This window comes from Impatiens glandulifera, chromosome 5 (assembly GCF_907164915.1).
Source record: "Impatiens glandulifera chromosome 5, dImpGla2.1, whole genome shotgun sequence".
NCBI lineage: Eukaryota > Viridiplantae > Streptophyta > Magnoliopsida > Ericales > Balsaminaceae > Impatiens > Impatiens glandulifera.
In genome coordinates this window covers 10,596,223-10,668,311 of record NC_061866.1, presented here as the reverse complement: position 1 = coordinate 10,668,311, position 72,089 = coordinate 10,596,223, and the positions used below count along the sequence as shown (strand labels likewise).

General features: G+C 23.4%; 4 protein-coding genes across 4 annotated transcripts; 2 read left to right on the top strand and 2 right to left on the bottom strand.

Moving 5' to 3' along the window:
• Positions 1 to 18,821: 18,821 nt before the first annotated feature.
• Positions 18,822 to 19,583, top strand: LOC124940316 (nuclear transcription factor Y subunit C-2-like). Its single transcript, XM_047480825.1, has one exon. It carries the CDS (start codon positions 18,830 to 18,832, stop codon positions 19,580 to 19,582), a length of 753 nt encoding a protein of 250 aa, XP_047336781.1. The 5' UTR covers positions 18,822 to 18,829; the 3' UTR covers position 19,583.
• A 2,443-nt stretch (positions 19,584 to 22,026) lies between these two features.
• Positions 22,027 to 23,343, bottom strand: LOC124938999. Its single transcript, XM_047479518.1, has 3 exons — positions 23,026 to 23,343; positions 22,876 to 22,974; positions 22,027 to 22,773 (listed from the first exon to the last, which is right to left on the bottom strand). The coding sequence occupies exons 1-3, from the start codon at positions 23,341 to 23,343 to the stop codon at positions 22,027 to 22,029; spliced, it is 1,164 nt and encodes a 387-aa protein (XP_047335474.1).
• A 21,526-nt stretch (positions 23,344 to 44,869) lies between these two features.
• LOC124940255 (nuclear transcription factor Y subunit C-2-like) lies at positions 44,870 to 45,613 on the top strand. Its single transcript, XM_047480753.1, has one exon. The coding sequence runs from the start codon at positions 44,878 to 44,880 to the stop codon at positions 45,610 to 45,612; it is 735 nt and encodes a 244-aa protein (XP_047336709.1). The 5' UTR covers positions 44,870 to 44,877; the 3' UTR covers position 45,613.
• Positions 45,614 to 45,828: 215 nt separating this feature from the next.
• On the bottom strand, positions 45,829 to 46,529 carry LOC124938998 (uncharacterized mitochondrial protein AtMg00810-like). The gene is made up of 3 exons (XM_047479516.1): positions 46,210 to 46,529; positions 46,093 to 46,164; positions 45,829 to 45,994 (listed from the first exon to the last, which is right to left on the bottom strand). The coding sequence occupies exons 1-3, from the start codon at positions 46,527 to 46,529 to the stop codon at positions 45,829 to 45,831; spliced, it is 558 nt and encodes a 185-aa protein (XP_047335472.1).
• Positions 46,530 to 72,089: the final 25,560 nt, after the last annotated feature.

Genomic DNA, 72,089 nt, shown 5'->3' with positions numbered 1-72,089 from the left:
GTTAAAATTTAAAATATAAAGTGTTGTTATTTGTGTTGAAATATAAAACATAAAATTTTTTTAGTCTAGTTGGTTAAAGGAAATTGTTGTACTTGTTTTGTTAGGTTGAAGAAGTATCCATTTATCTTCACAATATATATCCAAATTAATCACAACTGTAGACACTTTAAAAATTAAACATCATTTTATATATATATCTAAATTAAAATATTCACTCATTACACTTAAATATAATTTATACTAAAAGTAATATTAAATTAAAACATAATTATACTAATTATACTATGTTAAAATAATTATGTATTCACCTATTATTTCTCTAAAAAAAATATTATATAATATATATTTTAAAATATATATTTATATATTTTTGTTTTAACTTGTTATTACTCTACAAAATATATAAATAAATAAACTAACCATAAATATATAAATATATATATATATATATATATGAATAAACTAACGACAAAATATATAAATAAATAAACTAAAAATATATATGAATAAACAAACTATAAACATAATATATAAATAAATAAGATAATATATTTTGAATGATGTGTTAGTCGGTCATACTCACCCTTTCACAACATTCTCTGCATACTAACGATAAAATATATAAATACCCTTTCACAACATTCTCTGCATAGTAACGATAAAATATATAAATAAGCAAACGAAACAAAATAATAAATATTTTGAATAATGTGTTAGTCTGTCATAATCATTTTTATGTGAATGAAAGAGAAAAGACCACGTGTTTTCCTATTTCTATGGTGATATTATTAAATCTTTAGCTCTTATATTATTAATCTATTTATTATACTTTTATCCAATTTCATAGGTAAACTAAAATATTTTCTCACTATTATTATTTTCACAATTTTTAATAAAAAAAATGTTATTTCTCACTTATTAATCTTTATTTTCAGCATTATTAATATTTTTTAATAATTATTTTCTTTAATTTAGTCTTCAATTCTAACACTTTTATGTATGTAACTTATATATATTTATTTTGATATCATTGGTTTTAAAGTTATTTATAATTTAATAATAAAAAAAATCAATATTCAAAATTTAATACATATTTAGATAATGAGTACCAATTAATAGAAAATAAAGATACATAGAAAGAACCATCTAATGAAATAAAAATCAAGTTTGGGACTATAATACTTTCTTAAACTTAAAATGATTCTAATAACTTCTAACCTAATTAAATAATATATAATTTAAAAAAAGAAAGATCGATTAAATACGATTTATAAAATTTGATATTTTTAGTAAAAGTATTAATATATATATATATATGAGAGAAAAAATGTATGAAATACATAAAATTATTAATAAAAAATAATATAATATATATATAAGGTAACAAATAAATATAAAATTATAATTCTAAGTACATTTATAAATAAAAAAAATTGTTTATATATATATATATAGGTTATATATGTATATATAAAAATATAAATTTTATGAAGGTAGGTGTGTTTATAACAAAATTGTTTATATTTGAATTAATATTAATATAGATAATTTTTTAAATAATATAATAATAATAATAGAAAACAAAATTTTATTAAAAAAGAGAGAGTAGGAGTTAAATTATGAAAGGAAAAATAATTAAGATAATTAAATTAGGAGAGAGAAATTACCTTAATTAAATTAGGAGAGAGAAATTACCTTAATTAAATTAGGAAAGAGAAATTACCTTAATTAAATTAGGAGGCATCATTAGATATATATAGATTTGTGTTAAAATTTAAAATATAAAGTGTTGTTATTTGTGTTGAAATATAAAACATAAAATTTTGTTAGTCTAGTTGGTTAAAGGAAATTGTGTACTTGTTTTGTTAGGTTGAAGAAGTATCCATTTATCTTCACAATATATATCCAAATTAATCACAACTCTAGACACTTTAAAAATTAAACATCATTTTATATATATATATCTAAATTAAAATATTCACTCATTACACTTAAATATAATTTATACTAAAAGTAATATTAAATTAAAACATAATTATACTAATTATACTATGTTAAAATAATTATGTATTCACCTATTATTTCTCTAAAAAAAATTATAATATAATATATATTTTAAAATATATATTTATATATTTTTGTATTAACTTGCTATTACTCTACAAAATATATAAATAAATAAACTAACCATAAATATATAAATATATATATATATATACGAATAAACTAACGAAAAAATATATAAATAAATAAACTAAAAAAATATATAAATAAATAAACTATAAACATAATATATAAATAAATAAGATAACGACAAAAAAATATATTTTGAAAAAATATATTTTGAATGATGTGTTAGTCGGTCATACTCACCCTTTCACAACATTCTCTGCATACTAACGATAAAATATATAAATACCCTTTCACAACATTCTCTGCATAGTAACGATAAAATATATAAATAAGCAAACGAAACAAAATAATAAATATTTTGAATTATGTGTTAGTCTGTCATAATCATTTTTATGTGAACGAAAGAGAAAAGACCACGTGTTCTCCTATTTCTATGGTGATATTATTAAATCTTTAGCTCTTATATTATTAATCTATTTATTATACTTTTTTCCAATTTTATAGGTAAACCAAAATATTTTCTCAGTATTATTATTTTCACAATTTTTAATAAAAAAAATGTTATTTTTCACTTATTAATCTTTATTTTCAGCATTATTAATATTTTTTAATAATTATTTTCTTAATTTAGTCTTCAATTCTAACACTTTTATGTATGTAACTTATATATATTTATTTTGATATCATTGGTTTTAAAGTTATTTATAATTTAATAATAAAAAAAATTAATATTCAAAATTTAATACATATTTAGATAATGAGTACCAACTAATAGAAAATAAAGATACACAGAAAGAACCATCTAATGAAATAAAAATAAAGTTTGGGACTATAATAGTTTCTTAAACTTAAAATGATTCTAATAACTTCTAACCTAATTAAATAATATATAATTTAAAAAAAGAAAGATTGATTAAATATGATTTATAAAATTTGATATTTTTAGTAAAAGTATTAATATATATATATATGAGATAAAAAATGTATGAAATACATAAAATTATTAATGAAAAATAATATAATATATATATAAGGTAACAAATAAATATAAAATTATGATTCTAAGTACATTTATAAAAAAAAATTGTTTATATATTTATATAGGTTATATATGTATATATAAAAATATAAAATTTATGAAGGTAGGTGTGTTTATAACAAAATTGTTTATATATTGAATTAATATTAATATAGATAATTTTTTAAATAATATAATAATAATAATAATAATAATAGAAAACAAAATTTTATTAAAAAAGAGAGAGTAGGAGTTAAATTATGAAAGGAAAAATAATTAAGATAATTAAATTAGGAGAGAGAGAAATTACCTTAATTAAATTAGGAGAGAGAAATTACCTTAATTAAATTAGGAAAGAGAAATTACCTTAATTAAATTAGGAGGCATCATTAGATATATATAGATTTGTGTTAAAATTTAAAATATAAAGTGTTGTTATTTGTGTTAAAATATAAAACATAAAATTTTGTTAGTCTAGTTGGTTAAAGGAAATTGTTGTACTTGTTTTGTTAGGTTGAAAAAGTATCCATTTATCTTCACAATATATATCCAAATTAATCACAACTCTAGACACTTTAAAAATTAAACATCATTTTATATATATATCTAAATTAAAATATTCACTCATTACACTTAAATATAATTTATACTAAAAGTAATATTAAATTAAAACATAATTATACTAATTATACTATGTTAAAATAATTATGTATTCACCTATTATTTCTCGAAAAAAAATTATAATATAATATATATTTTAAAATATATATTTATATATTTTTGTATTAACTTGTTATTACTCTACAAAATATACAAATAAATAAACTAACCATAAATATATAAATATATATATATATACGAATAAACTAACGAAAAAATATATAAATAAATAAACTAAAAAAATATATAAATAAATAAACTATAAACATAATATATAAATAAATAAGATAACGACAAAAAAATATATTTTGAAAAAATATATTTTGAATGATGTGTTAGTCGGTCATACTCACCCTTTCACAACATTCTCTGCATACTAACGATAAAATATATAAATACCCTTTCACAACATTCTCTGCATAGTAACGATAAAATATATAAATAAGCAAACGAAACAAAATAATAAATATTTTGAATTATGTGTTAGTCTGTCATAATCATTTTTATGTGAACGAAAGAGAAAAGACCACGTGTTCTCCTATTTCTATGGTGATATTATTAAATCTTTAGCTCTTATATTATTAATCTATTTATTATACTTTTTTCCAATTTTATAGGTAAACCAAAATATTTTCTCAGTATTATTATTTTCACAATTTTTAATAAAAAAAATGTTATTTTTCACTTATTAATCTTTATTTTCAGCATTATTAATATTTTTTAATAATTATTTTTTTTAATTTAGTCTTCAATTCTAACACTTTTATGTATGTAACTTATATATATTTATTTTGATATCATTGGTTTTAAAGTTATTTATAATTTAATACATATTTAGATAATGAGTACCAACTAATAGAGAATAAAGATACACAGAAAGAACCATCTAATGAAATAAAAATCAAGTTTGGGACTATAATAGTTTCTTAAACTTAAAATGATTCTAATAACTTCTAACCTAATTAAATAATATATAATTTAAAAAAAGAAAGATTGATTAAATATGATTTATAAAATTTGATATTTTTAGTAAAAGTATTAATATATATATATATATATATATGAGATAAAAAAATGTATGAAATACATAAAATTATTAATGAAAAATAATATAATATATATATAAGGTAACAAATAAATATAAAATTATGATTCTAAGTACATTTATAAATAAAAAAAATTGTTTATATATATATATATAGGTTATATATGTATATATAAAAATATAAAATTTATGAAGGTAGGTGTGTTTATAACAAAATTGTTTATATCTTGAATTAATATTAATATAGATAATTTTTTAAATAATATAATAATAATAATAATAATAATAATAATAATAGAAAACAAAATTTTATTACAAAAGAGAGAGTAGGAGTTAAATTATGAAAGGAAAAATAATTAAGATAATTAAATTAGGAGATAGAAATTACCTTAATTAAATTAGGAGAGAGAAATTACCTTAATTAAATTAGGAAAGAGAAATTACCTTAATTAAATTAGGAGGCATCATTAGATATATATAGATTTGTGTTAAAATTTAAAATATAAAGTGTTGTTATTTTGTTGAAATATAAAACATAAAATTTATGAAGGTAGGTGTGTTTATAACAAAATTATTTATATCTTGAATTAATATTAATATAGATAAGTTTTAGATAATATATGGTAATGAAATATTATATATATATATATATAATAATAATAATATAAAACAAAATTTAATTAAAAAAGAGAGTATGAATTAAATTAGGAAAGGAAAAATAATTAAGATAATTAAATTATGAGAGAGAAATTACATTAATTAAATTAGGAGAGAGAAATTACCTTAATTAAATTAGGAGACAGAAATTATTTTAATTAAATTAGGAAAGAGAAATTACCTTCATTAAATTAGGAGAGAGAAATTACCTTAATTAAATTATGACGCGTCATTAGATATATATAGATTTGTGTTAAAATTTAAAATATAAAGTGTTGTTATTTGTGTTGAAATATAAAATATAAATTGTTATTAGTCTAGTTGGTTAAAAGGAATGATTATACTTGTTTTTGTTAGGTTGTCGAAAGTATCCATTACCTTTACATATATATACAAATTAATCACAAACTCTAGACATTTTAAATATATATATATATATATATATATATATATATATATATATATATATATATATTAATTAAAATATTTACTCGTTACACTTAAATATAATTTATATTAAAAGTAATATTAGATTAAAACATAATTATACTATGCTAAAATAATTATTTATTTAATATATTCATTCACTTATTATTTCTCTAAAAAATATAATATAATATATATTTTAAAATATATATTTATATATATTTGTTTTAATTTGTTATTACTCTACAAAATATATAAATAGATAAACTAACTATAAATAAATATATATATGAATAAGCTAACGACAAAATATATAAATAAACAAACTATAAACAGAATATATAAATAAATAAGATAACGACAAAAAAAATAAACATTTCGAATTATGTGTTAGTCGGTCATACTCACCCTTTCACAACATTCTCTGTGTACTGCATACTGACTTAAAATATATAAATACCTTTCACAACATTATTTGTCTACTAACGATAAAATATATAAATACTATTTCACAACATTCTCTACATCTTAACGATAAAATATATAAATAAGCAAACGAAACAAAATAGAAAGAGAAAAGACCACGTGTTCCCCTATTTTTAAGGAAAAATTTTTAAATCTTATCTCTTATATTATTAATCTATTTATTATACTTTTATTCAATTTCATCGGTAAACTAAAATATTTTCTCACTATTATTATTTTCACAATTTTTAATAAAAAAAATGCTATTTCTCACTTATTAATCTTTATTTTCAACATTATTAATATTTTTTAATAATTATTTTCTCTAATTTAGTCTTCAATTCTAACACTTTTGTTATTTTAATTACTACAATATAAGTATGTATGTAACTTATATATATTTATTTTGATATCATTGGTTTTAAAGTTATTTATAATTTAATAATAAAAAAAAATCAATATCCAAAATTTAATAAATATTTAGATAATGAGTACCAACTAATAGAGAATAAAGATACACATAGAGAACCATCTAATGAAATAAAAATCAAGTTTGGGACTATAATAGTTCCTTAAACTTAAAATGATTCTAATAACTTATAACCTAATTAAATAATATATAATTTTAAAAAAAAAGATTGATTAAATATGATTTATAAAATTTGATATTTTTAGTAAAAGTATTAATATATATATATATGAGAGAAAAAATGTATGAAATACATAAAATTATTAATGAAAAATAATATAATATATATAAGGTAACAAATAAATATAAAATTATGATTCTAAGTACATTTATAAAAAAAAAATTGTTTATATATTTATATAGGTTATATATGTATATATAAAAATATAAAATTTATGAAGGTAGGTGTGTTTATAACAAAATTGTTTATATATTGAATTAATATTAATATAGATAATTTTTTAAATAATATAATAATAATAATAATAGAAAACAAAATTTTATTTAAAAAGAGAGAGTAGGAGTTAAATTATGAAAGGAAAAATAATTAAGATAATTAAATTAGGAGAGAGAAATTACCTTAATTAAATTAGGAGAGAGTAATTACCTTAATTAAATTAGGAAAGAGAAATTACCTTAATTAAATTAGGAGGCATCATTAGATATATATATAGATTTGTGTTAAAATTTAAAATATAAAGTGTTGTTATTTGTGTTGAAATATAAAACATAAAATTTTGTTAGTATAGTTTGTTAAAGGAAATTGTTGTACTTGTTTTGTTAGGTTGAAGAAGTATCCATTTATCTTCACAATATATATCCAAATTAATCAAACTCTAGACACTTTAAAAATTAAACATCATTTTATATATATATCTAAATTAAAATATTCACTCATTACACTTAAATATAATTTATACTAAAAGTAATATTAAATTAAAACATAATTATACTAATTGTACTAGGTTAAAATAATTATGTATTCACCTATTATTTCTCTAAAAAAAATTATAATATAATATATATTTTAAAATATATATTTATATATTTTTGTTTTAACTTGTTATTACTCTACAAAATATATAAATAAATAAACTAACCATAAATATATAAATATATATATATATATATATACGAATAAACTAACGAAAAAATATATAAATAAATAAACTAAAAAAATATATAAATAAACAAACTATAAACATAATATATAAATAAATAAGATAACGACAAAAAAATATATTTTGAAAAAATATATTTTGAATGATGTGTTAGTCGGTCATACTCACCCTTTCACAACATTCTCTGCATACTAACGATAAAATATATAAATACCCTTTCACAACATTCTCTGCATAGTAACGATAAAATATATAAATAAGAAAACGAAACAAAATAATAAATATTTTGAATTATGTGTTAGTCTGTCATAATCATTTTTATGTGAACGAAAGAGAAAAGACCATGTGTTCTCCTATTTCTATGGTGATATTATTAAATCTTTAGCTCTTATATTATTAATCTATTTATTATACTTTTTTCCAATTTCATAGGTAAACCAAAATATTTTCTCAGTATTATTATTTTCACAATTTTTAATAAAAAAAATGTTATTTTTCACTTATTAATCTTTATTTTCAGCATTATTAATATTTTTTAATAATTATTTTCTTTAATTTAGTCTTCAATTCTAACACTTTTATGTATGTAACTTATATATATTTATTTTGATATCATTGGTTTTAAAGTTATTTATAATTTAATAATAAAAAAAATCAATATTCAAAATTTAATACATATTTAGATAATGAGTACCAACTAATAGAGAATAAAGATACACAAAGAACCATCTAATGAAATAAAAATCAAGTTTGGGACTATAATAGTTTCTTAAACTTAAAATGATTCTAATAACTTCTAACCTAATTAAATAATATATAATTTAAAAAAAGAAAGATTGATTAAATATGATTTATAAAATTTGATATTTTTAGTAAAAGTATTAATATATATATATATATATATATATGAGATAAAAAATGTATGAAATACATAAAATTATTAATGAAAAATAATATAATATATATATAAGGTAACAAATAAATATAAAATTATGATTCTAAGTACATTTATAAATAAAAAAAATTGTTTATATATATATATATATATATATATATAGATTATATATGTATATATAAAAATATAAAATTTATGAAGGTAGGTGTGTTTATAACAAAATTGTTTATATCTTGAATTAATATTAATATAGATAATTTTTTAAATAATATAATAATAATAATAATAATAGAAAACAAAATTTTATTATAAAAGAGAGAGTAGGAGTTAAATTATGAAAGGAAAAATAATTAAGATAATTAAATTAGGAGAGAGAAATTACCTTAATTAAATTAGGAGAGAGAAATTACCTTAATTAAATTAGGAAAGAGAAATTACCTTAATTAAATTAGGAGGCATCATTAGATATATATAGATTTGTGTTAAAATTTAAAATATAAAGTGTGATATTTGTGTTGAAATATAAAACATAAAATTTATGAAGGTAGGTGTGTTTATAACAAAATTATTTATATCTTGAATTAATATTAATATAGATAATTTTTAGATAATATATGGTAATGAAATATTATATATATATATATATATATATAATAATAATAATAGAAAACAAAATTTAATTAAAAAAGAGAGTATGAATTAAATTAGGAAAGGAAAAATAATTAAGATAATTAAATTATGAGAGAGAAATTACATTAATTAAATTAGGAGAGAGAAATTACCTTAATTAAATTAGGAGACAGAAATTATTTTAATTAAATTAGGAAAGAGAAATTACCTTCATTAAATTAGGAGAGAGAAATTACCTTAATTAAATTATGACGCGTCATTAGATATATATAGATTTGTGTTAAAATTTAAAATATAAAGTGTTGTTATTTGTGTTGAAATATAAAACATAAAATTTTGTTAGTCTAGTTGGTTAAAGGAAATTGTTGTACTTGTTTTGTTAGGTTGAAGAAGTGTCCATTTATCTTCACAATATATATCCTAATTAATTACAACTCTAGACACTTTAAAAATTAAACATCATTTTATATATATATCTAAATTAAAATATTCACTCATTACACTTAAATATAATTTATACTAAAAGTAATATTAAATTAAAACATAATTATACTAATTATACTATGTTAAAATAATTAGGTATTCACCTATTATTTCTCTAAAAAAAATTATAATATAATATATATTTTAAAATATATATTTATATATTTTAAAATATATATTTATATATTTTTGTTTTAACTTGTTATTACTCTACAAAATATATAAATAAATAAACTAACCATAAATATATAAATATATATATATATATACGAATAAATTAACGAAAAAATATATAAATAAATAAACTAAAAAAATATATAAATAAACAAACTATAAACATAATATATAAATAAATAAGATAACGACAAAAAAATATATTTTGAAAAAATATATTTTGAATGATGTGTTAGTCGGTCATACTCACCCTTTCACAACATTCTCTGCATACTAACGATAAAATATATAAATACCCTTTCACAACATTCTCTGCATAGTAACGATAAAATATATAAATAAGCAAACGAAACAAAATAATAAATATTTTGAATTATGTGTTAGTCTGTCATAATCATTTTTATGTGAACGAAAGAGAAAAGACCACGTGTTCTCCTATTTCTATGGTGATATTATTAAATCTTTAGCTCTTATATTATTAATCTATTTATTATACTTTTTTCCAATTTCATAGGTAAACCAAAATATTTTCTCAGTATTATTATTTTCACAATTTTTAATAAAAAAAAATGTTATTTTTCACTTATTAATCTTTATTTTCAGCATTATTAATATTTTTTAATAATTATTTTCTTTAATTTAGTCTTCAATTCTAACACTTTTATGTATGTAACTTATATATATTTATTTTGATATCATTGGTTTTAAAGTTATTTATAATTTAATAATAAAAAAAATCAATATTCAAAATTTAATACATATTTAGATAATGAGTACCAACTAATAGAGAATAAAGATACACAAAGAACCATCTAATGAAATAAAAATCAAGTTTGGGACTATAATAGTTTCTTAAACTTAAAATGATTCTAATAACTTCTAACCTAATTAAATAATATATAATTTAAAAAAAGAAAGATTGATTAAATATGATTTATAAAATTTGATATTTTTAGTAAAAGTATTAATATATATATATATATATGAGATAAAAAATGTATGAAATACATAAAATTATTAATGAAAAATAATATAATATATATATAAGGTAATAAATAAATATAAAATTATGATTCTAAGTACATTTTTAAATAAAAAAAATTGTTTATATATATATATATATATATATAGGTTATATATGTATATATAAAAATATAAAATTTATGAAGGTAGGTGTGTTTATAACAAAATTGTTTATATCTTGAATTAATATTAATATAGATAATTTTTTAAATAATATAATAATAATAATAATAATAATAGAAAACAAAATTTTATTATAAAAGAGAGAGTAGGAGTTAAATTATGAAAGGAAAAATAATTAAGATAATTAAATTAGGAGAGAGAAATTACCTTAATTAAATTAGGAGAGAGAAATTACCTTAATTAAATTAGGAAAGAGAAATTACCTTAATTAAATTAGGAGGCATCATTAGATATATATAGATTTGTGTTAAAATTTAAAATATAAAGTGTGATATTTGTGTTGAAATATAAAACATAAAATTTATGAAGGTAGGTGTGTTTATAACAAAATTATTTATATCTTGAATTAATATTAATATAGATAATTTTTAGATAATATATGGTAATGAAATATTATATATATATATATATATATATAATAATAATAATAGAAAACAAAATTTAATTAAAAAAGAGAGTATGAATTAAATTAGGAAAGGAAAAATAATTAAGATAATTAAATTATGAGAGAGAAATTACATTAATTAAATTAGGAGAGAGAAATTACCTTAATTAAATTAGGAGACAGAAATTATTTTAATTAAATTAGGAAAGAGAAATTACCTTCATTAAATTAGGAGAGAGAAATTACCTTAATTAAATTATGACGAGTCATTAGATATATATAGATTTGTGTTAAAATTTAAAATATAAAGTGTTGTTATTTGTGTTGAAATATAAAACATAAAATTTTGTTAGTCTAGTTGGTTAAAGGAAATTGTTGTACTTGTTTTGTTAGGTTGAAGAAGTATCCATTTATCTTCACAATATATATCCAAATTAATTACAACTCTAGACACTTTAAAAATTAAACATCATTTTATATATATATCTAAATTAAAATATTCACTCATTACACTTAAATATAATTTATACTAAAAGTAATATTAAATTAAAACATAATTATACTAATTATACTATGTTAAAATAATTAGGTATTCACCTATTATTTCTCTAAAAAAAATTATAATATAATATATATTTTAAAATATATATTTATATATTTTTGTTTTAACTTGTTATTACTCTACAAAATATATAAATAAATAAACTAACCATAAATATATAAATATATATATATATACGAATAAACTAACGAAAAAATATATAAATAAATAAACTAAAAAAATATATAAATAAACAAACTATAAACATAATATATAAATAAATAAGATAACGACAAAAAAATATATTTTGAAAAAATATATTTTGAATGATGTGTTAGTCGGTCATACTCACCCTTTCACAACATTCTCTACATACTAACGATAAAATATATAAATACCCTTTCACAACATTCTCTGCATAGTAACGATAAAATATATAAATAAGCAAACGAAACAAAATAATAAATATTTTGAATTATGTGTTAGTCTGTCATAATCATTTTTATGTGAACGAAAGAGAAAAGACCACGTGTTCTCCTATTTCTATGGTGATATTATTAAATCTTTAGCTCTTATATTATTAATCTATTTATTATACTTTTTTCCAATTTCATAGGTAAACCAAAATATTTTCTCAGTATTATTATTTTCACAATTTTTAATAAAAAAAATGTTATTTTTCACTTATTAATCTTTATTTTCAGCATTATTAATATTTTTTAATAATTATTTTCTTTAATTTAGTCTTCAATTCTAACACTTTTATGTATGTAACTTATATATATTTATTTTGATATCATTGGTTTTAAAGTTATTTATAATTTAATAATAAAAAAAATCAATATTCAAAATTTAATACATATTTAGATAATGAGTACCAACTAATAGAGAATAAAGATACACAGAAAGAACCATCTAATGAAATAAAAATCAAGTTTGGGACTATAATAGTTTCTTAAACTTAAAATGATTCTAATAACTTCTAATCTAATTAAATAATATATAATTTAAAAAAAGAAAGATTGATTAAATATGATTTATAAAATTTGATATTTTTAGTAAAAGTATTAATATATATATATATGAGATAAAAAATGTATGAAATACATAAAATTATTAATGAAAAATAATATAATATATATATAAGGTAACAAATAAATATAAAATTATGATTCTAAGTACATTTATAAATAAAAAAAAATTGTTTATATATATATATATAGGTTATATATGTATATATAAAAATATAAAATTTATGAAGGTAGGTGTGTTTATAACAAAATTGTTTATATCTTGAATTAATATTAATATAGATAATTTTTTAAATAATATAATAATAATAATAATAATAGAAAACAAAATTTTATTACAAAAGAGAGAGTAGGAGTTAAATTATGAAAGGAAAAATAATTAAGATAATTAAATTATGAGAGAGAAATTACCTTAATTAAATTAGGAGAGAGAAATTACCTTAATTAAATTAGGAAAGAGAAATTACCTTAATTAAATTAGGAGGCATCATTAGATATATATAGATTTGTGTTAAAATTTAAAATATAAAGTGTTGTTATTTGTGTTGAAATATAAAACATAAAATTTATGAAGGTAGGTGTGTTTATAACAAAATTATTTATATCTTGAATTAATATTAATATAGATAATTTTTAGATAATATATGGTAATGAAATATTATATATATATATATATATAATAATAATAATAATAGAAACCAAAATTTAATTAAAAAAGAGAGTATGAATTAAATTAGGAAAGGAAAAATAATTAAGATAATTAAATTATGAGAGAGAAATTACATTAATTAAATTAGGAGAGAGAAATTACCTTAATTAAATTAGAAGACAGAAATTATTTTAATTAAATTAGGAAAGAGAAATTACCTTCATTAAATTAGGAGAGAGAAATTACCTTAATTAAATTATGACGCGTCATTAGATATATATAGATTTGTGTTAAAATTTAAAATATAAAGTGTTTTTATTTGTGTTGAAATATAAAACATAAATTGTTATTAGTCTAGTTGGTTAAAAGGAATGGTTATACTTGTTTTTGTTAGGTTGTCGAAAGTATCTATTACCTTTACATATATATACAAATTAATCACAAACTCTAGACATTTTAAATATATATATATATATATATATATATATATACATATATATATATATATATATATTAATTAAAATATTTACTCGTTACACTTAAATATAATTTATACTAAAAGTAATATTAGATTAAAACATAATTATACTATGCCAAAATAATTATTTATTTAATATATTCATTCACTTATTATTTCTCTAAAAAATATAATATAATATATATTTTAAAATATATATTTATATATATTTGTTATAATTTGTTATTACTCTACAAAATATATAAATAGATAAACTAACTATAAATAAATATATATATGAATAAGCTAACGACAAAATATATAAATAAACAAACTATAAACAGAATATATAAATAAATAAGATAACGACAAAAAAAATAATTATTTCGAATTATGTGTTAGTCAGTCATACTCACCCTTTCACAACATTCTCTGTGTACTGCATACTGACTTAAAATATATAAATACCTTTCACAACATTATTTGTCTACTAACGATAAAATATATAAATACTATTTCACAACATTCTCTACATCCTAACGATAAAATATATAAATAAGCAAACGAAACAAAATAGAAAGAGAAAAGACCACGTGTTCCCCTATTTTTAAGGTAAAATTTTTAAATCTTTAGCTCTTATATTATTAATCTATTTATTATACTTTTATTCAATTTCATCGGTAAACTAAAATATTTTCTCACTATTATTATTTTCACAATTTTTAATAAAAAAAAATGCTATTTCTCACTTATTAATCTTTATTTTCAACATTATTAATATTTTTTAATAATTATTTTCTCTAATTTAGTCTTCAATTCTAACACTTTTGTTATTTTAATTACTACAATATAAGTATGTATGTAACTTATATATATTTATTTTGATATCATTGGTTTTAAAGTTATTTATAATTTAATAATAAAAAAAAATCAATATCCAAAATTTAATAAATATTTAGATAATGAGTACCAACTAATAGAGAATAAAGATACACATAGAGAACCATCTAATGAAATAAAAATCAAGTTTGGGACTATAATAGTTCCTTAAACTTAAAATGATTCTAATAACTTATAACCTAATTAAATAATATATAATTTTAAAAAAAAAGATTGATTAAATATGATTTATAAAATTTGATATTTTTAGTAAAAGTATTAATAAATATATATATATGAGAGAAAAAATGTATGAAATACATAAAATTATTAATGAAAAATAATATAATATATATATAAGGTAACAAATAAATATAAAATTATGATTCTAAGTACATTTATAAAAAAAAAAATTGTTTATATATTTATATAGGTTATATATGTATATATAAAAATATAAAATTTATGAAGGTAGGTGTGTTTATAACAAAATTGTTTATATATTGAATTAATATTAATATAGATAATTTTTTAAATAATATAATAATAATAATAATAATAATAATAGAAAACAAAATTTTATTAAAAAAGAGAGGGTAGGAGTTAAATTATGAAAGGAAAAATAATTAAGATAATTAAATTAGGAGAGAGAAATTACCTTAATTAAATTAGGAGAGAGAAATTACCTTAATTAAATTAGGAAAGAGAAATTACCTTAATTAAATTAGGAGGCATCATTAGATATATATAGATTTGTGTTAAAATTTAAAATATAAAGTGTTGTTATTTGTGTTGAAATATAAAACATAAAATTTTGTTAGTCTAGTTGGTTAAAGGAAATTGTTGTACTTGTTTTGTTAGGTTGAAGAAGTATCCATTTATCTTCACAATATATATCCAAATTAATCACAACTCTAGACACTTTAAAAATTAAACATCATTTTATATATATATCTAAATTAAAATATTCACTCATTACACTTAAATATAATTTATACTAAAAGTAATATTAAATTAAAACATAATTATACTAATTATACTATGTTAAAATAATTATGTATTCACCTATTATTTCTCTAAAAAAAAATTATAATATAATATATATTTTAAAATATATATTTATATATTTTTGTTTTAACTTGTTATTACTCTACAAAATATATAAATAAATAAACTAACCATAAATATATAAATATATATATATACGAATAAACTAACGAAAAAATATATAAATAAATAAACTAAAAAAATATATAAATAAACAAACTATAAACATAATATATAAATAAATAAGATAACGACAAAAAAATATATTTTGAATGATGTGTTAGTCGGTCATACTCACCCTTTCACAACATTCTCTGCATAGTAACGATAAAATATATAAATAAGCAAACGAAACAAAATAATAAATATTTTGAATTATGTGTTAGTCTGTCATAATCATTTTTATGTGAACGAAAGAGAAACAAAATAATAAATATTTTGAATTATGTGTTAGTCTGTCATAATCATTTTTATGTGAACGAAAGAGAAAAGACCACGTGTTCTCCTATTTCTATGGTGATATTATTAAATCTTTAGCTCTTATATTATTAATCTATTTATTATACTTTTTTCCAATTTCATAGGTAAACCAAAATATTTTCTCAGTATTATTATTTTCACAATTTTTAATAAAAAAATGTTATTTTTCACTTATTAATCTTTATTTTCAGCATTATTAATATTTTTTAATAATTATTTTCTTTAATTTAGTCTTCAATTCTAACACTTTTATGTATGTAACTTATATATATTTATTTTGATATCATTGGTTTTAAAGTTATTTATAATTTAATAATAAAAAAAAATCAATATCCAAAATTTAATACATATTTAGATAATGAGTACCAACTAATAGAGAATAAAGATACACATAGAGAATCATCTAATGAAATAAAAATCAAGTTTGGAACTATAATAGTTCCTTAAACTTAAAATGATTCTAATAACTTCTAACCTAATTAAATAATATATAATTTAAAAAAAAAGATTGATTAAATATGATTTATAAAATTTGATATTTTTAGTAAAAGTATTAATATATAATAATAAAGTATATATTAAAAAATTTTAAGATTTCATCCTTTCAAGATATCTTGTTTGACCGGTGAATTATTTAAGTTTTTAATTAAATTTTAAAAAAAAAGTATATATAAATCTTTTTATATTTTAACTTTAATTAATTCATTCATTAAATTGTAAAAATAAATTAAAAAAAAGAAAAAGAAACCCCTTTTTTTTTCTTTTTTTAAAATTTTTTTTTTTCATGTTATGATGACGAGGACGGCGGCTTCAGGCTGGATATTGGTAGCAAAAATATTGTGTTTGTGGGTTTTGTTTAATTATTATAATAATTTTTTATAAAAATAAAATAATAATATTTTAATATTTAAACTGATATTAAAAAGTAAATAAAATGGAAATGTTTTAATTTTGAATAAAAAAAAGAAAGAAATGAAACAAAGCTGTTGGCGTAAAAGGTTTGTTTCTGATGGGGTTTGAATTGAACCATACAGAACCGCAACCACCACCCACCACCACTTCAAAAACTTGACACGCGTCGGAGGCATCTTAATAAAAACTGGACCCACGATTTCTCTCCTTCCCTAAACCCCTTTGCATGAAGCCCTCGTTTCACCCATTTTCAACTATAAATATATACTCTCTTCCCTTCAAGCTTTTCTTCACATCCATTCACTTCCAAGTACTACTTACAGGGTAAGTCACTCACAATTCCCTCTTTCTCTTTCTGTCGTCTCTGTATTTCAATTCTATTGCATGCCAGTTTTTTTTTTTTTTTTTGATTTCTTCTGTAAGTTTGATTGATTTCATCTTCTTGATTTTGATTTTGATTTTGATTTCATAGTTAGGGCTCTTATATATCAATCCTTTACTGTTCTTTTCTTCTTATCTGGATTTTATCTTGTGACATTTATACATGCATGTGGATGTGGTCTGCAGTCTGCAGATTAGTTTTCTGTTTGGAGTCGACATTGATTTTGTTGATTGTAGCGATTCGCGTGTGACTATGAACTATAGATCTGCTTTCTTGAAGCTGGGTTTTGTTCAAATTAGCACATTCTCATACAAAATGAAATCTTTCGTTATAAACAAGAAAACACATTACTTTTAGTTATATCATTTTATTATTGATCATTTTTTTAAAAGGGTTTGTTTCTTTGCTCAAGGTTTCACATTTCTTCATTGTTTCTATACATATATTCCATTCATTTCATATTGTATACATGGAAGCAAGCAACAAATCTAGGCTTAGATTTATTGATTGTGTTTAGTTTGAACCAAAATTTTGACTGTAAAGAGGCATTTAATGTTCTAAACCGAATGTATTCGTATTTCAAATGTTGTTTCAAGTGGCATCTGGTTACTTGATCTCCTGTTTATGTTAATTTTCTCTTCATTTTATTTTTCCTTTTAGATCTGTGCAGAGCATATATTTGATATGGATCAATCGGACCCAAGTCAGCAACAGCATGCTGGAGCACCAGCAAATCAAATGGGGGATTACGGTTCTTCTTCCCAGCCGTATCCATCTGGTCCAGTTCAACCTCAAGCCGGTTTCGCTAACCCGCAGCACCAGCTAGCATACCAGCAAGCCCAACAGTTCCATCACCAGCATCAGCATCAGCAACAGCATCAACAACAACAGCAGCATCAACAGCTTCAAGCTTTCTGGGAAAACCAAACGCAAGAGATCGAACAGACTGTGGATTTCAAGAACCACAGCCTCCCACTGGCCCGTATAAAGAAGATAATGAAGTCTGACAAGGATGTGAGAATGATCTCTGCTGAGGCTCCTGTTATATTCGCAAAGGCGTGCGAGATGTTCATACAGGAGCTGACTCTGCAGTCGTGGCAACAGACTGAAGAGAACAAGAGAAGGACTCTGCAGAAGAACGATATCTCTGCTGCCATATCGAGGACTGATGTTTTTGACTTTTTGGTTGATGTTATTCATAGAGATGAACTGAAGGAGGAGGAACTTGGTGTGACTAAGACTACCTATCCTACGGTGGTGGACCCCACCGCAGCAGACTCGATGCCTTACTACTATGTTCCGTCTCAGCAGCAGCCCGTTGGTCCTCCTGGGGTGATTATGGGAAAACCGGTTGATCAAGGTCCGGTGTATGGAGGTCAGCCTGTGGCCTTTATGCCATGGAATCCAAGTCACCAACATCAGGCTGACCAACAATAGAGAGCATCTAATGAAATAGGTTGTTGGTACTTTGTGTTTGTATTTCAAATGTTGTTTCAAGTGCATCTGGTTACTTGTTCTCCTGTTTATGTTAATTTTCTCTTTATTGGGCTTTCACAACCTGTTAAACAATTATTCGATACAATGATGACCATTATATTTGGTTCTTTTTTCATTGGTCATATCTACATTCATTCGAAGCATGGATTGTCACATAGTATCACAATAGGTTGTTTCTTTGGAGTAACTCCAAGCTACCTACAGCTCCTAAACTGAGTAGAAAATTGTTGACTCCCTTTCCCCTTTCTTGTAGAAAATTCTCAGATTCATTGTTTTTTTAGGTATCTAAGAACCCTTTTTGCAATTTACAGATGAAGCATAGTAGGCTTAGCCATTTAACTGTTTAGCAAACTTGTAACATACATTAGATCAAGTCTCGTGGAGGTGAGGTACATAAGACTTCCTACTATTTGTTTGTAGTAAGTCGCATCCACAGAACTTCTTTTGTACATAAGACTTCCTACTATTTGTTTGTAGTAAGTCAAATCCACACATAACTTCTTTTGCATACCTTCTTTGACAGATAAATATTCCTTCTTTCTTTTGTAAAACTTCAATACCCAATAAATAACTCATACATCACAAATCTGTCATGTCGAATTCCCTCATCATTGATGCTTTAAACTCCATCATCAAGGACTCATCATCACCAGTGAAAATTAAATCACCGACATAAATGCTGATAATGATAACTTTACCTTCTTTGTTTCTTTTGGTGAAGAGGGTTTGTTCACTTTGGCAGCCATGAAATCCCTCCTTAATGAAATGAGTTTTGATACACCAGTTCTTCACTTCCTTTCTTCTCATAGCCTTTAGGTTGATCAACAAACACTTGTTAGGTCAGGTCGTCGTGCAGAAACGCTGACTTTACATCAAGCTTGTAAATTTTCCATCCTTTATGAGCTGCTGATGCTATTACCATTCTGACTGTATCTAACCGAGCCACTAGAGCAAAAACCTCAGAATAGTCGATGCCTTGTTTCTAAGAGTAACCCTTAGCTACTATGCGAGCTTTGTGTTTTATGATCTTCCCATTTTGTCTCGCTTTGTCTTAAAACCCATTTGACTCCAATATTCTTGGCGCCTTTTGGTATCTTTGTGAGAGTCCAAGTGTTTTTCTTCTCAATGAAGCTGATTTTATTGTCCATTGCTTGCCTCCATTTTTGCTCTTTCACTACATCTTGAAAATGAATTGGATCTTCAGGACCCATATCTTGCACCATATTAATGTTGTCATCATCTGACAAAGTGTCTCCACTTACAAAATCATTCATCCAAGCAGGAGGTCTTCTTACTCTCCCTGAAACTTGTGATTCTTCCTCTTGAACTTGTGGCTCTTCCTCATTATCCGACTCTTTCTCTTGAATTTGTGGCTTTTCCTCATTATCCTCTTCTGTATTTTCTGCCGTTTCATTACCACCCTCAAACTTATCTTCACTTTCCATGTTACCATCACCTCCCTCATTTTGTGTTTTATCACCCCATTCTAGATCAGCACCCACAAGTGTGTCGAATTCTTTTCCCCACTCCCACTGCTCACTTTCTTCAAACACCACATCTCGACTCAGAATAATTTTGTTAGTTTCAACATTCAGAAGTCTATAGGCTTTAGTATTCTCACTTACTCCTAAGAAAATACAAACTGAACTTTTATTATCCAGTTTACCACTATTGACTTTAGGAACGTGAGCATGAGTTATACATCCCCAGATTTTGAAGTGCTCCACGTGAGGCTTGACTCCACTCCAAGCTTCATGAGGGGTGACGTCTTTTACTGCTAAAGTAGGACAACGGTTCAGTACATGAAAAGTCTAGTTGACTGCTTCTGGCCCGAAAGATTTTGGAATTTTCTTTGCTGAAAGTAATGCTCGCACCATATTCATTACTGTTCGATTCTTCCTCTCGACGACGCCATTTTGTTGAGGTGTGTAGTCATTTGTTAGTTGCCTACGAATCCCGTTCTCATTGCAAAAATCATCAAAAACAATGGAGGTGTATTCACCGCCCCTATCAGTTCTTAGAGACTTGAGTGGCTTCCCTGCTTCCTTTTCAACCAAAATCTTGAACATTTTGAAACATTCTAGGGCTTCTGATTTTTTTCTAAAAAATAAACCCATCCCTTTCTGTTGAAATCGTCGATAAATCTTAGAAAATACCTCTTTCCACTGTTGGATGCAGGAGTTATAGGGCCACAGATGTCTGAGTAAACGAGCTCCAACGGCTAAGTTTCTCTCCAAGAGACATGCTTCGGGATTGCACTTCTTGTCTGTTTTCCATTTAGACAATCCACACACATTAGTTGAAGCCGAGAACTTTGGAAGACCATGTACCATCTCTTTGTACTGAAGTGTGTGCAGACCTTTGTAATTGAGGTGACCAAATCGTTAATGCCAAAGCTTAGATAGATCATCTCCATTTGTATGAAAACAATTCACTTCTTTGCTTCTTTCTTGCTGCACATTATTAACCCTTGGTGATTCTGACATAATGGTGAACATCATGTTTGCACTCTTCTCAGTCTGTGCAATCAAACATCTTTGTGGGTGATAGATGTTGCATAGTTTTCCTTGAAACAACACTGTTAATCTCTTCTCTTGCAGTTGACCAATGCTCAATAGATATTTCTTGAGATCTGGTATGAAGTAGACATCTCCTATGCCATATACAACGCTTCCTAGCTCTAATTTAACAACTCCTTTGCCACTTACTTGCATTCTGATGTTGTTTCCAAGCTTGACTGAATGGGAGAATGTCAAGTCCAAGCTTGAAAACATATCTTTGTCACTGCACATATGGTTTGAGCACCCTGAATCAATGAACCAAACGTCTCTCCTTTTTCTCTCAAAATCATCCACATAAGCCATCAATAAAAGTTCATCCTCTTCCAGTTCAACATAATTTGCTTCTTTGTTCCACTTAGAACACTCAAATTGATAGTGTCCCAAATTTTGACACTTAAAACACTCAATAGTGTCTTTATCCACATTATATCTTCCTCTACCTCGACCACGGCCTCGAGATGGTCCTCTGCCTCTGCCCCTTCCATACCTTGCTCTTTCTTCCACCTTGAGAGCTTGGTCATCATCTTCCTCGTGAACGCGATTGAACTTCTGCTCGTAATCACCAGTGAGCTTTGTAGTTCATCAATGAATATGTTATCTATGTCCTTGGATTCTTCGATGGACACTACCACACATGTGAATTGCTCAGTCAAAGCGCAAGATTTTCTCCACGATCTTAGAATCCGGCATGTCATCCCCGTTGTTGCGCAACTTGTTTGCAATTACCATTACTGATGCAAAGTAATCACTAATGCTTTCTCCTTTCTTCATCTATAGAATTTCAAAATCTCTTCTTAGAGAATTTCTCAATGACTTCTTCACTTTTTCATTTCCTCCAAATTTCTTCTTCAGTGAATCCCACACCACCTTGTACGTGCGACGATCCAAAATTTGCTCGAAAACAGTTCTATCTATTGCTTGAAAGAGATAATGTTTTACTTGGTGATCTTTGGTTCTGGCATTATCCAATAGTCCCTGTTGTGCATCTGTGAGTAGAGTTCTTTCCGTTGGTTCTTCAAAACCGCATTCCACTATACTCCATAGACCTTTTGTCCGCAACGGGTTTTCCATGAGTTCGCTCCAATGATCATAGTGACCATCAAAATGTGGAATTTTGGTAAGTGTTTTATCTTCACTCATTTTGCTGTGTTTGAGATCTCAGGTTGCTACCTCTCAAAAACTCTCACTCTCAAACTTGGCTCTGATACCAAATGTAAAGAATAGAGAAAATGCTAGACTGTTATTCAATAAGAACTATAGTGAGTTACATTAGACTCTTAACAAAGGAAACTAAGGCTTAAAAATTACCACAATTATAAAAATTGTTTAAACTAAAATAAATAATAATTAATTATATATACTTAATTAAAATATTTAATCATTACACTAAAATATAATTTATACTAAAAATAATATTTGATTCAAAACATAATCATACTCTACTCAACAAATTACTTACACAATTATTTATTTAATTTATTCATTCTCTTATTATTTTTTAAGAATATATATATTTATATATTTTGTAAGTTGATTTATTAATTTTCCATTGTATTACTCTAAAAAATATATGTAAATAGATAACTTAAGGAAAAAAATTTATAAATAAATAAACTAAGGAGAAACAAAATATATATATATATATATATATATATATATATATATATATATATATAAAATAAGCTAACAACAAAATATATAAATAAATAATCTAAAAATATATATAAATAAACAAACTAAGAAAAAATATATAAACATTTTGAATTATGTGTTGGTCGGTCATAATCACCCTTCCACAACGTTCTCTTCATATCTTTTAGCTCCTTTATCATTTTCATATCTTTTAGTTTCTTTATTATTTTCATATCTTTAGCTCCTCATAATTCATACTAAAAGTAATATTTAATTTCAAAAAATTACTTAAATAATTATTTATGTAGTTTATTTATTTTGCAAAATTATTTCTCTAAAAATATAATATAATATATATTCTAAAACATATATTTATATATTAGGAGTGATAGAGAGAGGGAATTTGGTGAGGGAATGACTTGACATCACCTTCATTGGTTTGGAAAATGTAAAAGTGAGAGTAAAGATAGAAAAGATAGAAATTATTTGATTTTTTCAGCAAATAATATTATGAAAAGTCATTCCCTCACCAAATTTCCTCATCAAATTCCCTCACCTAATCATTTCTCTTTATATGTTTTGTTAATTAATTTATTAATTTTCGATTATTATTACTCTAAATAATATATTAAATAGATAAACTAGCGACAATATATATATATATATATATATATATATATATATATATATATATATATATATATGAATAAGCTAATTAATATTTAAATAAACAAGTTAACGACAAAATATATAAATAAATAAGATAAAGACAAATATTTTTTTTTTCAATTATGTGTTAGTCGTTCATAATTTTTTTTAATATGGGTTAACTGGTCAGAAAAAGTTGACCCTTCCACAACATTTCCTTCATATCTCTTCTAGTGTTCATGTGAATTAAAATATTCACTCATTACACTTAAATATAATTTATACTTCTTGCTTTTACGGCGGAGATACTCCACTTGCTTTAGGAAAATTTATTTAATTTATTAATTCACTTATTATTTCTCTAAAAAATATAATATAATATATAGTTTTAAATATATATATATATATATATATATATTTTGTTAGTTAATTTATTATTATTTTTCTTATTATTATTCTAAAAATATACTAATAGATAAACAAAATATATATATATATATATATAATATAAATATTTAAGCTAAAAAAAAATATATAAATAAATAAGCTAACGACAAAAAAAATAAACATTTTCATAATCACTCTTTCACAACATTCTCTAAATACTACCAACGAGAAAATCTATAAATAAATAAGCAAACGATAAAATAAATGAATATTTTGAATTATGTATTCGGCCAATCTTTAACTCCTCTATATTAACAATTTAAATTAAAATATAATATATGTTTTTAAATATATATATATATATATATATTTTTTGTTAATTGATTTATTAATTTTTTCTTATTATTACTCTAAAAAATATATTTATATATATATATATATATATATATATATAATATATAAACAATTAGGCTAAAAAAATATATAAATAAACAAGCTAACACAAAATATTAAATTAAATAAAATAACGACAAAAAAAAATGAATATTTTGAATTATGTATTAGTAGGTCATAATCATCTTCAACAATATTCTTTGCCAATCTTTAACTCCTTTATTCACAATGTAAATTAAAATATTCACTTATTATACTAAAATATAATTTATACTAAAAATAATATTTGATTCAGAGTTATATCTCACTCAACAAATTAATTTAATAATTATTTATTTAATTTATTCATTCACCTATTATTAATCTAAAAAATATATTATAATATATATTTTTTTAAAATATATATTTATATATTTTTTTAGTTGATTTATTAATTTTCACTTGTTATTACTCTAAAAAAATTTAACTAAACAAACGATAAAGAAATAAACAGAATTATGTGTTAATCAGTCATAATCACCTTCTACTAAATTCTCTACCCATCTTTAACTTAACTCCTCATCATTGACCCTATGAATTAAAATATTCACTCATTACACTAAAATATAATTTATATTAAAAATAATATTTAATTCAAAGTAGTCATAAACCTACTTAACAAATTATTTAAATAATTATTTATTTAATTTATTCATTCTTTTATTATTTCTCTAAAACAAATATAATATAATATATATATTTATATAATTTTGTTATTGATTTATTAATTTTCCCTTATTTTTATTCTAAAATATATATATATATATATATAAATAAATATAATTAATATTAAAAATAATATTTAATTCAAAACATAATCATACTCTTCTAAAAGAAATTACTTAAATATTTATTTATTTAATTTAATCATTCACATATTATTTCTCTAAAAAAATATAATATAAGAAATATATTTGTATATTTTGTTAATTAATTTATTAATTTTTTGCTTGTGAACAATAAATAAATATATATATATATATATATATATATATATATAAATAAACAAGCTAACGACAAAATATAAAAAAGATAAAGATATAAAAAAATAAGCATTTTGAATTATGTGTGAGTAGATAACCTCCTCAATAATTCTCTAGTATATTAACAACATGGCTGGTCCTAAGAGTTGGAAGGTCCAATACAAATACAAATTTTGTGGCCTCAAAAATTAAAATAAATATAATATATAGTTGTACATTTTTATTAAATATACAATTTAAATATATAACTAGATCATTGATTACAAAAAAGAAAAAAAATACTTATGGTTGTATTTATATGTTTTTGGTAATGTTAAAATCTCCTTTTATAATATTTGTGGTATATTGTGTATAATGTTTTTATAATGAAAAAAATGATAGAATTTTAAAATGAGAAAAGATTATGAAGATAAACATAAGATTAAAAATAAATAAAAAATTAAATTTAAAAGTATTAAAATAGAACATCAAAGATGATTTTTACAATTAGGTTAGGGTTGAATTTATGATAAAATAAAATCAAACATTAAAGATAAAAAAACGACTACATAAACAATATAATTAGGGTTAGTAATATAAAATGGTTATTGAGAGAGAAATATATTAATAATATGGAGAGAAATTTAATATATTATTATATTATATATAATATGGAGAGAAAAAAAAAATATATAATTATATTAATATAATATAAAGTGAGAAATAAGAAATATATATATATTATTATTATATAATAGTGAGGAAGAAAAAAATATTTTTATAAAAAGAGAGAGAAAGTGAGCTTATTTTAAGGAAATAAATATAATACAGTAAAATAGATATTTTATAATATATAATTAATAATATTATATACTAAAGAATTTAAAATTTGGGGCCACTAAAAAGTGGGGCTTATGCAATTGCATTGGTTGCATTGCCTCGAACCTGATTAACAACGACAAAATATATAAATAAATAAGCAAACGACAAAAAAAAATATATATATATTTTAAATTATGTGTTAGTTATCATAATCACCTTTCACGACATAATCACCTTCACGACATAATCACCTATCTTTAACTCCTTTATTATTGACAATGTGAATTAAAATATCCACTTATTATACTCGAATATAATTTATACTTAAAATAATATTTGATTTAAAGCATAATGCTCAACAAATTACTTAAATAATTATATATTTATTTTCCTATTATTTCTCTAAAAAAAATATAATATAATATATATATATATATATATATTTTATTAGTTATTTAATTAATTATTCCTTCTGGTTACTCTACAAAATATATAAATTAATAAGTTATAATCAACCTTTCACAACATTCTCTAAATATCTTTAGCTCATCTATTAGCACAATTTCACAACATTCTCTAAATATCTTTAGCTCATCTATTATTAGCACAATGTGAATTAAACTCATTACACTTAAATATAATTTATACTAAAAATAATATTTGATTCAAAACATAATCATACTTTGTTTAAAAACTTACTTAAAAAATTATTTATTTAATTTATTCATTCACATATTTATATATTTTGTTAATTAATTTATTAGTTTTTGTTTTTATTACTCTAGAAAATATATAAATAGATAAGATACACAAAATATATAAATAAATAAGCTAAAAAATATATAAATAAACAAGCTAACTACGACAAAATAAATAAATAAACTAACTACAAAAAAAATTATTTTGAATTATGTATTAGTAGGTGATAATCACCTTTTTACAACATTTTCTACATACTATACATAATCACATTCCATATCATCTTGTGAAATAAAATATTCACTCATTACACTAAAATATAATTTAGACTAAAAATAATATTTGATTAAACTAGAGTCATACTCTCAACAAATCACTTAAATAATTATTAATTTTATTTATTCATTCTCCTATTATTTCTCTAAAAGTATAATATATATATATATTTAAAATATATATATTTATATATTTTGTTTAATTTATTAATTTTCCTTTATTATTTAAAAAAAATATATATATAAATAGATGAGTTAACTAAATAAATTAGCTAACTAACAAAATATATATATATATATATATATGAAATATATATATATATAAAAAAAAGTTATATAAATATACTACAAAATATATAAATAAACAAGCTAACTACGACAAAATAAATAAATAAACTAACTACAAAAAAAATTATTTTGAATTATGTATTAGTAGGTGATAATCACCTTTTTACAACATTTTCTACATACTATACATAATCACATTCCATATCATCCTCTCAGTCATTGACTTGTGAAATAAAATATTCACTCATTACACTAAAATATAATTTAGACTAAAAATAATATTTGATTAAACTAGAGTCATAACAAATCACTTAAATAATTATTAATTTTATTTATTCATTCTCCTATTATTTCTCTAAAAAATATAATATATATATATATATATTTTTTTTGTTTAATTTATTAATTTTCCTTTATTATTTAAAAAATATATATATATAAATAGATGAGTTAACTAAATAAATTAGCTAACTAACAAAATATATATATATATATATGAAATATATATATATAAATAAGTTATATAAATATACTACAAAATATATAAATAAATAACCTAACGAACAAAAAGAAATAAACATTTTGAATGATGTGTTAGTTTAGTTATAATTACTCCTCCACAAAATTCTCTTCTTACCTTTAAATGATTACCTTTAACTCATTTATCATGACAAGATGTGAATTAAAATATTTATTTATTACACTTAAATATAATTTATAATAAAAATAATATTTGATTCAAAACATAATTATATGCTCAAAAATTAATTAAATAATTAGTTATTTAATTTATTTATTCACCTATTATTTCTATAAACAAACATAATATAATATAATATATTTTTGTTAGTTAGATTTATTAATTTTCTTTTGTTATTACTCTTAAAAATATATATAAATAAATAAGTTAACGACAAAATATATAAATAAATAAGATAATTCAAATAAACATTTTGAATTATGTGTTATGTAGTCATATTCACCATCTCAAAACATTCTCTGTAACTCTACCTATTAATGAAAAAAAAATTTATTTGTCATTAGTAGATAATCCAAATATATTATATACTTTTAGTTGATATATATAAATAGATAAGCTAATGAATAAATAAAATTGAATTATTTGTGAGTCACTATAATCACTTTTCATGTCTGCATATCTTTAACTCCTCTCTCATTGACAATATGAATTGACTCATTACATTAAAATATAATTTATACTAAAAATAATATTTGATTTAAAACATAGTCATACTCTCTACTTAACAAATTACTTAAATAATTATTTATTTAATTGATTCATTCTCTTATTAATTCTCTAAAAAAAATATAATATAATATATATATTTAATATATATATATATATATATATATATTTTAAGTTAATTTATTTATTTTCACTTATTATTATTCTAAAATATATAAATAGATAAGATAAAAACTTATATAAATAAACAAGTTAATAATAAAATATATAAATAAATAAGATAACATCAAAAGAAATAAACATTTTGAATTATGTGTTAGTTAGTCATAATCACCATTTCCAACATTCTATCCGTAATAACACAAAATACATAAAAAAAATATTTTGAATTATTTGTTAGTAAGTCATAATCACATTCCACCGACATTCTCAGTCTATCTCTAATTCCTCTATTATTCACAATGTGAATTTATTATTATTAAAATAATATTTGTTTCAAAACATAGTCATAATTTGCTCAATAAATTACTTAAATAATTATTTATTTAATTTATTTATTCTTTTATTATTTCTCTAAAAAAGTATAATATATATATATATATATATTTATATATTTTGTTAGTTGATTTATTAATTTTTGCTTGTTATTATTCTAAAAAATATATGAATAGATAAGTTAACGACAAAATATATCTACTTGTATATTAACACAAAATATATAAATAAATAAACTAAAATATATATGAATAAACAAGCTAAAGACAAAATATATAAATAAATAAGATAAAGAAAAAAGAAATAAACATTTTAAATTATGTGTTAGTCAAATTATGTGTTAGTCAGTTATACTTTCTTTCACAACATTTTCACAACATTCTCTGTATATTAACGATAAAATATATGAATAAATTAATATTTTGAATTATTTATTAGTAAGTCATAATCACCTTCTTCCACGACATTCTCTGCCTATCTTTAACCACTTATCATTCAAAATATGAATTAAAATATTCACTCATTATACTAAAATATAATTTATACTAAAAATAATATTTGATTCAAAGAAAGTGATACCCCACTAATATTTTCTTATTATTACTCTAAAAATATACTAATAAATAAACTAAATATATATATATATATATAATATAAATAGTTAAGCTAAAAAATATATAAATAAACAAGTTAACGAACAAAATATAAAATTAAATAAGATAAACACAAAAATAATAAATAAGCAAACGATAAAATTAATGAATATCCACGACATTCTCGGCCATTCTTTAACCTCACAATGTAAATTAAAATATAATATATATTTTAAAAAATATATATATTTTTTATTAGTTGATTTATTAATTTTTTTTTCTTATTATTACTCTAAAAAATATACAAAAAATATATATATATATAATATAAATAATTAAGCTAAAAATATATAAAAATAAACAAGCTAAGGAACAAAATATTAAATTAAATAAGATAACGAAGAAAAAATAAACATTTTAAATTATATGTTAGTGAGTATTAATCACCTATTACATACGACAAAATATATAAATAAATAAACTAACAACAATGAATATTTTGAATTTTTGTCATAATCACCTTCAACTACACTCACTGCCCATCTTTAACTCCTCTATCATTAAAATATTCACCATTACACTAAAATATAAATTATACTAAAAATAATATTTAATTGAAAGATGAGTCATATTACGCTAAACAAATTATATAAATAATTATTTATTATTTTTTCATTTTCCTATTATTTCTCTAAAAAAATATAATATAATATATATATATTTTAATATATATATTTATATATTTTTGTTAGTTGATTTATTAATTTTTCCTTCTTGTTACTCAAAAAATATATAAATAAACAACGACAAAATATATAAATAAATAAGCTAAAAAATATATAAATAAACAAGTAAATAACAAAATATATGAATAAATAAGCTAACAACAAAAGAACTAAACTTTCTCAATTATGTGTTAGTTAGTCCTAATAACCCTAATAACCCTGGACCATTTCACAACATTCTCTTCATATCTTTAGCTCCTCATGAATGAATATTCACTCATTACACTTAAATATAATTTATATACTCAAAAAATTACATTAATAATTATTTATTTAAATTATTCATTCACCTATTATTTCTCTAAAAAAATATAATATAATATATATTATTTTAAAAATATAAATATTTTTAGTTGAATTATTAATTTTAACTTATTAATACTCTAAAACAATATATAAATAGATAAGCTAACGACCATATATATATATAATGAATAAGCTAACCAAAAAATATATAAATAAATAAGCAAAAAAATATATAAATAAACAAGCTAACAAAAACTATATAAATAAATAAGATAACTTAAAAAAAATAAACATTTTGAATTATAAATAAATATTTTGAATTATGTGTTATCGGTCAAAATCACCCTTTCACAACATTCGTACTATGAACAAAATATGCATACTATTAACAAAAATATATAAATAAATAAGCTACGAAAAAATAAATAAATATTTTGATCGGTGATAATCACCCTTTACAATATTCTTTGCATACTATTAACAAAAATATATAAATAAATAAGCAATCCACACAAAAAAATAATTATATGTTAGTCGGTTATAATCACCATCCACCACATTCTCATTGACAATATAATTAAAATATTTCCTCATTACACTAAAATATAATTTATACTAAGTCATACCCTACTCAACAAATTATTTAAATAATTATTTATTTAATTTATTCATTCTCATATTATTTCTCTAAAAAAATATATTATAATATATATATTTTTTAAATATATATTTATATATTTTGTTAGTTGATTTATTAATTAATTTTTCCTCCTTATTATTCTAAAAAATAAATAAATTAATTAATAAAAATATATATAAATAAATAAGCTAAAAAGATATATAAATAAACAAGCTAACGAAAAAATATATGAATAAATAAACTCTAAATTATGTGTTAGTAGGTCATAATCACCCCTCAAAAAAAAATTAAAATATTCACTAATTGCACTTAAATATAATTTATACTAAAAAATAATATTTGATTCAAAACAAAATCATACACTTCTAAAAAAATTACTTAAATATTTATTTATTTAATTTATTCATTCACTTATTATTTATCTACAAAAATATAATATAATATATATATTTTTTTTAAATATATATTTATATATTTGGTTAGTTATTTATTAATTTTCATTTGTTATTACTCTAAAAAAAATTAAAAAATAAAATATATATACAAAATATATAAATAAACAAGTTAACGAACAAATATATAAATAAATAATATAATAACAAAAAAAATACCCTTTCACACAACATTCTCAATACCAACAAAAAAAAGATAAAAAAATAAATAAAAAACTAATCAAACGACAAAAAAATAAATATTTTGAATTATGTGTTAATCAGTCATAATTACCTTCCACTACATTTTCTATCCATCTTTAACTCCTTTATCATTAAGAATATGAATTAAAATATTCACTAATTACACTAAAATATAATTTATATTAGAAATAATATTTAATTCAAAACAGTCATAAACTTGCTCAACAAATTACTTAAATAATTATTTATTTAATTTATTCATTTTTTTATTATTTCTCTAAAAAAGTATAATATAATATATATATTTATATATTTTTGTTAGTGGATTTATTAATTTTCCCTTATTGTTATTCTAAAAAATATACAAATAAATAAGTTAACTAAAAAATATATAAATAAATAAGCTAAAATTATATATAAATAAACAAGCTAACGAAAAATGAAAATATATGAATAAATAAGTTAACGAACAAATGAAATAAACTTTGAATTATTTGTTAGTGGGTCATAATTATACCTCCCCAATATCCTTTTCATATTTTTAGCTCCTCTAACACAATATGAATTAAAATATTTATTCATTACACTTAAATATAATATATACTAGAAATAATATTTGATTCAAAACATAATCATACTCTTCTCAAAAATTTACTTAAATATTTATTTATTTAATTTATTCATTCACCTATTATTTCTTTAAAAAAAGTAATATAATATATATATTTTTAAATATATATATTTGTATATTTTGTTAGTTAATTTATTAAATTTTCGCTTGCGACAAAAATATATATATATATATATATAAACAAGCTAAAATATTCTCTGTTTATCTTAAAACATCTGTCATTAACAATATAATTAAAATATTCATTTATTACACTAAAATATAATTTATACTAAGTCATACCTACATTGCTATACAAATTATTTAAATAATTATTTATTTAATTTATTCATTCTCCTATTATTTCTTTAAAAAATATAATACAATATATATTTTAAAAAATATATATTTATATATTTTGTTAGTTGATTTATTATTTTTCCTTCTTGTTATTCTAAAAATTAAATAAATAAATTAACTAAAAAATATATAAATAAATAAGCTAAAATGATATATAAATAAAAAAGCTAACGAAAAAATATATGAATAGATAGAATAGATAAGCTAACGATAAAAGAAATAAAAATTATGTGTTAGTATGTCATAATCACCCTCTTCAATAAAAAAATAAAATATTCACTTATTGCACTTAAATATAATTTATACTAAAAATAATATTTGAATAAAAACATAATCACACTCTTCTCAAAAATTTACTTAAATATTTATTTATATAAATTATTCATTCACCTATTATTTATCTAAAAAATACAATATAATTAATATTTTTTAAAATATATATTTAAATATTTTTGTTAGTTGATTTATTCATTTTTTTGTTTAGACAAAAATATATATATATATATATATATATATATATATATATAAATAAAAGATAACGACAAAATATATAAATAAACAAGTTAACAACAAAATATAAAAATAAATAAGATAACAATAAAAAAAAATAAACATTTTGAATTATGTGTTAGTAGGTCACCTTCTTAATAATTCTCTGCATATTAACGACAAAATATATAAATAAATAAGCAAATAACAAAAAATAAATAAATATTTTAAATTATGTGTTAGTCAGTCATAATCTCCTTCCATAAAATTCTCAGTCTATCTTTAACTTCTTTATTATTGATAATGTAAATTAAAATATTCACTTATTACACTAAAATAGAATTTATACTTAAAATAATATTTGATTTAAAGTAGAACTATATCCTCTACTCAACAAATTACTTAAATAATTATTTATTTAATTTATTTATTCTCCTATTATTTTTCTAAAAAAAAAAGAATATAATATATATTTATATATTTTGTTAGTTGATTTATTAAATTTTCTAAATAACTATATAAATAGTTAAGTTATAATTAACCTTTGTCAACATTTTCTAAATAACTTTAGCTCATCTATTATTAGAACAATGTGAATTAAAATTTCATTCATTACACTTAAACATAATTTATACTAAAAATAATATTTGATTTAAAACATAATCACTCTCCTTAAAAAATTACTTAAAAAATATTTATTTAATTTATTCATTCACATATTTATATATTTTTGTTAATTGATTTATTAATTTTAGTTTTTATTACTCTAGAAAATATATAAATAGATAAGTTAGAAAAAAGAAACAAATATTTTGAATTATGTGTTATTCGTTCATAATCACCTCCCACAACATATTATGTCTATCTTTAACTCATCTATCATTGACTTGTGCATTAAAATATTCACTCATTACACTAAAATATAATTTAGACTAAAAATAATATTTGATTCAAAGTAGAGTCATACTCCAACAAATCACTTAAATAATTATTTATTTCATTTATTCGTTCTCCTATTATTTCTCTCAAAAATATAATATAATATATATATATATATTTAAAAAAATATATATATATATATATTTTAAAATATATATATTTATATATTTTGTTAAATTTATTAATTTTCCATTATTATTATTTAAAAAAATATATAAATATATAAGCTAACTACAAAATATATAAATAAATAAACTAAACAATTTATAAATAAATAAGCTAACGACAAAAAAAAACAGTTTAAATTATGTGTTAGTAAGTCATAATCACCCTTTCACAATATTCTAACGATAACAAAATATATTTTGAATGATGTATTAGTGGGTCATAATCACCTTATGACAATATGAATTAAAATATTCACTCATTACATTAAAATATAATTTTTACTTAAAATAATACTTAATTTAAAATAGAGTCATGCTCTCTACTCAATAAATTACTTAAATAATTATTTATTTAATATATTCATTCTCATGTTATTTCTATAAAAAAAATATAATAAAATATATATTTTTTAAAAAATATATATTTATATAGGTTGTTAGTTGATTTATTAATTTTCCCAAATAAATAAGCTAAAATAGTATATAAATAAACAAGCTAACTAAAAAATATATGAATAAATAAAATAATGAACAAAATAAATAAATTTTTTAATTATGGGTTTGTTCGGTCATAATCACTCTTCCACAACATTCTCTTCATATCTTTTGTTCCTCTATCATTAATACAACTAGCATGAATTTCGTGCATTTCGTGCATTTGCACGGATAAGAATATATATAAAAAATTATTTATTTATAAATATTTTAGATAAAATTAATTTTCATCTTAAACTTAATATTAACATATATTTTATCCTTTCGGCACCCACTTAACCCCTCAATTGACCTTAATCTTTGTGACTTACACTTTTTTATAAACATTTTTTATCCCTTCGGCAAACCACCCACCAATCTTAGTCGACCTCAATTGATGACATATCTCTTATATCTCGTCAAAATCAACCACTAACCCTTCAATTGACCATCATATTGTGACTCACACTTTTTCATATGACTCTGTATTTTCTCGTCAAACCACCCATTGACCCTAATCTTGTGACTCACACTTTTTAATATGACTTTTTCCTTCGACAAACCATTCACCAATCTTAGTCAACCTTTCTTTTACTTTCACTTTAACAAATCAACAACAAATCCCCCGATTGATCACACACCTCTTATCCAACGCAAAACCAACCACTAACCAACACCCGACATTCACCTCGTGACCTCACACTTTCAAATGCTCGTCAAACCAACTATTAATTTCAAACTCACACTCGACAAACCACCCACCACACGACCTCCATCCACTAACCTTCCAATTGACCCTCATCTTATGACTTACAATTTTTCATATGTCTCTCTATCCCCTCAGCAAACCACCCACTGAACTTAACCTTGTGACTCACACTTTTTCATATGCCTCTATACCTTGACAAACTACTCATCACTCTTAGTCAACCTCTCTTTTACTCCCACTTCAACAAATCAACAACCAATCCCCCAATTGATCACAAACCTCTTATCCAATGTCAAATCAACCATTAACCACCATACGACATTCATATCGTGACCTCAAACTTTCAAATGATCGTCAAACCAACCATTAATTCCAACCTCACACTCGACAAACCACCCACCACCCGACCTCCATCTCGTGACCTCACACATTCAAATGTTCGCCACACCAACCACTAATTTTGACCTCACACTCGAAAAAGCACCCACCACCCGACCTCAATCTCGTGACCTCACACTTTTAAATGCTCGTCATACCAACCACTAATTCCGACATCACACTAGATAAACCACCCACCACCCGACCTCTATCTCGCGACATCAGACTTTTGTCAAACCAACCCCTAATTCCGACCTCACACTTTCAGATGCTTATCATTTGTTTAAAAGTTACGTCACCATATAATATAGTCAATAATACATCCTTGAAAATATAAATTTGCATGTTTTGGGATTTGAAACCTAGTCTCCCGCTTGAAATGTGAACACTTAAACTGTTAGACCATTTATGATTGCTGAAATAATTTTATTATTTTGTGTATACATATATGTTTTGTATTTAATATTTATTAACAATTAGTTAACTACCACCCGACATTTATCTCGGGACCTCATACTTTGAAATGCTCGTCAAACCAACCATTAATTCCAACCTCACACTCGACAAACCACCCACCACCCGACCTCCATCTCATGACCTCACACTTTTAAATGCTCTTCAAACCAACCACTAATTCTGACGTCACACTCGACAAACCACCTACCACCCGACCTCCATCTCGTGACCTCACACTTTCAAATGCTCTTCAAACCAACCATTAATTCCAACCTCACACTCGACAAACCACCCACCACCTCGTGATCTCACAATTTCAAATGCTCGCCAAACCAACCACTAATTCCGTCGTCAAAATTGACAAACCACCCACCACCCGACCTTCATCTCGTGACCTCACACTTTCAAATTCCCTTCAAAACAACCATTAATTCCAACTTCATACTCTACAAACCACTCTCCACCCGACCAACATCTCGTGACCTCACACTTTCAAATGCTTGCCAAACCAACCACTAATTCCGACCTCACACTCGACAAACACCCACCACCCGACCTCCATCTCGTGACCTCACAATTTCAAATGCTCGACATACCAACCACTAATTCTAATACCATACTTGACAAACCACCGACCACAATACCTCCATCTCGTGACCTCACAATTTCAAATACTCGTTATACCAACCACTAATTCCAATATAATACTCGACAAACCACCGACCAACATCTCGTGACCTCAGACATTCAAATGTTCATAAAAAACAACCATTAATTATGACCTCACACTTTCAGATGCCTATGATTTGTTTAAAAATTGCGCCACATATATTATATTCAAGAATATCTTCATGAAATGCATGAAATGTGAACACTTAAACTGCTAGACGACTTATGATTGTTGAAATAATTTTATTATTTTGTGTATGCATATATATTTTGTATTTAATATTTATTACCAATTAGTTAATTTTTATATTAACATAAAAATTATATATACTCATAAAAAATATTATATATATATATATATATATATATATGATGAGAGAAAAAAAAATGTATGATAAAAGATAAAATGTATTTATATAAAAGGTAGGTGAATTTATAAAAATAAATAAAATTGTTTATATTTATATATAAATAAAATAAATATAAAAATCATGAAGTTATGTTCATTTATAATCAATTTTTTTTTATATCTTGAATTAATATTAATATAAATAATTTTTTAGATAATATATGATAAAGAAATATATATTATAATATATATATATAATATATATATATTATATAATAATGAAAATAATTAAAAAATAAAGACGAAGAGAGAAGAGAGAAAATATTTGATGACGTGGATTATATATTTAATGACATGAATTAATGTAGTGCTTGTTAACTTTAAGCATTATTATATATATAAATATATTGTTATTATTAAATATAAAAATAAATATGTTATGTAATATTATATATTTTAATATAAAATTATTGATAAAAAAATATTTTATATTATTAGTGCCAAAAAAATATAAATATGTATTTGGGATGAGAGAGTAAAAAATACTTAATAATTAAATTAAGAAATGTAAATATATATATATATATATATATATATATATATATATATATATATATATATATATATATATTAGGAGAGAGAAAATAATTAAGGTAAATAATTATTATGAGAGAGAAATTATCTTATTTTGTGGATGATTGTGAGAGAGCTTTTGTTGTACATCTCAACATTTTAAATTAAACGTTATTATATATAGAGAGACTAACATGAATCCGTGCATTTGCACGAATAAGTATATATATAAAATATTATTTATTTATAAATATTTTAGATAAAATTAAGTTTAATCTTAAACTTAATATTTATATATATTATTCAGCATCCACTTAACCCCTCAATTGACCCTTATCTTGTGACTAACACTTTGTCATATGCATTTTTTAATCCCTTCAATCAAACCATCAATCTTAGTTGACCTCAATTAATGACACACCTCAAACTCAACCACCAACCCTCTAATTGACCATCATTTTGTGACTCACACTTTTTCATATGTCTCTTTATCCCCTCGGCAAATCACCCACTAACCATAATCTTGTGACTCACTTTTTCATGTTTATATCCTTCGACAATCCACTCATCAATCTTAATATACATCTCTTTTACTCTCAATTCAACAAATCAACAACCAATCCCAATTGACCACATACTTCTTATCCAACGTAAATACTAAACACTAACCACTTTCAAATGCTCGTCAAACCAACCATTAATTCCAACTTCACACAAACCACCCACCACCCGACTTCCATCTCGTGACCTCACACTTTCAAATTCTCGTCAAACCAACCACTAATTCCGACCTCACACTACAAACCACCCACCACCCGACCTTTATCTCGTGACCTCACATATTTTCAAATTCTCGTCATACGAACCACTAATTTCGATCTCACACTCGACAAACCACCCACCACCCGAACTTCATCTCGTGACCTCACACTTTTAAATGCTCGTCAAACCAACAATTAATTCTAACCTTACACTCGACAAACCACCCACCACCCGACCTTCATCTCGTGACCTCACACTTTCAAATGCTCGTCAAACCAACCAATAATTCCGACCTCACACTCGAAAAACCACCCACCAACCGACCTCTATCTCGTGACCTCACATTTTTTCAAATGCTCGTCATACCAACCACTATTTCCGATATCACACTCGACAAACCACCCATTACCCGACCTCCATCTCGTGACCTCACACTTTTAAATGCTCGTCAAACCAACCATTAATTCTAACCTTACACTCGACAAACCACCCACCACCCGACCTCCATCTCATGATCTCACACATTCAAATATTCGTCAAACCAACCCCTAATTTGGACCTCACACTCGACAAACCACCCACCAACCGACCACCATCTCGTGACCTCATATTTTCAAATACTCGTCATACTAACCACTAATTCCGACCTTACACTCAACAAACCACCCATCACCCGACCTCCATCTCGTGACCTCAAAGTTTCAAATGTTCGCCTAACCAACCACTAATTCCAACCTTACACTCGACAAACCACCCACCACCTGATCTCCATATCGTGACCTCACACTTTCAAATATTCTCCAAACCAACCATTAATTCCGACCTCACACTCGACAAACCACCCACCACCGACATCTCGTGACCTCAAACTTTTAAATGCTCGTCAAACCAACCACTAATTCCAACCTCACACTCGACAAACCACCCACCACTCGACCTTCATCTCGTGACCTCGCATTTTCAAATATTTGTCAAACCAATCACTAATTTCGACCTCACACTCGACAAACCACACACCATCCGACCGCCATCTTCTAACCTCACATTTTCAAATACTTGTCAAACTAACCACTAATTCTGACCTCACACTCGACAAACTACCCACCACCCAACCTCCATAACGAGACCTCAGACTTTCAAATTCTCGTCAAACCAACCACTAATTCCGACCTCACACTCGACAAACCACACACCACCTGACCTCCATCTCTTGACCTCACATTTTCAAATGCTCGTCAAACCAACCACTAATTCCGACCACCCACCATTCGACCAACCACTAATTCCGACCTCACACATTCAGATGTCTATCATTTGTTTAAAAGTTACGCCACCTTGAAAATATAAATTTGCATGTGTTGAGATTTGAACTCTAGTCTTAAGCATTAAATGTAAACATTTAAACCGAAATCTAGTCTTAAGCATGAAATGTAAAAATTTAAACCGTTAGACCAACTATGATTGTTGAAATAATTTTATTATTTTGTGTATATATATATTTTGTATTTAATATTTATTAGTAATTAGTTAATTTTTATATAAACATAAAAATTATTTATACTCATAAAGAAAATATTAAATATATATATATGAGAGAAAAAAAATGTATGAAATACATAAAATTATTGATGAAAAATAATATAATAAATATATAAGGTAACAAATAAATATAAAATTATGAATGTAAGTGCATTTATAAAATAAAAACTGTTTATATATATATATATATATATATATATATGTATATATAAAAATATAAAATTTATGAAGGTAGGTGTGTTTATAACAAAATTGTTTATATCTTGAATTAATATTAATATAGATAATTTTTTAGATAATATATGGTAATGAAATATTATATATATATATATATAATAATAATAATAATAATAACAATAATAATAATAGAAATAAAATTTAATTAAAAAAAAGAGTATGAATTAAATTAGGAAAAGAAAAATAATTAAGATAATTAAATTATGAGAGAGAAATTACCTTAATTAAATTAGGACAGAGAAATTATCTTAATTAAATTAAGAGAGAGAAATTACCTTAATTAAATTAGGAGAGATAAATTACCTTAATTAAATTAGGAAAGAAAAATTACCTTAATTAAATTAGGAGAGAGAAATTATCTTAATTAAATTAGGAGGCGTCATTAGATATATATATAGATTTGTGTTAAAATTTAAAATGTAAAGTTTTGTTATTTGTGTTGAAATATAAAACATAAATAGTTGTTAGTCTAGTTCGTTAAAAGGAAGGGTTGTACTTGTTTTTATTAGGTTGACGAAAGTATTTTTTTACCTTTACATATATATATCCAAATTAATCACAAACTCTAAACATTTTAAATAAATAAATATATATATATATATATATATATATATATATATATATATTTTAATTAAAATATTCACTCATTACACTTAAATATAATTTATACTAAAAGTAATATTGGATTAAAACATAATTATACTATGCTAAAATAATTATTTATTTAATATATTCATTCACCTATTATTTCTCTAAAAAATATAATATAATATATATTTTAAAATATATATTTATATATTTTTGTTTTAACTTGTTATTACTCTAAAAAAATATATAAATAAATAAACTAACGATAGATAGATAAATATATATATATATATATGAATAAGATAACGACAAAATATATAAATAAATAAGCTAAAAAAATATATAAACAAACAAACTATAAACAGAATATATAAATAAATAAGATAACGACAAAAAAAAATAAACATTTTGAATTATGTGTTAGTCGTCATCCTCACCCTTTTACAACATTCTCTGCATATTGACAATAAAATATATAAATACCCTTTCACAACATTTTCTGCATACTAACAATAAAATATATAAATATCCTTTTACAACATTCTATGTATTAACGATAAAATATATAAATAAGCAAATTAAACAAAATAAATAAATATTTTGAATTATGTGTTAATCGGTCATAATCAAAAGAAAGAGAAAAGACCACGTGTTCTCCTATTTCTAAGGTGACATTATTAAATCTTTAGCTATTATATTATTAATTTATTTATTATACTTTTATCCAATTTCATAGGTAAACTAAAATATTTTCTCATTATAATTATTTTCACAATTTTTAATAAAAAAATGTTATTTCTCACTTATTAATCTTTATTTTCAACATTATTAATATTTTTTTAATAATTATTTTCTCTAATTTAGTCTTCAATTCTAACACTTTTGTTATTTTAATTACTACAATATAAGTATGTATGTATGTAACTTATATATATTTATTTTGATATCATTGGTTTTAAAGTTATTTATAATTTAATAAAAAAAAAATCAATATCCAAAATTTAATACATATTTAGATAATGAGTACCAACTAATAGAGAATAAAGATATAATTGAGAACCATCTAATGAAATAAAAATCAAGCTTGGGACTATAATAGTTCCTTAAACTTAAAATGATTCTAACAATTTCTAACATAATTAAATAATATATAATTAAAAAAAAGATGAATTAAATATGATTTATAAAATTTGATATTTTTAGTAAAAGTATTAATATATAATAATAAAGTATATATTAAAAATATTTAAGATTTCATCCTTTCTAGATATCTTGTTTGACCGGTGAATTATTTAAGTTTTTAATTAAATTTAAAAAAAAGTATATATAAATCTTTTTATATTTTAATTTTAATTAATTCATTCATTAAATTGTAAAAATCAAATTAAAAAAAGAAAAAGAAACCTTTATTTTTTTATTTTATTTCATGTTATGATGATGAGGCAGATTGACGGCGGCTTGAGGCTAGATATCGGTAACAAGGTAGCAAAAATATTGTGTTTGTGGGTTTTGTTTAATTATTGTAATAATTTTTTATAAAAATAAAGTAATAATATTTTAATATTTAAACTGATATTAAAAAGTAAATAAAATGGAAATGTTTTAATTTTGAATAAAAAAAGAAAGAAATGAAACAAAGCTGTTGGCGTAAAAGGGCTGTTTCTGATGGGGTTTGAATTGAACCATACAGAACCGCAACCACCACCCACCACCACTTCAAAAACTTGACACGCGTCGGAGGCATCTTAATAAAAACTGGACCCACGATTTCTCTCCTTCCCTAAACCTCTTTGCATGAAGCCCTCGTTTCACCCATTTTCAACTATAAATATATACTCTCTTCCCTTCAAGCTTTTCTTCACATCCATTCACTTCCAAGTACTACTTACAGGGTAAGTCACTCACAATTCCCTCTTTCTCTTTCTGTCGTCTCTGTATTTCAATTCTATTGCATGCCAGTTTTTTTTTTTTTTTTTTATTTCTTCTGTAAGTTTGATTGATTTCATCTTCTTGATTTTGATTTTGATTTTGATTTCATAGTTAGGGCTCTTATATATCAATCCTTTACTGTTCTTTTCTTCTTATCTGGATTTTATCTTGTGACATTTATACATGCATGTGGATGTGGTCTGCAGTCTGCAGATTAGTTTTCTGTTTGGAGTCGACATTGATTTTGTTGATTGTAGCGATTCGCGTGTGACTATGAACTATAGATCTGCTTTCTTGAAGCTGGGTTTTGTTCAAATTAGCACATTCTCATACAAAATGAAATCTTTCGTTATAAACAAGAAAACACATTACTTTTAGTTATATCATTTTATTATTGATCATTTTTTTAAAAGGCTTTGTTTCTTTGCTCAAGGTTTCACATTTCTTCATTGTTTCTATACATATATTCCATTCATTTCATATTGTATACATGGAAGCAACAAATCTAGGCTTAGATTTATTGATTGTGTTTAGTTTGAACCAAATTTTGACAGTAAAGAGGCATTTAATGTTCTAAACCGAATGTATTCGTATTTCAAATGTTGTTTTAAGTGGCATCTGGTTACTTGATCTCCTGTTTATGTTAATTTTCTCTTCATTTTATTTTTCCTTTTAGATCTGTGCAGAGCATATATTTGATATGGATCAATCGGACCCAAGTCAGCAACAGCATGCTGGAGCACCAGCAAATCAAATGGGGGATTACGGTTCTTCTTCCCAGCCGTATCCATCTGGTCCAGTTCAACCTCAAGCCGGTTTCGCTAACCCGCAGCACCAGCTAGCATACCAGCAAGCTCAACAGTTCCATCACCAGCATCAGCAACAGCAACAGCATCAACAGCTTCAAGCTTTCTGGGAAAACCAAACGCAAGAGATCGAACAGACTGTGGATTTCAAGAACCACAGCCTCCCACTGGCGCGTATAAAGAAGATAATGAAGTCTGACAAGGATGTGAGAATGATCTCTGCTGAGGCTCCTGTTATATTCGCAAAGGCGTGCGAGATGTTCATACAGGAGCTGACTCTGCAGTCGTGGCAACACACTGAAGAGAACAAGAGAAGGACTCTGCAGAAGAACGATATCTCTGCTGCCATATCGAACACTGATGTTTTCGACTTTTTGGTTGATGTTATTCCTAGAGATGAACTGAAGGAGGAGGGATTTGGTGTGACTAAGACTACCATTCCTACGGTGGTGGACCCCACCGCAGCAGGCTCGATGCCTTACTACTATGTTCCGTCTCAGCAGCAGCCCGTTGGTCCTCCTGGGGTGATTATGGGGAAACCGGTTGATCAAGGTCCGGTGTATGGAGGTCAGCCTGTGGCCTTTATGCCATGGAATCCAAGTCACCAACATCAGGCTGACCAACAATAGAGAGCATCTAATGAAATAGGTTGTTGGTTCTTTGTGTTTGTGTTTGTATTTCAAATGTTGTTTCAAGTGCATCTGGTTACTTGTTCTCCTGTTTATGTTAATTTTCTCTTCATTGGGCTTTCACAACCTGTTAAACAATTATCGGATACAATGATGACCATTATATTTGGTTCTTTTTTCATTGGTCATATCTACATTCATTCGAAGCATGGATTGTCACATAGTGTCACAATAAGTTGTTTCTTCGAACTCCAAGCTACCTACAGCTCCTGAACTGAGTAGAAATGCATATCCACTAGTACTTTTCCGATTGTCACTGTCACCTGCATAATCGCTGTCAGTGTAGGCTTCAAGTTCCTCCGGTTGATTCCCTTTCCCCTTTCTTGTAGAAAATTCTAAAATTCATTGTTCCTTTTAGGTAACTAAGAACCCTTTTTGCAATTTGCAGATGAAGCATAGTGGGCTTAGCCATTTACCTACTTAGTTGACTCCCTTTCCCCTTTCTTGTAGAAAATTCTCAGATTCATTGTTCCTTTTAGGTATCTAAGAACCCTTTTTGCAATTTGCAGATGAAGCATAGTGAACTTAGCCATTTACCTGCTTAGCAAACTTGTAACATACATTAGATCAAGTCTCGTGGAGGTGAGGTACATAAGACTTCCTACTATTTGTTTGTAGTAAGTCTCATCCACAGGTACTCTCTCTGCATCATTGTGAATCTTCAACCCTGGCGTAGTAGGATTGCTTACTAAATTGCTCTCCAACATCCCAAATCTTTTCAAAACTTCTTCTGCATACCTTCTTTGACAGATAAATATTCCTTCTTTCTTTTGTAAAACTTCAATACCTAATAAATAACTCATACATCCCAAATCTGTCATGTCGAATTCCCTCATCATTGATGCTTTAAACTCCATCATCAAGGACTCATCATCACCAGTGAAAATTAAATCATCGACATAAATGCTGATAATGATAACTTTACCTTCTTTGCTTCTTTTGGTGAAGAGGTTTGTTCACTTTGGCAGCCATGAAATCCCTCCTTAATTAAATGAGTTTTGATACACCAGTTCTTCACTTCCTTTCTTCTCATAGCCTCTAGGTTGATCAACAAACACTTGTTCGGTCAGGTCGTCGTGCAGAAACGCTGACTTTACATCAAGCTTGTAAATTTTCCATCCTTTATGAGCTGCTGATGCTATTACTATTCTGACTGTATCTAACCGAGCCACTAGAGCAAAAACCTCAGAATAGTCAATGCCTTGTTTCTAAGAGTAACCCTTAGCTACTATGCGAGCTTTGTGTTTTATGATCTTCCCATTTTTGTCTCGCTTTGTCTTAAAACCCATTTGACTCCAATATTCTTGGCGCCTTTTGGTAACTTTGTGAGAGTCCAAGTGTTTTTCTTCTCAATGAAGCTGATTTCATTGTCCATTGCTTGCCTCCATTTTTGCTCTTTCACTACATCTTGAAAATGAATTGGATCTTCAGGACCCATATTAATGTTGTCATCATCTGACAAAGTGTCTCCACTTACAAAATCATTCATCCAAGCAGGAGGTCTTCTTACTCTCCTTGAAACTTGTGATTCTTCCTCTTGAACTTGTGGCTCTTCCTCATTATCTGACTCTTTCTCTTGAATTTGTGGCTTTTCCTCATTATCCTCTTCTGCATTTTCTGCCGCTTCATTACCACCCTCAAACTTATCTTCACTTTCCATGTTACCATCACCTCCCTCATTTTGTGTTTTATCACCCCATTCTAGATCAGCACCCACAAGTGTGTCGAATTCTTTTCCCCACTCCCACTGCTCACTTTCTTCAAACACCACATCTCGACTCAGAATAATTTTGTTAGTTTCAACATTCAGAAGTCTATAGGCTTTAGTATTCTCACTTACTCCTAAGAAAATACAAACTGAACTTTTATTATCCAGTTTACCACTATTGACTTTAGGAACGTGAGCATGAGTTATACATCCCCAGATTTTGAAGTGCTCCACGTGAGGCTTGACTCCACTCCAAGCTTCATGAGGGGTGACGTCTTTTACTGCTAAAGTAGGACAACGGTTCAGTACATGAAAAGTCTAGTTGACTGCTTCTGGCCCGAAAGATTTTGGAATTTTCTTTGCTGAAAGTAATGCTCGCACCATATTCATTACTGTTCGATTCTTCCTCTCGACGACGCCATTTTGTTGAGGTGTGTAGTCATTTGTTAGTTGCCTACGAATCCCGTTCTCATTGCAAAAATCATTAAAAATAATGGAGGTGTATTTACCGACCCTATCAGTTCTTAGAGACTTGAGTGGCTTCCCTGCTTCCTTTTCAACCAAAATCTTGAACATTTTGAAACATTCTAGGGCTTCTGATTTTTTTCTAAAAAATAAACTCATCCCTTTCTGTTGAAATCGTCGATAAAGCTTAGAAAATACCTCTTTCCACTGTAGGATGCAGGAGTTATAGGGCCACAAATGTCTGAGTAAACGAGCTCCAACGGCTAAGTTTCTCTCCAAGAGACATGCTTCGGGATTGCACTTCTTGTCTGTTTTCCATTTAGGCAATCCACACACATTAGTTGAAGCCGAGAACTTTGGAAGACCATGTACCATCTCTTTGTACTGAAGTGTGCGCAGACCTTTGTAATTGAGGTGACCAAATCGTTGATGCCAAAGCTTAGATAGATCATCTCCATTTGTATGAAAACAATTCACTTCTTTGCTTCTTTCTTGCTGCACATTATTAACCCTTGGTGATTTTGACATAATGGTGAACATCATGTTTGCACTCTTCTCAGTCTGTGCAATCAAACATCTTTGTGGGTGATAGATATTGCATAGTTTTCCTTGAAACAACACTGTTAATCTCTTCTCTTGCAGTTGACCAATGCTCAATAGATTGTTCTTGAGATCTGGTATGAAGTAGACATCTCCTATGCCATATACAACGCCTCCTAGATCTAATTTAACAACTCCTTTGCCACTTACTTGCATTCTGTTGTTATTTCAAAGCTTGACTGAATGCGAGAATGTCAAGTCCAAGTTTGAAAACATATCTTTGTCACTGCACATATGGTTTGAGCACCCTGAATCAATAGAAGTTCATTCTCTTCCAGTTCAACGTAATTTGCTTCTTTGTTCCACTTAGAACACTCAAATTGATAGTGTCCCAAATTTTGACACTTAAAACACTCAATAGTGTCTTTATCCACATCATCTTCCTCTACCTCGTCCACGGCCTCGAGATGGTCCTCTGCCTCTACCTCTGCCCCTTCCATACCTTGCTCTTTCTTCCACCTTGAGAGCTTGGTCATCATCTTCCTTGTGAACGCGATTGAACTTCTGCTCGTGCATCACCAGTGAGCTTTGTAGTTCATCAATGAATATGTTATCTATGTCCTTGGATTCTTCGATGGACACTACCACACATGTGAATTGCTCAGTCAAAGTGCGCAAGATTTTCTCAACGATTTTAGAATCCAGCATGTCCTCCCCGTTGTTGCGCAACTTGTTTGCAATTACCATTACTCATGCAAAGTAATTACTAATGCTTTCTCCTTTCTTCATCTATAGAATTTCAAAATATCTTCTTAGAGAATTTCTCAATGACTTCTTCACTTTTTCATTTCCTCCAAATTTCTTCTTCAGTGAATCCCACACCACCTTGTACGTGCGACGATCCAAAATTTGTTCGAAAATAGTTCTATCTATTGCTTGAAAGAGATAATGTTTTACTTGGTGATCTTTGGTTCTGGCATTATCCAATAGTCCCTGTTGTGCATCTGTGAGTAGAGTTCTTTCCGTTGGTTCTTCAAAACCGCATTCCACTATACTCCATAGACCTTTTGCCCGCAACGAGTTTTCCATGAGTTCGCTCCATTGATCATAGTGACCATCAAAATGTGGAATTTTGGTAAGTATTTTATGTTCACTCATTTTGCTGTGGTTGAGATCTCAGGTTGCTACCTCTCAAAAACTCTCACTCTCAAACTTGGCTCTGATACCAAATGTAAGAATAGAGAAAATGCTAGACTGTTATTCAATAAGAACTATAGTGAGTTACATTAGACTCTTAACAAAGGAAACTAAGGCTTAAAAATTACCACGATTATAAAAATTAGCATGAATTCCGTGCATTTTCACGGACGAGAATATATATAAAATATTATTTATTTATAAATATTTTAAATAAAATTAAGTTTCGTTTTAAACATATTATTAACTTATATTTTATACCTTCAACACCCACTTAACCCCTCAATTGACCTTTATCTTGTGACTCATACTTTTTTATATGCAATTTTTATCTCTTCGGAAAATCATCCACCAATCTTAGTCGACCTCAATTAATGACACACCTCTTATATATTGTCAAACTCAACCACTAACCATCCAATTGACCTTTATCTTGTGACTCACACTTTTTCATATGACTTCATCTCGTGATCTCACACTTTCAAATGCTCGTCAAACTAACCATTAATTCCAACCTCACACTCGACAAACCAACCACCACCCGACCTCCATCTTGTGACCTCACACTTTTAAATGCTTGCTAAACCAACCACTAATTCCGACGTCACACTCGACAAACCACCCACCATCCGACCTCCATCTTGTGACATCACACTTTCAAATGCTCTTCAAACCAACCATTAATTCCAAACTCACACTCGACAAATCACCCACCACCCGACCTCCATATCGTGACCTCACACTTTCAAATTCTCGCCAAACCAACCACTAATTCCGACCTCACGCTCGACAAACCAGTCAAGAATACATCGTTGAAAATATAAATTTGCATGTTTTGGGATTCGAAACCTGGTCTTCCACATGAAATGTGAATACTTAAACCGCTAGATTACTTATGATTGTTGAAATAATTTTATTATTTTGTGAATGCATATATATTTTGTATTTAATATTTATTAACAATTAGTTAACCACCACCCGACCTCCATCTCGTGATCTCACACTTTTAAATGCTCGCCAATCCAACCAATAATTCCGACTTCACACTCGACAAACCACCCACCATCCGATTTTCATCTCGTGACCTCACACTTTCAAATACTCGCCAACCCAACCACTAATTCCGACCTCACACTCGACAAACCACCCACCATCCGACTCCATTTCGTGACCTCACAATTTCAAATGTTCGTCAAACCAACCACTAATTCCAACATCACACTTTCAGATGCCTATGATTTATTTAAAATTTTGCATGTTCTGGAATTTGAACCCTGGTCTTCCGCATGAAATGTGAACATTTAAACCTCTAGACCACTTATACTTGTTGAAATAATTTTATTATTTTGTGAATGCATATATATTTTTCATTTAATATTTATTATCAATTAGTTAATTTTTATATTAACATAGAAATTATTTATACTCAAAAAAAATATTATATATATATGATGAGTGAAAAAATGTATGATAAAAGATAAAATATATTTATATAAAATTAATGATGAAAACTAATATAATATATATATATATATAAAAGGTAACTAATAAATATAAAATTATGAAAGTAGGTGCATTTATAAAAATAGAAAAAAATAGTTTATATTTATATATAAATAAAATAAATATAAAATTATGAAGTTAGATTTATTTATAATCAATTTTATTTTTTGTTTATATCTTGAATTAATATTAATATAATAATGTTTTAGATAATATATGATAATGAAAATTGAAATATATATTATATATAATATATATAATAATGGAAAAAACAAAATTTAATTAATAAATAAAGAGGAGGAGAGAGGAGAGAAAAAATATTTGATGATATGGATTATATATGGATTAATGTGGTGTTGTTGACTTTTAATATTATTATATATATTGTTATTATTAAATATAAAAATAAATATGTTATGTAACATTATTTATTTTAATATAATATTATTGATAAAAAAATATTTTATATTATTAGTGCGAAAAAAATATAAATATTTATATTGTAAGAGAGAGTAAAAAATACTTAATAATTAAATTAAGTGAGAGAAATATATATATATATATATATATATATATATATTAGGAGAGAGAAAATAATTTAAGATAAATGATTATTAGGAAAGAGAAATTATGAAATAAAGAGAAGAAGAGAGGAGAGAGAAAATATTTGATGATGTGGATTATAATGTGGTGAATGTTGAATTTAAACATTATTATATATATATATATTATTATTATTAAATATAAAAATAAATATATTATATAATATTATATATTTTAATATAAACTTATTAATAAAAAAATATTTTATATTATTAGTGCGAAAAAAATATAAATATTTATATGGTAAGAAAGAGTAAAAAATACTTAATAATTAATTTAAGGGAGAGAAATATATATATATATATATTAAGAAAGAAATTTATATATATATATATATATATATATATATATATAATTATTTAGAGAGAAAAAATAATTAAGATAAATAATTATTAGGAAAGAGAAATTACCTTATTTGTTAATGATTGTGGAGAGAGCGTTTGGTACACCTTCAACATTTTAAATTAACCGTTATTAGATATATATAGATTGTTTAAACTAAAATAAATAATAATTAATTATATATACTTAATTAAAATATTTAATCATTACACTAAAATATAATTTATACTATAAATAATTTTTGATTCAAAACATAATCAAACTTTACTCAACAAATTACTTACACAATTATTTATTTAATTTATTCATTCTCTTATTATTTTTTTAAGAATATATATATATTTATATATTTTGTAAGTTGATTTATTAATTTTCCATTGTATTACTCTAAAAAATATATGTAAATAGATAAGTTAAGGACAAAATTTATAAATAAATAAAGTAAGGAGAAATAAAATATATATATATATATATATATATATATATAATAAGCTAACAACAAAATATATAAATAAATAATCTAAAAATATATATAAATAAACAAACTAAGACAAAATATATAAACATTTTGAATTATGTGTTAGTCGGTCATAATCACCCTTCCACAACGTTCTCTTCATATCTTTTAACTCCTTTATCATTTTCATATCTTTTAGTTCCTTTATTATTTCCATATCTTTAGCTCCTCATAATTCATACTGAGAGTAATATTTGATTTCAAAAAATTACTTAAATAATTATTTATGTAGTTTATTTATTTTGCAAAATTATTTCTCTAAAAATATAATATAATATATATTCTAAAACATATATTTATATATTTTGTTAATTAATTTATTAATTTTCAATTATTATTACTCTAAATAATATATTAAATAGATAAACTAGCGACAAAATATATATATATATATATATATATATATATATATATATATATATATATATATATATATATATATATATATATATATATATATATATATATATATATATATATATATATATATATATATATATATATATATATATATATGAATAAGCTAATTAATATTTAAATAAACAAGCTAACGACAAAACATATAAATAAATAAGATACCAACAAATATTTTTTTGAATTATGTGTTAGTCGCTCATAATTTTTTTTAATATAGGTTAACTAGTCAGAAAAAGTCGACCCTTCCACAACATTTCCTTCATATCTCTTCTAGTGTTCATGTGAATTAAAATATTCACTCATTACACTTAAATATAATTTATACTGCATAATCTCCTCAAAAAATTACTTAAACCTACACGTCTTGCTTTTACCGCGGAGTTACTCCACTTGCTTTAGGAAAATTTATTTAATTTATTAATTCACTTATTATTTCTCTAAAAAATATAATATAATATATACTTTTAAATATATATATATATATATTTTGTTAGTTAATTTATTATTAATTTTTTATTATTATTCTAAAAATATATTAATAGTTAAACAAAATATATATATATATAATATAAATATTTAAGCTAAAAAAATATATAAATAAATAAGCTAACGACAAAATATAAAATTAAATAAGATAACGACAAAAAAAAAATAAACATTTTCATAATCACTCTTTCACAACATTCTCTACAAACTAACGACAAGAAAATCTATAAATAAATAAACAAACGACAAAATAAATGAATATTTTGAATTATGTGTTCGGCCAATCTTTAACTCCTCTATATTAACAAAATATAATATATATTTTTAAAAATATATATATATATATATATTGTTAATTGATTTATTAATTTTTTCTTATTATTACTCTAAAATATATATATATATATATATATATATATATATATATATATATATATATATATATATATATATATATATATAATATAAACAATTAGGCTAAAAAATATATAAATAAACAAGCTAACACAAAATATTAAATTAAATAAAATAACGACAAAAAGAAATGAATATTTTAAATTATGTGTTAGTAGGTCATAATCACTTTCAACAATATTCTTTGCCAATCTTTAACTCCTCTATTCACAATGTAAATTAAAAAATTCACTTATTATACTAAAAATAATATTTGATTCAGAGTCATATCTCACTCAACAAATTAATTTAATAATTATTTATTTAATTTATTCATTCACCTATTATTAATCTAAAAAATATAATATAATATATATATTTTTTAAAATATATATTTATAAATTTTGTAGTTGATTTATTAATATTCACTTGTTATTACTCTAAAAAAATTAACTAAACAAACGACAAATAAATAAACAGAATTATGTGTTAATCAGTCATAATCACCTTCTACTAAATTCTCTACCCATCTTTAACTCCTCATCATTGACCCTATGAATTAAAATATTCAATCATTACACTAAAATATAATTTATATTAAAAATAATATTTGATTCAAAGTAGTCATAAACCTACTTAACAAATTATTTAAATAATTATTTATTTAATTTATTCATTCTTTTATTATTTCTCTAAAACAAATATAATATAATATAATATATATTTATATAATTTTGTTATTGATTTATTAATTTTTCCTTATTGATATTCTAATATATATATATATATATAAATAAATATAATTAATACTAAAAATAATATTTAATTCAAAACATAATCATACTCTTCTAAAAGAAATTACTTAAATATTTATTTATTTAATTTATTCATTCACGTATTATTTCTCTAAAAAAAATATAATATAAAAAATATATTTGTATATTTTGTTAATTTATTAATTTTTTGCTGGCGACAAAATATATATATATATATATATATAAATATATATATATATATATATAAACAAGCTAATGAACAAAATATAAAAATAAATAAGATAACGATATAAAAAAATAAGCATTTTGAATTATGTGTGAGTAGATCACCTCCTCAATAATTCTCTAGCATATTAACAACATGGCTGGTCCTAAGAGTTTGGAGGCCCAATACAAATACAAATTTTGTGGCCTCAAAAATTAAAATAAATATAATATATAGTTGTACATTTTTATTAAATATACAATTTAAATATATAACTAGATCATTGATTAAAAAAAGAAAAAAAATACTTATGGTTATATTTATATGTTTTTGGTAATGTTAAAATCTCCTTTTATAATATTTGTGGTACATTGTGTATAATGTTTTTATAATGAAAAAAATGATAGAATTTTAAAATGAGAAAAGATTATGAAGATAAACATAAGATTAAAAATAAATAAAAAATTAAATTTAAAATCATTAAAATAGAACATCAAACATGATTTTTATAATTAGGTTGAATTTATGATAAAATAAAATTAAACATTAAAGATGAAAAAACGACTACATAAACAATATAATTAGGGTTAGTAATATAAAATGGCTATTGAGAGAAATATATTAATAATATGGAGATAAATTTAATATATTATTATATTAGATATAATATGGAGAAAAAAATAATATATAATTATATTAATATAATATAGAGTGAGAAATAAGAAATATATATATATTATTATATAATAGTGAGGAAGAAAAAAATATTTTTTTATAGAAAGAGAGAGAAAGTGAGCTTATTTTAAGGAAATAAATATAGGCCTAGTTCGAATTGGGGTTTTTGAAAAAACCTAGAGAGAGAAAAAGATAATGATTGGTGATGATTTTGAGGATATGATATTATTTTTGATAAAAAGACTTAAAAGGTATTGATATATATATGAATAAATAAAAAATAATAATTTAAAATAAAAGGTATTTTAGTATTTTGATTAATGAAATGAGTGATGTGATTGTTGAGAAGTGATTGATTATAAAATTGATTTGGGGTGAGTTTTTTAAAAAACCCAAAGAGAACAAGACTATAATACAGTAAAATAGATATTTTATAATATATAATTAATAATATTATATATTAAAGAATTTAAAATTTGGGGTCACTAAAAAGTGGGGGCTTATGCAATTACATTGGTTGCATTGCCTCGAGCCTGATTAACAACGACAAAATATATAAATAAATAAGCAAACGACAAAAAAAATATTTTAAATTATGTGTTAGTCATCATAATCATCTTTCACGACATAATCACCTTTCACGACATAATCACTTATCTTTAACTCCTTTATTATTGACAATGTGAATTAAAATATCCACTTATTATACTCGAATATAATTTATACTTGAAATAATATTTAATTTAAAGCAGAATGCTCAACAAATTACTTAAATAATTATATATTTATTTTCCTATTATTTCTCTAAAAAAATATAATATAATATATGAGGGATGATACAAGTAGCGAATATGGGGGAACGAAATGGGGAGCGAAGCCACCATGCCAGATAGGTCAAATTTTAATTAATTTTATTTTCTTTTTCCACGTAGGATAATACCCTCAATTCAAACTCCTCTCATTTCCTCTAAACCATTCTCTTTCTTCAATCTTCTTCAATCTGAAAACGCTGAAAATTCTCTAAACAACCTCTCTTCAAAAACTCACTCCGATTTCTGATCAACAACCATCTCTTCAATCTTCAATCTATCTCCGCTAAAAATCACTCTCATTTCTGATTAACAACCCTCTCTTCAATCTTCATTCTATCTCCGCTAAAACTCACTACCATTTCCGCTCAAACCCACTCTCAAATCCGTTTAAACCCTAGCCTAAGTATCCGCTCAAACTTTAACCCTAAATATCCGCTCAAATGGAATCCGCTCAAACAATGACAGAGAAGAACAAAAACACTTTAGGTAAAAGGAAAAAGCCAGATAGAGATGTAGTGTTAACTTCAGATAGAGATGAAAGGTAAGTCATCATTGTTGCACTATTTTCATTTATTGTGTCCCCTGTTCATTGTGGATCTATTGCAGCGTTAACTGTCTACTCTTGTTTAATCTTCATTGAATCAGTTTTTTATTTTCTGGTATATGATTAACTGTCGATATATCTATATCATTTTATGAAGCAGAGGTATTAGGAAATGATTAACTCTTTGTTTATGAAGCAGAGGTATTAGAGAAATGATTAACTCTTTGTTTATGAAGTAGAGGTATTAGGAAATGATTAACTCTTTGTTTATGAAGCAGAGGTATATGATTAAATCTTTGAAATTTAGGTGAGTGGCATTAGGAAATGGAGAAGATAATAGAGTTATGATTAAAACAGTTGTTATGAAATAAGACAGGAAGAAAGACAGTTGATAAATATTAAGCTTAAATTGTTAATATTGTGTTGTCTTGTGTGTTAGACTATGTTGTCATGTGTTTTTAGTTATGTTGTCATGTGTTTTTAGTTATGTTGTCCTATGTTGATTACAGTACTAATGTCTTCTTTATTATTTTGCAGAAGATTTAGTGGGGTGGTATATAACAGGAATAACAGGAAGGTTACTCGCTCTGACCCCTTAATAGTATTTGCGAAGGCTGCTTCTAAATGCAAGACCACAACTCCAGCAAAAACAATACAACCTGCGAGAAGAAATACGATTCGGGGTAAAAGGAGCCCAGAAACTTTTCCATTAAGGACCTACCCAAATGCGAGCAAGAATATTCATTGTCTACGAATCCAATACCTATCGAGGATTCTACAATCCGATTCTAACATTTATCAGATGAACTTAAAATATAAGACCAGAAAGTTGTACAAAACCAAATTATCCGAAACAGTAATGTAATGGTTTTATGTTAGTATAATTAAAACATTTACTTTTTGAATAGTATTGTTAGTTGATCACCATCTTTCTCTTCAATCCAAAACTATTATTATATTATCTATCTGTGTGCTTAATTCAATTCAATGTAATGGTTTATATTTATAATTGAATAGTATTGTTAGCTGATCTCTTAAGAATGGTTTGTCAAAGTTGATGATCTTAGTTGTTGTCGTTATTGTGCTCTTGAGCCAGGCACGGACAGAGGCAGCAAGAGTCCTACCGGAGTTCAGTTTTATTATTATTATGATTAAAAGTAGTAGTTAAATGGTGAATGAATACATACATGATGATTCTGGACATATTTTGCTAAAAGAAGTAAAAAATAAAGTAAGTAAGAAAGAAAGAATGAATACAGTCTTTGCATCATCATGTTTCATTCAATTCCATCAATTCCTGCATAAAAAGAGTTCCATTTTGTATCCCATAGTATCTATACAATATACATGGCCTTATTATGGGCAGTATATCATTTCATTTCAAAATAAGAAACATAGACATCCACTACTCAACTGATGATGATATCAACAAATTCAAGAAAGTAAATCCAAAACAAAGTTATCTTTGGGAAACATATTATTAAGCAAAGTTATCTTCTTATGTTGTCCCCACATGAATTATCTTTGGGAAACATATAATCAGATACATGATGTAATTGACCCGACAACAATGAAGTAAATAATAGTTGAGTCGAGACTGGATGGGCGGTGAAGTGTTGATTCCATTTCTCTTGCGGATATATTAGAGAAGGATTACTTGTTGCGGTAGTATCCTAAAACAAAATAACAAACGGAGTATTAAAACATAGTGTAAAAAATAGGACAAGATAATGTAATACATAGGACAAGATAGTGTAATACATAGGACAACATAGTGTAATACATGAGACAACATGATGTAATACACGGGACAACATGATATTGGACATAGGACGAAATAATTGTTGACACTAACCTTATTTCTAGGAACTGGTTTCTTCATTGCTTTCTCAATGGCAGACTGTTTCCGTTTTGTGAGTGGTCGCCCTCGAGCTCTTACCTTGACGGGCGAGTGGATAACTTTTTTGGTTGGTTCGGAATCCGTCGTACAATTTGGAGATATCTTGAACTTTTCTTTCATATCTTCCATCACTTCATCTAAAGCAGAACAATTAACTTGGAAAATAACCAATTGTTGATAGGTTATTTTCAGAAATGAACGACATCCCAACATTGGGAATTTTATCTTCGGTACATGGTGATGATGGTTCATCCATAGGGCTACATAAGATAAAAAAGAGAAATCAGCACAAAGAATACATGACAACAAATGAACAACATATTACAGTAATACATGACAACATATTTAATAAAATGCAGGAAGACATATTGGATAAAACGCATTAAAAAAAAAAATATAGTTTAAAACACGGAACAACATATTACAATAATACAAATGACAATAGAATATTAACATTTCGAGTAACTTAAATATTTACAACACATGACAACAACGTATAAAAATACAGGACATCATAGTTTAGGACACGGGACATCATAGTATAAGACACGGGACAACATAAAACAAAACAGAGGACAACACAAGTCAACAAAAATATTAACAGTTTTACACAGGTTTTTAAAAACAACAGAATATTAACAGTCCAACTACATAAACAACAAAAAGATATGCCTATTTATGTCCCCAATTGTTGATAGGTTATTTTCAGAAATGAACGACATCCCAACATTGGGAATTTTGTCTTCGGTACATGGTGATGATGGTTCATCCATAGGGCTACATAAGACAAAAAAGAGAAATCAGCACAAAGAATACATGACAACACATGAACAACATATTACAGTAATACATGACAACATATTTAATAAAATGCAGGAAGACATATTGGATAAAACGCATTAAAACGAAAAAAAATAGTTTAAAACACGGAACAACATATTACAATAATACAAATGACAATAGAATATTAACATTTAGAGCAACTTCAATATTTACACGGGACAACATAGTTTAAGACACGGGACATCATAGTTTAAGACACGGGACGACATAGAACAAAACAGAGGACAACACAAGCCAACAAAAATATTAACAGTTTTATACATGTTCTTGAAAATAACAAAAATATTAACAATTTTATACAGGTTCTAGCTATATATTGGTTCCTACACATAACAATCACATAACAACAGAAAAACGTGAATCCAAGAAACAAACAGAAGAACAATAAAACGAAGAAAAAAGTAAGCTATGATGACAGAGAAAATATACCATTAGAAGAAGAAGCTAATCGGACAGTCGGACAGTGACGAAGACGAATCTAAACAAAACGCAAGGAGAAGACGACGAGGATGAAGACGAAACTAAAGAACGGAAGGACGACGAGGATGAAGACGCAAGAACAGTAAGAAGTTAAACGACGAGGATGAAGACGAATTTAAAGAATGTAAGGAGAAGAAGCTAGACGGCGCGGATGAAGACGAATCTAAAGAATGGAAGGAGAAGATGATAAACAGCGTGCCGAGGGTGAAGAAAATGGAAGAAGAAGAATAAAGAGGGTTTTGTTTGATGAGCGGGAAATGATCTGAGGGTTTGCTAAAGAGAAGATGTAATTTTTTTCTCTTTCCTCCGTGGCATGCCAAGTGGCTTCGCTCCCCATTTCGTTCCCCCAATTCGTTCCCTGTATCATTTCTCTATAATATATATATATATATATATATTTATATATTTTATTAGTTATTTAATTAATTTTTCTTTCTGGTTACTCTACAAAACATATAAATTACTCTACAAAATATATAAATTAATAAGTTATAATCAACCTTTCACAACATTCTCTAAATATCTTTAGCTCATCTATTAGCACAATTTCACAACATTCTCTAAATATCTTTAGCTCATCTATTATTAGCACAATGTGAATTAAAATATTCACTCATTACACTTAACTATAATTTATACTAAAAATAATATTTGATTCAAAACATAATCATACTTTGTTTAAAAAATTACTTAAAAATTCTTTATTTAATTTATTCATTCACATAATTATATATTTTGTTAATTAATTTATTAGTTTTTATTTTTATTACTCTAGAAAACATATAAATATATAAGCTACACAAAATATAAATAAATAAGCTAAAAAATATATAAATAAACAAGCTAACTACGATAAAATAAATAAATAAACTAACGACAAAATAAATATTTTCAATTATGTATTAGTAGGTGATAATCACCTTTTTACAATATTTTCTGCATACTATACATAATCACATTCTATAACATCCTCTCAGTCATTGACTTGTGAATTAAAATATTCACTCATTACACTAAAATATAATTTAGACTAAAAATAATATTTGATTAAAGTAGAGTCATACTTTCAACAAATCACTTAAATAATTATTAATTTTATTTTTTCATTCTCCTATTATTTCATTAAAAAATAATATATATATATATATTTAAAATATATATATTTATATATTTTGTTTAATTTAATAATTTTCCTTTATTATTTAAAAAAATATATATATAAATAGATGAGTTAACTAAATAAATAAGCTAACTAACAAAAAAAAATATATATATATATATATATATGAATAAACTAATGACAAAATATATAAATAAATAAGTTATATAAATATACTATAAAATATATAAATAAATAACCTAACAAACAAAAGAAATAAACATTTTGAATTATGTGTTAGTTTAGTTATAATCACTCTTCCACAAAATTCACTTCTTACCTTTAACTCATTTATCATTGTGAATTAAAATATTCATTCATTACACTTAAATATAATTTATAATAAAAACAATATTTGATTCAAAACATAATTATATGCTCAAAAATTAATTAAATAATTATTTATTTAATTTATTTATTCACCTATTATTTCTCTAAACAAACATAATATAATATAATATAATATATTTTTGTTAGTTAGATTTATTAATTTTCTTTTGTTATTACTCTTAAAAATATATATAAATAAATAAGCTAACGAGAAAATATATAAATAAATAAGCTAAAAAAAATAATAAATAAACAAGCTAACGAACAAAAAAAACATTTTGAATTATGTGTTAGCTCGATCATAATCACCCTTCCACAATATTTATATTTTGAATTATGTGTTAGTTGGTCATAATTATCTTCCACGACATTCTTTGACTATCTTTAACTTTTCTATTATTGACAATTAACTTCTCTATCATTCAAAATGTGAATTAAAATATTCATTCATTACCCTAAAAGATAATTTATACTAAAAATAATATTTGATTTAAAACAGAGTCATACTCTCCACTCAATAAATTACTTAAATAATTATTTATTTTATTTAATTATTCTCCTATTATTTCTCTAAAAAATATAATATATTATATATTTTTAGTTGATATATATAAATAGATAAGCTAACGACAAAATATATATATATGAATAAGTTAACGACAAAATATATAAATAAATAAGATAATTCAAATAAACATTTTGAATTATGTGTTATGTAGTCACATTCACCATCTCAAAACATTCTCTGCAATTCTATCTACTAATGACAAAAAAAAAATTATTTGTCATTAGTAGATAATCCAACTATATTATATATTTTTAGTTGATATATATAAATAGATAAGCTAATGAAAAAATAAAATTGAATTATTTGTGAGTCAGTATAATCACTTTCCTAAAATTGAATTATTTGTGAGTCAGTATAATCACTTTCCACTTCTGCATATCTTTAACTCCTCTCTCATTGACAATGTGAATTGACTCGTTACATTAAAATATAATTTATACTAAAAATATAATTTGATTTAAAACATAGTCATACTCTCTACTTAACAAATTACTTAAATAATTATTTATGTAATTGATTCATTCTCCTGTTATTTCTCAAAACAAAAATATAATATAATATATATATTTTTAATATATATATATATTTTAAGTTAATTTATTTATTTTCACTTATTATTACTCTAAAATATATAAATAGATAAGATAAAACTTATATAAATAAACAAGTTAATAATAAAATATATAAATAAATAAGATAACATCAAAAGAAATAAACATTTTGAATTATGTGTTAGTTAGTCATAATCACCATTTCCCAACATTCTCTTCGTACTAACACAAAATACATAAAAAAAATAAATATTTTAAATTATTTGTTAGTAAGTCATAATCACATTCCACCGACATTCTCAATCTATCTCAAACTCCTCTATTATTCACAATGTGAATTTATTATTATTAAAATAATATTTGTTTCAAAACATAGTCATAATTTGCTCAATAAATTATTTAAATAATTATTTATTTAATTTATTTATTCTTTTATTATTTCTCTAAAAAAGTATAATATATATATATATTTATATATTTTATTAGTTGATTTATTAATTTTTGCTTGTTATTATTCTAAAAAGTATATAAATAGATAAGTTAACGACAAAATATATCTACTTGTATATTAACATAAAATATATAAATAAATAAACTAAAAAAATATATAAATAAACAAGCTAAAGACAAAATATATAAATAAATAAGATAAAGAAAAAAGAAATAAACATTTTAAATTATGTGTTAGTCAGTTATACTTTCTTTCACATAAATTATTTATTAGTAAGTCATAATCACATTCTTCCACGACATTCTCTGCCTATCTTTAACCACTCATCATTGAAAATATGAATTAAAATATTCACTCATTATACTAAAATATAATTTATACTAAAAATAATATTTGATTCAAAGAAAGTGATACCCCACTAATATTTTCTTATTATTACTCTAAAAATATACTAATAAATAAACTAAATATATATATATATATATATATAATATATAAATAGTTAAGCTAAAAAATATATAAATAAACAAGTTAACGAACAAAATATAAAATTAAATAAGATAACGACAAAAATAATAAATAAGCAAACGACAAAATTAATGAATATCCACAACATTCTCGGCCATTCTTTAACCTCACAATGTAAATTAAAATATAATATATATTTTAAAATATATATATTTTATTAGTTGATTTATTAATTTGTTTTCTTATTATTACTCTAAAAAATATTAAAAAAAAATATATATATATATAATATAAATAATTAAGCTAAAAATATATAAAAATAAACCAGCTAAGGAACAAAATATTAAATTAAATAAGATAACGAAGAAAAAATAAACATTTTAAATTATATGTTAGTGAGTAATAATCACCCTATTACATACATTACATACGACAAAATCTATAAATAAATAAACTAACAACAATGAATATTTTGAATTTTTGTCATAATCACCTTGAACTACATTTACTGCCCATTTTTAACTCCTCTATCATTAAAATATTCACCATTACACTAAAATATAAATTATACTAAAAATAATATTTAATTGAAAGATGAGTCATATTACGCTAAACAAATTATAAAAATAATTATTTATTTAATTTTTTCATTTTTTTATTATTTCTCTAAAAAAAATATAATAATATATATATATATATTAATATATATATTTATATATTTTTGTTAGTTGATTCATTAATTTTTCCTTCCTGTTACTCAAAAAATATATAAATAAACAACGACAAAATATATAAATAAATAAGCTAAAAAATATATAAATAAACAAGTAAATAACAAAATATATGAATAAATAAGCTAACAACAAAAGAACTAAACTTTTTGAATTATGTGTTAGTTAGTCATAATAACCCTGGACCCTTTCACAACATTCTCTTCATATCTTTAGCTCTTCATGAATGAATATTCACTCATTACACTTAAATATAATTTATACTACTAAAAAAATTACATAAATAATTATTTATTTAAATTATTCATTCACCTATTATTTCTATAAAAAAATATAATATAATATATATTATTTTAAAAATATAAATATTTTTAGTTGATTTATTAATTTTAACTTATTAATACTCTAAAAAATGTATAAATAGATAAGACCATATATATATAATGAATAAGATAACCAAAAAATATATAAATAAATAAGCAAAAAAATATATAAATAAACAAGCTAACAAAAACTATATAAATAAATAAGATAACTTAAAAAAAATAAACATTTTGAATTATAAATAAACATTTTGAATTATGTGTTATCGGTCAAAATCACCCTTTCACAACATTCACTTCTTACTATGAACCAAATATGCATACTATTAACAAAAATATATAAATAAATAAGCTACCAAAAAATAAATAAATATTTTGATCGGTGATAATCACCCTTTACAATATTCTTTGCATACTATTAACAAAAATATAAAATAAATAAGCTATCGAACAAAAAAAATTAATTATATGTTAGTCGGTTATAATAGCCGTCCACCACATTCTCATTGACAATATAATTAAAATATTTACTCATTACACTAAAATATAATTTATACTAAGTCATACCCTACTCAACAAATTATTTAAATAATTATTTATTTAATTTATTCATTCTCATATTATTTCTCTAAAAAATATATTATAATATATATTTATTAAAATATATATTTATATATTTTGTTAGTTGATTTATTAATTTTTTCTTCTTATTATTCTAAAAAATAAATAAATTAATTAATAAAAATATATATAAATAAATAAGCTAAAAAGATATATAAACAAACAAGCTAACGAAAAAATAAATGAATAAATAAACTAACACAAAATAAATAAACTCTAAATTATGTGTTAGTAGGTCATAATCACCCCTCCAAAAAAAATTAAAATATTCACAAATTGCACTTAAATATAATTTATACTAAAAAATAATATTTGATTCAAAACAAAATCATACTCTTTTAAAAAAATTACTTAAATATTTATTTATTTAATTTATTCATTCACTTATTATTTATCTAAAATAATATAATATAATATATATTTTTTAAAATATATATTTATATATTTGATTATTTATTTATTAATTTTCGCTTGTTATTACTCTAAAAAAATTAACAAATAAAATATATATACAAAATATATAAATAAACAAGCTAACGACAAAATATATAAATAAATAGTATAATAACAAAAAAATAGCCTTCAACACAACATTCTCAATACCAACAAAAAAAAATAAAAAACTAATCAAACAACAAAAAATAAATATTTTGAATTATATGTTAATCAGTCATAATTATCTTCCACTACATTTTCTATCCATCTTTAACTCCTTTATTATTAAGAATATGAATTAAAATATTCACTAATTACACTAAAATATAATTTATATTAAAAATAATATTTGATTCAAAACAGTCATAAACTTGATCAACAAATTACTTAAATAATTATTTATTTAATTTATTCATTTTTTTATTATTTCTCTAAAAAAATATAATATAATATATATATTTATATATTTTTGTTGGTTAATTTATTAATTTTCCCTTATTGTTATTCTAAAAAATATATAAATAAATAAGCTAAAATTATATATAAATAACCAAGCTAACGAAAAAATAAAATATATGAATAAATAAGTTAACGAACAAATGAAATAAACTTTGAATTATCGTTTAGTGGGTCATAATTACACCTCCCCAATATCCTTTTCATATTCTTAGCTCCTCTAACACAATATGAATTAAAATATTTATTCATTACACTTAAATATAATATATACTAGAAATAATATTTGATTCAAAACATAATCATACTCTTCTCAAAAATTTACTTAAATATTTATTTATTTAATTTATTCATTCACCTATTATTTCTCTAAAAAAAAGTAATATAATATAATATGTTTTTGTTATTTAGATTTATTATTTTTCGCTTGTTATTACTAAAAAAATACATAAATAGATAAGCTAACGAAAAAATATATAAATAAGCTAAAATTTTTATAAATAAACAAGCTAACGAATTTTATTTTTTTGAATTATGTGTTAGTAGGTCATAATCACCCTTCACAATATTACTGACGACAAAAAAAATATTTATATTTTGAATTGTTTGTTAGTCGGTCATAATTTTACAATAATTTTGTGTAATAAACTAAAAAAAAGATTATAATCAAACACATTTTACATTTTACATTTTGAACATAATATTTTTAATCACATTTCTCTATCTTATGATTTGAATATTTTTTTCCTCTATCACTTTTTAATATTTATTTTATTAATTCCCTAATCTTTTTCATTTTATTATTATTATTATTATTAATTTTAAAAAACAAGGTAAACAAAATCAAGAAGAAATCTTATAAGGGAGGCCTCCTTAAGAAACAAGGTAAACAAAATCAAGAAGAAATCTTATAAGGGACATGTGACTGCAAAATTAAAGGAAGGAAAGATTCAAACAACAAATGATATCTCATCATTGAACAATCGACTATATCACCAACTACGGCAAATTCAATTGTTGATCTAGATGTTGATGTTAAATATGAGGAGAGTATAATTCTGATTCGAATAAACCGAGGAAGCCGAAAGAAATTGACCATGGCTAACTTATTGAATGAGATTGAGTCGATCGATTTGAAGGTCACTGACGGTTATTGGTTCCCCTTTGAAGACTCTTATCTTGTCATCACTATCGTAGCTTAGGTATGTTAATTTAGTTATGTTTTAATTATTAACGCAAAATTTTTATTAATTAGGTGGGTAATTCTAATATACAATGATAAATTAAACTATAAATGACTATATTGATACATGTATGCCATGAACACTAATGATTTTATTGAATCTTATTTAATATATATATATATCATTAATTGGTTCATTACTACTGTGTTAGTTTTTTAAATAAGAAAATGTAACACATATATATTATTAATATTGTTGTTTTCTCAACTACTTTTAAAATGACATTTTTATAAAAATAAAAATAAAAGCATAAAGTAAATTTAAATATGAATAGTTATATATAGAATTCCTAATTCTTATGGCTCAAGAAAATCACACATTTCTCTTTATTTAAATAATTATTATTTATTTATTATCCTTATAATTGCAGATGGATGCACAATTCTCCTTAACTGCAAAGGAACTTGTAACAAAGTTGCATGCTCTAATTAGTGATGGTCTCTATTGAACCGGTTTTATTAGACAATATTGAAATAGAGTTTTTCTTGCATTTTGATTTGAGGGGAAATAAACCTTTGTTTTTATGTTAAGATGTTTGTATCTTATTTACAACTTTTGTTTTCTTTCCTTTACTAGTTTGTTATTTATGTATTTTACAATTGTTCGAAACTAAGTTTTTTAAAAATTTGTGGTGTTTTTTTTATTAAGATGTAATTTTTTTTAATAAATTTTTTTTTAAAAATATTAATTTATAAGGATAAAATAAAAAATAATAATTTAAAATATAATATATTTTAATATTTTGATTAATAAATTAAGTGTACGATAGAAGAGTTAGAAAGTACAATTATGTTTTTATTTTTTATTTTGAATCGTGGCCTAAGTTGAATAAAATTTATTGCTTTTATGTAAAAATATAAATAATATCATTCTACATAATTGCATCTTAATATATATATAACTTATAATCAGTTATTAAACTACATTCATTTAAATTTGAAAAAATTAAATATAAAAATATTTTAACAATTTAACAATTGTTAAATAATATTTCAAATTCATAATATAGAAAATAATAAAAGTTTGATGTTTGAGTTTTTGATATTTCTTTTGACAAACTATTTTTTTATTAAATTTATTAATATATTAATTATGATGTATTTTATAACATTATTTTATCTAAATTAATATTTAAATAAAATATTAAAAAAATAAAGTTTTAAAATAAATTATTCAAACTTAACATTTTTAAACAAGGCCATCACTTTATTTGTTTTTCAATTATATAATTATATAATTTATTATTTAAAATATTCTTACATCATGTTTATAAAATTTAAAATTTAAATATAAAAAATATTATTATAAACTTAAACAATTAAAAACTCAAATACTTAATGTATATAATATTAGAGAAATGATTAGGCGAGGGAATTTGGTGAGGGAATGACTTGGCATAATCAAAAAATCAAATAATTTCTCTCTTTTCTCTTTTTTTTCTCCCATTTTTACATTTCGAAACGGTGATACCAAGTCATTCCCTCACCAAATTCCCTTGCCAAATTCCCTCTCTCTATCACTCCTAATAAACCTCATAATATTAAATGAGTAGCGATAGAGAGAGAGAATTTAGTGAGAGAATTTAGTGAGGGAATGACTTGCATCACCTTCATGGTTGAGTAGCGATAGAGAGAGGGAATTTAGTGAGAGAATTTAGTGAGGGAATGACTTGCATCACCTTCATGGTTGGAAAATGTAAAAGTGAGAGGAAACATATGCCAAGTCATTTCCCTCACCAAATTCTCTTACCAAATTCCCTCACTTAATCATTTATCATATTAAATTATCCTTTATTATCAAATAAGTGGTTAATGAGATTTTTATTTTTTCTTAAATTATTCTTTTTTTGAGAAATGATTAAGAGAGGAAAATTGAGGGCTGAATTTGGGAGAGAATGATGTGTCCAATTTGATTAGTAAAAAAAAGAGTAATGATAGGGGGAGCGAAAAATATGTAGCGAATGAGGCAATTTATCGATTATAATAGGAGAGAGAATAATTAAAGACAATTTATCGATTATATTATGTTGTTTGATTTTCTAAAAGGAGATGTTATGATATATTTTGGACCATGTTTTTTTGGTAAGTTTATTTTATTGATATTTTTTAATTAGATTTGGTAATTTATTAATATAAAATAGTAAATTAACTCAAGTAAATATTTTTAATTAAATATAACACAATTAATTATTATTTATTTTAATTTGAGTCATTTTTATTATTGAAAATAAAATTTATATTTTTCAATAAATAAAAGAAAACAAATTATTGAGAGAGAAAAATAATTAAAATGCTTGTTTATAGTGACATTTACAATAATTTAAAAAAAAGAATATTTATAATAATAAATATTAAAGAGATAAATTATTAAGTGTTTTTTAATAATAAAAAATTAATATTTTTATTGAATGCGTCTTATTTAAGAGAGAGGGGGAGAAAATGTAATTAATAAGAAGAGAGAGAATATTATTAATAAATATAAAAGAGAAATAAATAAATAATGAGTCAGCATGTCTAATCAGCACTCCACGTAGTTTGCTGCCCCATTCGCTACATATTTTTCGCTCCCCCTATCATTACTCTAAAAAAAATAATAAAATTTTTGTCTTCTCTCTCCTCACTTTTTATCCTTTTTCCAACTTTTATCATTTTTTTTAACTTTTATCCTTTTTTCAACCAGTGACACATCATTTCCTCCCTCAAATTCCCTTCCCTATCACTCCTACAAAAATAATCACTCTTTCACTACCTACAAAAATAAATAAATATTTTGATTGGTGATTATCACCCTTTCACAACATTCTCTGTATACTACTAACAAAAATATATAAATAAATAAGGTAACGACAAAAAAAATTAATTATATATTAGTCGGTTATAAGAGCATCCGCAGCGCACAAGACCTCTGCCCTCTTATTTTGTCAAATCTATATTCCACCTCATCAGAAAGCGGGTACATATTGTACTTGGGCAAAACACTCCAATGCTTCTGCCCGCCCTCTTATCTAAATAATATTCAAAGTTGTTTTAAATAAATAACTAATTTATACTATTATAACTAATATTTCTATATTATAGGAAAATTTAAGAATTTAAACTTTAAAACGTGTTAATATAATGAATAAAAAAAATATTAATTTATTTAAAATATTAATTTATTAATTAAATATATAAGTAATTTAATTTAAAATATTTTTATAATTTAAAATATATTATAATATTTTTAAAACATTATAAGAATAAATTTGAAAATATATAACTAATATTCTTATATTATAGGAAAATTTGAGAATATATAACTAATATTTCTATATTATAATAAAATATAAAATATTTTTATAATTTAAAATATATTATAATATTATTATAATTTAATATATAATTAATATTATTATAATTTAATATATAATTAATATTCCTATTTTATAGTAAACTTTAGAATATATATTTATTTAATGTTATTATAATGTTACTTAAAAATAGTAGAAAAAAATATTATAATTAAATATATAACTAATATTCCTATATTATTTAATATATTATATTATATAATCATGAAAAAGTCAGAAGAGGGCATGACCGGCTTAGAGGGCACTGCCCTCTTTTTCCTTATATCTACAATGCAAAAAATGAAAAAAATCAATGACCTGCCCTTTTCCACACTGTGCGGGCACAGGTCATGCGTTGGAGATGCTCTAAGAGCATCAGCAGTGCACAAGACCTATGCCCTCTTATTTTGTGAAATCAATATTCCACATCAGCAGAAAGCGGGCACACATTGTATTTGGCCAAAACACTCCAATGCTTCCGCCCGCCCTCTTATCTAAATAATAAATTTTATTTATACTATTTTAAATAAATAACTAATTTATAATATAGGAATATTATAACTAATATTCCTATATTATAGGAAAATTTGAGATTTTAAACTTAATATAATTAATAAAAAATATATTAATTTATTTAAAATATATATTTATTAATTAAATATATAAGTAATATTCCTGTATTATATATATACCCTCAAAATTTATATTTTTATAATTTAAAATATATTATAATATTTTTATAATTAAATATATAATTAATATTATTATAATTTAATATATAATTAATATTCCTATGTTATAGTAAAACTTTAGAATATATATTTATTTAACGTTATTATAATGTTTAAAAATAAAAAATACTATGAAAAAATATTATAATTAAATATATAACTAATTGTCATATATTATATAATATATTATATTATATAATTATGAAAAAGTCAGAAGAGAACATGACTGGCATAGAGGGCACTGCCCTCTTTTTGCTTTTATCTACAATGCAAAAATGGAAAAAACCAATGACCTGCCCTTTTTCACGCTGTGGCACAGGTCATGTCATGCGCTGGAGATGCTCTAAGAGCATCAGAAGCAAGACCTCTGCCCTCTTATTTTGTCAAATCTATATTCCACCTCAACAGGGCACACATTGTACTTGGCCACCTGCCCTCTTATCTAAATAATTTAAAATTAAATTTTATTTATACTATTTTAAATAAATAACTAATTTATACTATTATAAATAAATAACTAATTTATACTATTATAAAATATAAAATATTTTTATAATTTAAAATATATTATAATATTATTATAATTTAATATATAATTAATATTCGTATATTAAA

Coding starts and splice junctions, on each gene's coding strand:
- LOC124940316 (XM_047480825.1), top strand. CDS start 18,830: ATGGATCAATCGGACCCAAGTCAGCAACAGCATGCTGGAGCACCAGCA.
- LOC124938999 (XM_047479518.1), bottom strand. CDS start 23,343: ATGAGTGAAGATAAAACACTTACCAAAATTCCACATTTTGATGGTCAC. Junction 22,975..23,025: donor AATTTGGAGGAAATGAAAAA/GTGAAGAAGTCA, acceptor GAAATTCTATAG/ATGAAGAAAGGAGAAAGCAT. Junction 22,774..22,875: donor ACATGCCGGATTCTAAGATC/GTGGAGAAAATC, acceptor TGAACTACAAAG/CTCACTGGTGATTACGAGCA.
- LOC124940255 (XM_047480753.1), top strand. CDS start 44,878: ATGGATCAATCGGACCCAAGTCAGCAACAGCATGCTGGAGCACCAGCA.
- LOC124938998 (XM_047479516.1), bottom strand. CDS start 46,529: ATGGAGTTTAAAGCATCAATGATGAGGGAATTCGACATGACAGATTTG. Junction 46,165..46,209: donor GTTACAAGTTTGCTAAGCAG/GTAAATGGCTAA, acceptor AATTGCAAAAAG/GGTTCTTAGATACCTAAAAG. Junction 45,995..46,092: donor GGGGAAAGGGAGTCAACTAA/GTAGGTAAATGG, acceptor ATTTTCTACAAG/AAAGGGGAAAGGGAATCAAC.